This window comes from Nycticebus coucang, chromosome 10 (genome assembly GCF_027406575.1).
Source record: "Nycticebus coucang isolate mNycCou1 chromosome 10, mNycCou1.pri, whole genome shotgun sequence".
NCBI classification, from domain to species: Eukaryota; Metazoa; Chordata; class Mammalia; order Primates; family Lorisidae; genus Nycticebus; species Nycticebus coucang.
In genome coordinates, this window is record NC_069789.1 from 95,709,675 (window position 1) to 95,770,622 (window position 60,948).

Genomic DNA, 60,948 nt, shown 5'->3' on the forward strand with positions numbered 1-60,948 from the left:
GAATGGGTGCTTAATATTCATTGATTTGTTGGACTAAATGTGTCTGCTTTTGAATCAAACATGATATTATAGAATCACCAGTACTGGCTTTGAATTACTTTCCCAGTAGAAAAATAGACCTAACTACTATATTTTTGAGTACCTACTATGAACCAGGCACTGTCTGAAGTGCTGGGGAAGACAAGTATCCTCCATCACTTCTATTTTTAAGACAGTGAAGGTGAGTGGGACATACCCATGCACACGCAGCGATCATCCAGTGTAGGGGCGATATATTCGTCTGTTCACTGACTATTTCTTGCTTACTCCTGATGTCCCAGACACTGAGGAGCGAATAAAAGAGATACGGGTCTTGTCTTCTTGGAGCTTTCTGTCTGTGCAGGCAAGCAGGCATTAAACTACCAGCTAGATTACTATTCATGAATGGCTGCAGACTATGAGTAACAAAACATAGGTTTTGACCAGGACATGAGGATGGGGGACATGGCAGGGAAAGCTGCTCGCTGAAAAGACTTCTCTTCAGAGAGGTGGGATGACACGCCCTGTCCCCCAGAAGGAAACTGTGCTTCCTGCCTTGTCACAGTTAGGTGATGGAGTCCCTGGTAGGGAGGCTGAGGTGAAAGCATGGTCACGAGGGGTGGGTTTTAGTAGCAGCGGGTTAAATATCAGTTTGTGGGGCTGCTTCACACTGAGAAAATGCAGCACAGGACTTAGCTTGATGTAGATCAGAAACAAGGGTTACAGGTGCTGGAGGTGGGGATGGGATGGGAGTTTCAAGAGCACGGAAGGACAGAGAGCTGGAGAAGGAGATGTGTGGAGACACACACACGGAGAAGAGAGAGGGGAAGACAGGACAGACCCCCTCGTTAGGGAGGGTCAGGCAGAGGTGGCGTTCAGGACTCCCAGAGAAGGAAGCCTGGGGAGGAGGCGGTGTTTGTGGAGGAGAAGGAAGCTTGCGCAAAAGAAGGGAACAAGGAACAGGCAAAGTCCAGGTTGAAAAAGAGTATTCTGTGCCCGTTTATGGAGGCTAAAATTTTTCTGGAATGCAATTACCTTAAAAAAAAAAAAAAAAAAAAGAAGTAAAATCTAAAATGTATGCACTCAAGTGGAGGGCTTCGGGGTTTGAGAAGTGGGATGGGACCTGGTATAGACGCCTTGGTGGGCAAAGGGGGAGCCACTGAAAGTCAGTGGTCTGAGGTTCATCAGGAGCACACAGGACGGGGGGAGGCAGCAGGGAGGGCTGGCAGCTGCCCCTCCACCCCCCTCATCCTGTCTTCCTAGTCCGCCACTGCAAACCTGTCAATGAATGGGAGTTTTAAAGCAGTCCCCATCCTTCCATGGGAAAATGGTGATTCATTTTTAGTGCTAATGGCTTGTTCTTTTCTTTTTTTTTTTTATTAAATCATAGCTGTGTACATTGATATGATCATGGGGCATCATTCACTAGCTTTACAGACCATTTACCAAGTTTCACATATAACCTTGTAAGATGCACCGCTGGTATAATCCCACCAATCCCCTTCCCTCTACCCACCTCCCCCCTCCCTCCCCTCCCTTTCCCCTTTCCCCCTTCCCCCTATTCTTAGGTTATAACTGGGTTATAGCTTTCATGTGAAAACTCTAAATTAGTTTCATAGTAGGGCTGAGTACATTGGGTACTTTTTCTTCCATTCTTGAGATACTTTACTAAGAAGAATATGTTCCAGCTCCATCCATGTAAACATGAAAGAGGTAAAGTCTCCATCTTTCTTTAAGGCTGCATAATATTCCATGGTGTACACATACCACAATTTATTAATCCATTCGTGGATCGATGGGCACTTGGGCTTCTTCCATGACTTAGCAATTATGAATTGAGCTACAACCTCTGGGACACCGCAAAGGCAGTTCTAAGAGGGAAATTTATAGCACTGCGAGCCTTCCTCAAGAGAACGGAAAGAGAGGAAGTTAACAACTTAATGGGACATCTCAAGCAACTGGAAAAGGAAGAACATTCCAACCCCAAACCCAGTAGAAGAAAAGAAATAACCAAAATTAGAGCAGAATTAAATGAAATTGAAAACAAAAGAATAATACAACAGATCAATAAATCAAAAAGCTGGTTTTTCTAAAAGGTCAATAAAATAGATAAACCTTTGGCCAACCTAATCAGGAAAGAAAGAGTAAAATCTCTAATCTCATCGATCAGAAACGACAAAGATGAAATAACAACAGACTCCTCAGAAATCCAAAAAATCTTTAATGAATATTACAAGAAACTTTATTCTCAGAAATATGAAAATCTGAAGGAAATTGACCAATACTTGGAAGCAGGTCACTTTCCAAGACTTAGCCAGAATCAAGTGGAAACATTGCTTTTCTTAATTACCAGGCATGACTGATCCCTCGCTGAAGTGTGAAGAGGGCGTATCCCTGTCCCGGAAATAGTCAGGAAGCAGTGGATGGGTTACTTGAATTTCTTCCCTTTTTTGTTTTACTTTGGTGGCTTGATAGCCTTGGGAGCTCTCTTCATCTAGCAGGATGTCCAGGGAAGGTCCTTTGTCGCCACTGCCATCTGCACCTCTGCTTTCACAGCCCTTCCTGTCTTGGCTGGTGTCTGCCAAGGATGTAGACCAAAAGTGTCAGGGCAGGACCAAGCAGCCTTTCGTCTGCTTGGGGACAGGGGGAGGACGTGGTGGGGGCAGGCGTGGGGAAGCATACCATCAACATCAGCCTCACACATGGGCTTCGCTATGGTGTCAGAAAGTCTCCAGTTCCTAAATATCTGTGCCCCAGACTGTTGATGTGTCTGAAATTCCAGCACAAGAGTCACTCATGTTTAGGCCATTTCAGAAATAGCGTAGCATCCTTAACAGCTGCTCACGGGTGAGGTCACAGGCAGCCCATCAAGCCCTCCTCTCCGTGAAAGAATTGGTTTCTAATTTTGACGCCACTACTTAATAACTGTGACTTTAGGACATTGGACTAAAATGGCATTAATGCTGACTCTTCAGAGAAGCAGAAAGCAGCGATGCAGCCTCTCTGATGCTAGAACGTAGCACACCTGGTGAAGGTTTGACCTTCTGCAGATGTCTTTCTGTAAGGCTGTGGTTCTCACATTTCATGCTCAAAGGAATCAACTGTGGAGTCTGTCAAAGGTGCACACGCCCAGGTGCCCTCCCACCCCCAGGATTCTGACTGAGAAGGACCTAGGAATCTGTGTATTTAACAATTCTAGGAGCAGGGCCTAGGAATCTGTGTATTTAACAATCCTCCTGGGTGAGTTTGAGGCAGATGGCACCTGGACTCTCAAGGCAACCCTGCTACAGAGGAAGGTCTCAGCTGCCATCTTCCTCCACCTCCTACAGATGCTACGAACCCTCCGTGTCCCATGGTTGATTCCAGCCAAACTGGGTCTAGTCCCTCTTCTAAGACTAATATGATAGACTAAATACAGAGCTTTCTCAAACTCTGACATTGCTAAATATTCTGACTTCAATAACTTCTCTGCCTGTCCCCTCTACCCCTGCTCCAATCAACTGTTCCTTTACCTACAGCTATTTCTATTTGTTTTTGCTACTGAGTCACCTGAGTGCTGGTGCTGTGTATGGGTCTTGCTCAATTCCTTCCAAAACTAAATGCAATCTGACCTTTTGGGATTACCTGCCGGAAATAGAGGTGTTTACAGAGGGGCCTTATATAGTGTTCTGCTTTTGGCAGTAAGAAAACTACGTCTCTGCTGAACACAGTCAAAAGGCCTTGTCTGTTATAGAGACAATTGTTATAGCAAGATGAATTCTCGTGTCCTGCAACCAAACATCCTTTCTCATTATAAACTTCTTGGATTTTGCTTTTAATAATATTTTATATCTATCCATGAATGGGCTCCAAAAGCATGTCATAAACCAGCAGGTGCTGCACACCTAAGAAGTTGTTTCTATAATTGCAAGACCTTCTTGTGAAATAAACATCCCAGAACAGGACAACGTCAATTTTACCTAAATCCTATCTTGTGAAATTTATATGCTTTGCTCGGTGGATATTTGGAGGGTACAACATAGTGGCTTTTCCTGCCATACAAATCCCATCCCCAGGATCTCTTAAATGAAAACCAAGTCAAATATAATAGACATTTGCCCTTATGTAAATATAGCTCTGCAAGTGATGGGGGCCTTTTTGGTTGTGCTGAGGTTAGTGGTGAGGCTCCCGACGTCCCGTTCTGCCCCACCCTGCTCAGCTGCCAGCAAAGATAATCTGCCTCCTGCAGTCACTGGATGGTATATTTAGAGCTTCTTCCCCAAGAGTAAGTGGGATCTGAAAATAGACTGCTTTGCCTGTGTGCTATTGGGTTGCAGCCTCCTAATCTATACCTGAATACATGAATCCGTGTAGCCAGTAGCCAGCACACAGTGCCTTCCAATATTTGCCTGTTCAACAGAATCCAGGTGGCAATGACTTGGTCTCAGGCGTTGGGCTGTACTTCAGAATTTCTTCCTGTCTCTCAGGGACTTGATCAGGCTTCCCTGAGCTCTAACAGTGACATCTGCTTCTTTGGCTGGGACTCCTTGGAACTGGACCCAGGCTGGATTAGAGTGTCCCCTGTTTGCACTGCTGGCTCCACTTGGAGGGGACCAGATGTTTTCCCCTGGTCTCAGCTCCATTCTTCTTTCAGCATGATCACAGTTGTTCTGTATCCTGAGAGTTCCCGTGTGTGTTGCAGCTGTGGTCGAGTTGTTTATGACAGGGAGGGTTTTGTGATCATCATTTGGCTGGGAACCAAGAGATAGAGGCATCCAGGCAACTGTTCTTTCTACCTTATTTAGTTTGGGGTTGACGGTAGTTATAAGTTATCCTTAAACTCGTGGTGTGTAGTCCCATAAGAGCCGGGATTAAGTCTGCCCTGTTCATAGTTGTAATCTCAGCATCCATGGAATAAGCATTCATCAAGTACTTAACTATGTACAAGCCAAAATGTTAGATTCTTTGACAATATAAAGATGAATAAGAGATTACCCTTGTACTCAGAGGAAGATTCCAGTTTAACAAGTAGTTACGATACCAGAGGAAATTAAATTAGTGCTGTAATAAAGATTTAAGCATTTGGGGAGGGGGGAACAGCAGTGGATGTATTAACTATTTGTAAGAAAAGAGTTAACAGAGGACCTGCCTTTTAATAAGTAAGATTTTGACAGCAGAGGCCGTGGGGGTGATTGCAGGTTGTGCTGAGAACACAGTGCCAGCAAACCTCGAGCCAGTGTATGCTAAGTCTACACAGCAGATGGTCATAGCCACCACATTTCCTGCTAAGCAAGAGCTTCTTGGGTTCATAAGCCCCAATTGTGTGTACTGGCAGATGGGCAAAGTGGATCTTATTGGTTCCTTGGAATTATCCTGGGAAGCTGTTTCTCATTTTCTGCTGATGGGTCCTTCTTAGCTTCTCTCATTATAAGAATGTTCTCTTGCCTTATCAGGCGTCCTCAAACTTTTTAAATAGGGGGCCAGTTCACTGTCCCTCAGACTGTTGGAGGGCCGGATTATAGTTAAAAAAAAAACTATGAACAAATTCCTATGCACACTGCACATACCTTATTTTGAAGTAAAAAAACAAAACGGGAACAAATACAATCACACCGCCTCATGTGGCCCACGGGCCGCAGTTTGAGGATCCCTGCAAGTCAATGCTTCCCAAAGTTGTCTGTGCATTCAAATCACTTGGGGTTCTCTTAACAGTTCCAAATTCCAGATCACTCTGGAGTAGAACAAGTGTGCAGATAAGTTTGAGAACCAATTCCTCTAGGCAAACAACTCAGTCAGCTGGTTTCACCAGTGACTTGAGCTAGATGACACAAACTTATAGTTGGTTCTTAAGCCATAGATGACACCTTGTAGATATAATTTGTGCCGCTGGACGTGTTCAGGCCTTACGGAAGTGTTTTTTTTTTTTTTTTTTTTGATGATAGCTGAGACAGTTCTAACTCAAAGCCAATTAGCACTCTTCCTCAATCAAGTGCCTCATTTCTTTTTTTGTTTTTATATGACATCCCAATTTTAGTATCCATAAGTGAAGTTTTATTGTAACAGTGACTGATTGCCACATGGATTCATTTACATATTCCCTGTGGCTGCTTTAGGGTTACAACAGCAGAGTAATTGCAACACAGATTGTATGGCATGCAAGGCTTAAAATATTTATAGTCTTTGTTTTTCCTTTTATTTTTTTTATTATTAAATCATAGCTGTGTACATTAATGCGATCATGGGGCACCGTACACTGGTTTTATAGACCGTTTGACACATTTTCATCACACTGGTTAACATAGCCTTCCTGGCATTTTCTTAGATATTGTGTTAAGACATTTATATTCTACATTTACTAAGTTTCACATGTACCCCTGTAAGATGCACCACAGGTGTAATCCCACCAATCACCCTCCCTCCGCCCATCCTCCCCCCTCCCTCCCTCTCTGCCTTCCCCCATATTCGTAGGTTATAACTGGGTTATAGCTTGCATGTGAAAGCCATAAACTAGTTTCATAGTAGGGTTGAGAACATTGGATACTTTTTCTTCCATTCTTGAGATACTTTACTAAGAAGAGTATGTTCCAGCTCCATCCATGTAAACATGAAAGAGGTAAAGTCTCCATCTTTCTTTAAGGCTGCATAATATTCCATGGTGTACATATACCACAATTTATTAATCCATTCGTGGATCGATGGGCACTTGGGCTTTTTCCATAAATTAGCAATTATGAATTGGGCTGCAATAAACATTCTGAAACTTATAAGCAAGAAAAGAACAAGTGATCTAATTGCAGGCTGGGCAAGGGACTTGAAGAGAAACTTCTCTGAAGAAGGCAGGCACACGGCCTACAGACATATGAAAAAATGCTCATCATCTTTAATCATCAGAGAAATGCAAATCAAAACTACTTTGAGATGTCATCTAACTCCAGGAAGATTAGCCCATATCACAAAATCCCAAGACCAGAGATGTTGGCATGGATATGGAGAAAAGGGAACACTTCTACACTGCTGGTGTGAATGCAAATTAATACATTCCTTTTGGAAAGATGTTTGGAGAACACTTAGAGATTTGAAAATAGATCTGCCATTCAATCCTATAATTCCTCTACTAAGTATATACCCAGAAGACCAAAAATCACATTATAACAAAGATATTTGTACCAGAATATTTATTGCAGCCCAATTCATAATTGCTAATTCATGGAAAAAGTGCCTCATTTCTTTGCTCAGAGAGTCACAGTCACCAAGACTGATTTTCTTTTTTTTTGTAGAGACAGAGTTTCACTTTATGGCCCTCAGTAGAGTGCCGTGGCGTCACACAGCTCACAGCAACCTCCAACTCCTGGGCTTAGGTGATTCTCTTGACTCAGCCTCCCAAGTAGCTGGGACTACAGGCGCCCACTACAACGCCTGGCTATTTTTTTGTTGCAGTTTGGCCGGGGCTGGGTTTGAACCTGCCACCCTCAGCATATGGGGCCGGCGCCCTACTCACTGAGCCACAGGTGCCGCCCAAGACTGATTTTCTAAGGTCAGTCTTGAGCCTATCCACATCTGAGTCTGATTCCAGGAAAAGGAGTTCATGAAAATGAAATTTGGGCTGATAAAAAACTTTTGGAACTTTGGAGTGGGCATGCTCACTTCCTTATGCCCAGGGCCCTGGGGTTGACACCAGGAGATCTCAGCATAACCAACAAACTTTCATTCATTCATTCATCGTGTGTTTACTGGGTTGGGTTAGATTTTGTCGTAAAGCTTTATGAACTATCAATGACTTGGGCTCAGTTGCTAGTCATCTGGTAAGAGGGTTTTCAGATGCATTCATGATAATAATACAAGGAACCATGTTGAGTGACACAACAGTGTCCCAGCCGCAGGCTAGGGGAGTCTTGAGGTGAGAGAGAGTAGTTCAACCCTGTGACAATGGCCTTGAGGAGCGGGCAGTATTTGGACAGAGAGCAGAGGGAGGTGAAGGTTACCCTGGACAGAGGAGCAGAATGAACACAGGCATGAAGGAAAATTACTTCATGTGCCTTCATGGGGTGTCATAGGGACATGGAGAGTCATCTGTTTGACCATATGTATGTTCCAAAGGTGGAACAAAGCCAGGGTGGAAGGTTTTCTAGCAGTAGAGATGACACGGCAAGTTGTCATGCCTTGTCGTGTAGAGAATCATGAGACCCTGGAAGATCAGACCGTCTACCATGGGAGTCCTGAACATTTTTACCACTCAGCGGCTTGGATGTGTTGAATTCATTCCCTCCTCAGGGCTGCCAGGCCTGTTGTTTTCTGTGCCTGGTCTCACTCTCTCCATCCTCCTTTCTTCCCCAGACTGGATCTTACTTATCCTTTAGAGCTGAGTGTTAACTGTCATTTCCTCAATGAAGTCTACCCTGACCTTTCAATTTAAATTCGATTCCCCTGGTGGGGTGCCGTGGCTCACCATCTGTAATCCCTATACTTTGGGAGGCTAAGGTGAGAGGATTGCTTTAGGTCACAAGTTCAAGACGAGCCTGGGCAATATTAAAAAAAAAAACCCTGACTGTATAAACTAAATAATTAAAAAAAATTAGCTGGGTGTGGTGGCCTGTGTTGTCTATAGTCCTAGCTACTTGGGAAGCTGAGGCAAGAGGATCTCTTAAGGCCAGGAATTTGAGGTTGCAGTGGGCTATGACTGTGCCATTGTGCTGTAGCCTGGATGACAGAGAGACCCTGTCTCAAAATAAAAAAAAAAAAAAGAAAAACCCAGGCACGGTGGCTCGTGCTTATAATCCTAGCACTTTGAGAGGCCGAGGCAGGAGGATCCCTTAAGCTCTGGAGTTTGAGACCAGCCTGAGCAAGAGTGAGACCCCTTCTCTACTAAAAATACAAAAGTTAGCTGGGCACAGTGGTGGGCACCAATAGTCCCAGCTACTTGTAAGGCTGAGGCAGGAGAATCACTTGAACCCAGGAGTCTGAGTTTGCTGTGAGCTAGGCTGAAGCCATGGCACTCTGGCCTGGGCAACAGCGAGACTCTGTCTCAAAACAAACAAACAAACAAACAAACAAACAAACAAAACCCCCCAAAATTAGATTCCCCAGCTAGCGTCTCTCAACTCATCTGATTATTTTCCTTTATAGTACTTATCATGGTTTATAATGATAAGTATGTGTCTGTGACTTTCGAAAAAATATCCATCTCCTCCAGCAAACTGCCTAAGCTCCATGAGGTCAGGAGCTGTATGTTTTACCTTAGGATACTGCACTGATTGATGGGTAATAGGCTGTCAATAAGAGGTGGCTGACCTATAAATGAGTAGCAGCACAGAGGAAAAAATAATATGTAGGAAGACCTCCTCTACCACACATATGTACAGTGGAGACATATTACATACTAGTGAGAGAAGGATCATGGTCCGGTGAAACACACATTGGCTGGGAGTGACAGTTGGGGCCCTGGTTTGTATACGTATTTCTGTCACTGCTTACTTGTGAGACAAAATCCAAAATCCTGTTTGTCAGAGTACCTATCTTTCCTCTTTAAGTTTATTGCCTTGGTCTCAAATCCCTCCTTTATAAAATTGGGATCATAAAGCCTGCCCTACTTAACTCTAATATTTGGGGGAACACATTGGAACTTAATATACAATATTACATAGCTAAGTACTACAAAATATAAAAAAAATGTTAAATTTATGTAAATATTAAATATATATAGCCTCAGCGTGGAGATGTCAAATGAATGCGTTTGGTCTTTCATTTGCATTTGTACAAAATATTGTTTTATACCACCATTGGTCAAAAGCAACAACAACAACAAAAAGGCAGAAATAAAGCTATATTCTTTGATTACCAGGGTGAACATAAGATATTATTGGCTGAGTTTGTGTCATACCAGTGAAATACATGCCCTTTTCATTTACTCAAAGGCACTAACAGCTTTAATAAAAGCAGAACATATTATTTAAGAGGGCTAGATAATTAGCCTTGATAAGAAGTAAGCCCAGAATTCTTATGAATGAATTAGCTAATTTGTACTATGGACATTGAGCATTTGGTCTTTCTCTTGGCATCCCAATGAGAATTCAGTAACAGCTGGATACATGCAATGCCTGCAGCCAGTAGAGTTGTTTAGGAAGGGCTTAGGTTAGAAACACCAGCCACTTACGGTAATGTTGTTATATCTATAACTATCTTAGACAAGGCACAGCAGTGTTAAGCAAAAAGAAAACCCACAATCATATTTCTTGAGTTATGCAATATTTATCATTTATTATGGGATGTTAAACCATATAGAAGGCTTCAGGAAAGTATGCTAGGGTGTACTTTGGTATATTGTTTTTGGCACATATTAAGCATATCAAGCATTTTTGATGCAAAAATATTTATGAGCACCTACTGTGTGCTCTAGATTTATGTGAGGAATTGAAGACACATACCATGTCATCACTGTCTATGAAGAGTTAACAATCATGACAAGACATAGTCAAGGGAAAGATAACCATTCTGCTACTCTGATCTGGGGAGGCCACAAGGCCATACATGTATGTGTCACCTGAACACATCAGCCAGTAAGTTTTGCAGCCTTAGTTTAAGGAGAGAGCTTTGTTGATCAGTATGGTCATTGTGAGAAGTGAGCTAGAACTTGAGTGATAGCTCAGAATTTGACAGATGAGAAAAAGCAAATGGGCATGAACAATGAGCCAAAAGTTGCAATGAACATACCCCTGTTTCCACAGTGGGCAAGACAGCTTAAGCAACTGTGAGACTCCGTCTCTACAAAAAATAGAAAAACTAGCCAGGCATGGCAGTGCATGCCTGTAATCCCAGCTCTTGGAAGTTTGAGGCAGAGTGTGGCTTGAGCCCAGAACTTGGAGATTGCAGTGAGCTATGATGATGCCACTGCACTAGTCCAGGCAACGGAGCAAGATGCTGTCTCAAAAGATCAGTACAGTACAATACAACACAATACAATACAACTAAAATAAGCATGTGCTTAACTCCCATCCTGTATGATTCACAAAACAAAGACCCAAACCAGCAACCTCAGTGAGGTAGGTGACATGGATACAGCTCCCAGAGAGTAAATGAGCTTGGCCAACATAAGGCAGCTGGAGGGTGGCAGAGCTGTCTGTGTCCTAGGCCTCCTGGTTATTGCCCCAGAGCTTGTCCCTCTATATCCACATAAAGCTCAAAAGGTAGGCTGACACACAATGATGAAGCCTCTTCATGGCAGGTTAAGTAATTTGGTTTTTATTCTATGGGAAAAGAAGTAGATAATGTACTCAACTTAGCAAAAGGGAAAGAAAGTTAAGGGTCTAACCACAAATATCCAACAGTCATCTTGACACTGATCTTGGACAAGGCTCTAGAGTAAGCTTTTTGAAGAATGGTTTAGAGTACCTGAGTATTTGGAAAACCTCTCGCAAGTAGAAGTTCAGCAAAAAGCCAGTTTGAATAACTCATTTCCTTCTCTGGCGTGTATACAATAGAAGATTATAGTTGGTGAGACACTTGCTTCAGATACCACTGTGGAGAGAATGGACAATTATAGGATGGATGGTGGATTTGTTTACCTTCAATTTTAAAGTTGAAGGGGCAACTGGAACTCATCTACCTCTGTTCCATCATTTACAAATAAGAGGAAGGAAATGAAAGGTTAAGTGACTTGCTAAAATTTATATCCTTCTTCCCACCCCATCGACATCATCATCAAATTAGCTTACACCTATCAAGCATTTACTATTTATCTGGCATATTCCAACTGATGAACAATGTGTTGACTCATTAATCCTCATAGTAACCCTACAAAGTAACAGATTCAGTTACTTGCCAATATCATGAGGCTGTAAGCAATGGAACTGTGATTTGCACCCATGAAGGCTGGCCTATGAATTCCAGGCCATGTAACTAGTAAGCAGCAGAGCAAAGTGTCCACAGAATTCCAATGAATGGAATTTCTAATGATGTGTTTGTTATAAGATGCTGTCTTTTTCAACATTTTTATCAATGAGTTGAATGAGAAAGCAGTTCATCTGATTTTCAGAGGTGATGAAATGGGGGTAGGAATAAGAAAAACACTAGACAAAAAGAAGCAGGATACTAAAAGATCTGGGATGGTGAATGAATCAAAAAGTTTTCATTTCAGAGGAATATATGAAGTATTTCATGGAGGCCCTCCAATGGATTGCCCAAGAATGGGATGAAAAATATGTGTATGAAAGAGAACACAACTTGGGGGAGGTTTCATCAGGTTTGTTCTACATGAATTAACATGCAGAGCTGCCCAGAAGCTAACCAAGCAGGCAGTTGGCCCTTTTATAGTCTTCATTTTTATGGCTACCTGGCTCTCAACTGATGCTTTGAGGCTCTGTGGCCCTTCACAGTGACAGCCTACTTCTTTCTCCCTCCTTTCCAACGTGCTGTTCCTCTGTTCCCCATCTTAGCCTCCTCCCTCTGGCCTTTATTCTTAGTTTTTGTTCTGGGTTCTCCTAGCATTTGAGTCTTGATTATTATTTTTTTTTTCTATTGGGCTGTTTTGATTTACCTCTCTGCCTCACTTTGTCCTGCGCTGTGTCAGGAGAAAACTTTTTATCCTTGTTCTAGCCCCTCAGAGCTCAGCCCATGATGCTGGCCCTTGGTGGGTATGTGGATAGCACCCCTATGCCCTTGCCAGCGTGCACACCATGAGGAAAAGATTTAGACCATACCCAAAGCATTGCATCCAAGTCTTGCCAATACCCCTTCTCACCATGAGGGTGTCGTGTGAATGGAAATACACAGATAGGTATTCCATTCCTAAAGAAGATAGGTCATGAATAGACTTGAGTACTTGGTGACACATGGAATGACTGGAACAGCCAAACATCCCTAAAGAAAGTGAGATTATGGGCACAGCAGATCTAGCTCAGAATTTGCAGAAGATCCCACAGTGAAAGACCCCACAGGAGTAGCCCAGGACCTGTGGGGAGAAGTTTTGAAGGGAAAAGAGGCAGATTTTACCTCGATAAAATAACTGTTTCTTGGTGAGGGCTACCTAGAGGAGGAATGGGGAATCAGCCAGCTCCCAGCTATTGGAGATGTTGAAGTATAGGCTGAGCTGTGACTGTGAGGAGAGCTGAACAGCAGATCCAGACATCAACTGGGTGCTTGGGCTCTTTGATCTGAGGGTCAGCTCCAGCACTAGAGAGCTTCTGCATCAGCGAGGCCCCCGTGGTGTTTCTGACAGGTGGCATCATGACAGTGGTATATAAAATGAACACATCCCTCCAGCAAAACCTCAGAGAATGACCTCCGTGCCCAGCCAACACCTCCTCTCTACCTGAAAGTTTTCTGCGTGAGCCAGCTTGGCTCTCAGCTGCACTTGCCAAGTTCCCACTGTTAGCGCAGACACATGCTTCTGGCCACCGAACAGCAGAGGCCCACCCTAATTCTTAGGGCTGCTCTATTTTAGTTTCCCATAGCTGGAGACTGTCTCACACGTTTCTAATCTTGTGCTTCTGAAAGGGCTCTGCTCTCTCTGGGCCCCTACCACCACCCTCTTTCACAGACCAAATACCAAGAGCACAGCACGGGCAGATAGAGGCCAGAGGGAGAAAACGCACATGAATAAAACCCCATTGATGTTTGAGGGTGCGAGGGAAGGAAAAGCCACCTAAAGAGTCTTCATTCCCTGCCACCTCCCCCCCTCTCTCCTGCCCTACTCCGGGGCTGTCGTACATCGATTGGCTTACTAGATAATAGATCCTGCCACCCGGCAGGGACCTCTGGGGACCAGCCCCGAGCTGGAAGAGTCGCACGCAGCAGCCCAGCCCCGAGTTAATCAAACTAGCAACAGGGCCTCCAGCGGCAGCGACGCCGCGGCGCATCATGCGTGATTACTGACAAGCGCCAGCTGCCGCCGCCACAGCCGCTCCGCCGCACTATGTGGACTCCGCGATCTAGAGGCAGATTCCTGACTAATCCCGGAGGGCCGGCCCAGCCTGTGCGCCCCGGGCTGCTAGCTCGCGATGACCGCTCTTGTTAGCCCGAGTTGAAGCGAGCCCGGCGCTGCCTGGAGCCGCGAGAGGCCGAGACATTTCCAAGACACGCGAGAGGAACATGAACTGAAGAGTAAACATGTATGGAAATTATTCTCACTTCATGAAGTTTCCCGCAGGCTTCGGTGGTAAGTGTCTCCCGCGGGCTTCCCTGTGCGGACCTGTGTGGACGGGGGAGACGCGGGAGCCTGGGATCAGTCCGGAGAGCACATAGGTTTACATGCACATTAATGTTTTCACAGGAGCGCGTGTGAGCAAGTGCATGCGAGAGGAAGGGTCGTAGGGGAGGATACGCCTGCTTACCAGAAGGAAGCAATGGGGATATTCCAAGGAGAGCGTCTAAACCAATTTGCTTGAGAATGTGTCTGAGACAGATAGAATAGAGCCTTGTTACAACCCACTGTGTTTGTGTGGGTGTGAGAAGTGGAAGAGGTAAAGGGAGATTACTATGATATCCTGTTACCCAACTTGTAATGAGAAAAAAAAAATGTGGTTCAAAAGGTTTTGCCTGTATTAAGGGTTTCTGAGATACTTTGCAACAAGGGCATGGTCGTTGTACTGAAAAGCGTTTTCCCCTAAAATTGGATTTTGAAAAAGAAAACATACTGCTTTAATTTGCTACAGTGTTTTCCTTTCTCTGTTTTCTTCCCTTTTGATTTGCTAATAGCCTCTTCTCTCCTCCCCTGCTGCTGCCCTGGTTCTCTTGCAAGGGTCGCTGCCAGTCACTTCCACGCTGGGGGGTGGAGATCTGGGGCTTGGGGAGGGGTCTGCGGGCTGGGGTCTTAGAGAACTGGTAGGTGAAGATTCAAGCTGCCGCGCCTGGCAGGGCAGCCCAGTCACACTTCTTGGAAGCTTCAGGAGACTGGGTCCACGGGCTGTCTTAACACCCAGACACATCCCTCCCAGGGATCCGTCCATTCAGCACAGCCGCCCTGCTCGGTATTAATGGAACCAACAGCTGACCCAGTAGCCTCTTGCTTGTCAGTTGGTGACACGTAGCTTATGTTCTTGGGAGCCAAGTGGGTATTCTGGCAAGCAAGACAAAGCAGAAATTCTGGTAAGGTCTTGAGAACTGAAAAGCCCCTTGCTCTCCCGACCTCCTCTGTGGACAGCTAGCTAATTCATCTGAAGGCTTGGGAGTAAAGCTCCCCTACTTGGCTGGGCAGAAACTCTGGGAGGCATGGTGGAACTCTGCAAAGTGGAAGGGATCCCTACCCAGGAGGCGTTAGACCAGGGAGTTTGCTCATTCATTCTGGGTCCTCTGGATAGTTTCTATGAGTCAAGCATGGGTTGGGCACTGGAGTACAAATATGAATGGGACACAGTCTCTGCCTTTTGGACTGGGGGCAGCCTTGTTAAACAGATACATTATAATACTGTGCAATGTGTGTAATATGGAAGGTATGAGGAGGTCGTGCTTGGACCCAGGGGTAGGAGGCCATGGAAATATTCCAGAAGTAATGTTCAAGTTATTTGGATCAGTCTGATGATCCAGCGAGAGTGGTGGCCAATGCATGACCTGGGCATTTGACTTCCAGTTTAGGGCTGTGCCCTGGATGTGAAAATCCTCCTCAATTCCCATCTCAGTCCCATTCAGAGATGAGAATTGCTTTTTTCCCTTCATATTCTAGTTCAATTGTTAGAGAAACGTGTTTGTCCGCAGCCAGATTTTCAGGACCTCCAAAGTCTGAGATTATGGCTTCATTAATGCCAAAGAGGCTCTTGGAGACAGTTGGAGACAAGATTTAAGGCGAGAGTTAAGGGAAACAACTGAAGTGAGAAGTTCTGGTCTAAAATTCCCCGGGACTGCTTGCTGGGATCTTGGAATGCTAGCATACTAAGGCGGACCTTAAAGAGCCTCTTAGAGCTCCCATTTCATAGTCGTGTAAACTGAGGCCTGAAGGAGAGCAGGGACTAGTTGAAGTTTATGTGGGGCTGAGTTGCAGCTTGCTTGCAGAAAAGCCTGTGACTCAGACTTGTAACAGTGTTGCTTTAATGATTTTCTTTTCTGCTGCACAGTGGAAGAAGAGGAGTTTTCTTGGCCACGCATTAAATACACCAACGAAGGAAAGCTCTTGAGCAACAGAAAACATCCAGGCACACATGCACACTTTTCATGATATTTGAACCGCAGATAAACAAAATAGTTCTCAAATAATCTGCATGCGCCTGCCACCCCAGGGCTCCCATGCAATTCTGATATAGTGAAAACAGTGTGGGTGGGGAAGGGATAGGGAGAGACAGTGTGCTGAATTTGATTCCCAGTTTTTCATTTACTAGCTGTGTGACCTGAGGCCAACTGATGCACCTCTCTGAGCCTCCTAATCTTTCTTTCTAAATTGAGATTTATAATCTTATTCTTGAAGTGTTGTTGTGAGAATTAATGAGCTAGCACATGAAAAACAGCTGTTAAAGTATAGCCCCCATATATGGTACCTAATACAAGTTAATATTTACATTCCCTCCCTTTTGCTTAGGTACTAACATGCAAATTAATTCAAAACTCAGATATTACTGTACAATAATGAATTAGGAATCTGGGAGAATAAAAGTAAGTCCACCAACACCCACATTTTTTTGCTGCCTTAGACTTTCATAATTGTGGGGGCTTTGGTATTTCATGTAATTAGGCTTCAGATAGAAGGAAATGGAATGGTTTCTTTCCAGCCTCAGAAGGAAGAAAATCGTTCAGTAAGACATTGGGAACTGGAGGGGTTGTTTAAACGTCTCCCTCTCATGCTGCTTTTTCTTGTCATTCCTGAGGGAGGAGAGCAATTATCCTGTTTAGTTCTGCTGATTTCCATTTTGTTTGCCTGTGCCAGTGAAGAGGCCTAAAAGTGAGCTGAAGGACTCCACTCCCTCTGCAGGGAGGTCTGTCTGAGAACTTGCAGTGACTGGGGAGGAGGGAGGTGGGAGCACGGAGCAGCAGGCACAGGGGAAATCCAAGGATTAAAGCAGTGGTCACCTGCAGCCTCTAACCGCCTTTGTCCTCATGCAGCAAATTGCCCTGCATTTATTAAATGATTTGGTATGTGAGCCCTGTCCTTTTACATGTTGGCAAATAGCACCACAGAGGGCTCCTATGATTTGTGGGAGAATCTCAAGGGAAGCAGAGTCACCCTTGGGAAATAACTGTTGGGATTTTTGTCTGGAGTCATGCTTACCACATGTCAGGCATCATCTGATCAGCCAACAGAAGACTGGTCCAACTGGGTGAAGGGTAGTGACTACCTGGGTGGCAGTGGCCGACCGCATGAAGAGACCCACTCTCCCAGCTCCAGGCCCTGCCGTGCAACAGTGAGATCCTGCGCCTGGGCTTGCCAGCTGCTCAGTTAGAGATGTGTTTTCCTGGGATGAGACAGTTGCTGCCTCTTAGAAGATAGCAAAACAAAGCTTGTAATCTCCTCATCCAATTGTGCAGTAATCCTCAGGGTGAGGAGGGGATCAGGGAGGAGAGGACCTCTCCCATCTCATTTAACAAGCACACTGACACTAATACCAGCAACTCATTCACTCGGCAGAACAGCCCTGCGAGTGGGTGCTGTTACCATTGTTACCCTACTTCTTTCATGGACAAAGAAGCTGAGTCGTGGAGAGGTGATATGTCTTCTTAAAGGTCTCAGAGCTGGAAAATGGCACAGCTGAGGCCTTGAACCCAGGTGGTCTGGCTCCAGACTTCATGCTTTGCTGAGCCACCTCTCACGGCTTCTGTGAGGGACACACTTTCTCTGTGAAGCTAGAGTCAGCAGCACACCCCTGGAGGGGGGGTTCTGGAGCCCCAAACCAGCCTTAGATATTCAGGCCCAGCACTGATAGGTGATTACAGATATGGGCTAGCCAGTGAGGAGTAAACCACAGGATGGTTTAAGAATTACGGAGGGGCAACAGTGACCTTGGGAGCATTAAAAGGCACCTTTCCTGGGGACCTTCCTAATTGACCTTGACCGACTCCCCCTGTAGAATATTCCCCTTTTCACGATCGCCGCAGAGGAAGAGTTGAGTTCGAGGTGCTTGCATATGTGTGTGTGCATGTTGTGGGCATATGCAAGAACATATTTTCCTCGCCGCAGATGTGTGGGTAGCTAACTGGAGCCTACCATGGTTGTAAGTGGTTTGGCTTTATGTAGGAAGGAGTAACTGTTTATGAGATTTAGGGAGGAACATAATTAGTATAAACTATTTTCTGAAACATTTACAATCCGAGAGATAGAGCACTGAATAGCGGCGGGGGAGAAGTTGTGCAAAGAGCAATCTCAATGCTCCACCTCTTCCTTCCCCTCATTATGTAGCTTCTGGGCCTGCAGAGAATTTAGGCACCGGCACTGGGCGGCTGGCATGTGGGGGCTCTCAGAGGATCTGGTATTTTCTTCTTTTATTTGAAAGATGACATAGAGGCCCAGGGAATGGGGGTTTATTTTCTAGAAGGCCTTGGATTTGGGTGGTTCTCATCACCCAGCCCCGACTCGGTAATCCTCACAAAAGAGTGAAAGTGCAGGTGGAGCATCCCTATTCCAAACTTGAAATCCAAAATGCTTCCAAATCCTGAACTTGTTTAGTGCCGACGTGATGCTCAAAGGAAATGCTCATTAGAGCATTTTGGATTTTGGATTTTCAGATTAGAGATGCCCAACTGATAAGCATAATGCAAATATTCCAAAATCTGAAACACTTCTGAGCCTACGCATTTTAGATAAGGGACATTTAAGCTGTATTAACTCATTCATACCCACAGCTTGAAGGTTGGTGCTCTTATTTATTTATTTATTTTTTTGTAGAGACAGAGTCTCACTTTATGGCCCTGGGTAGAGTGCCATGGCATCACACAGCTCACAGCAACCTCCAACTCCTGGGCTTAAGCGATTCTCTTGCCTCAGCCTCCCGAGTAGCTGGGACTACAGGCGCCCGCCACAATGCCCAGCTATTTTTTGGTTGCAGTTTGGCCGGGGCCGGGTTTGAACCCGCCACCCTCGGTATATGGGGCCGGCGCCTTACTGACTGAGCCACAGGCGCCGCCCCGTTGGTGCTCTTATTATCCTACAGATGCAAAAAACTGGGGAACAGAGTGAGCAAACACTATAAGCGGCATTGGAATCTGGGGCAAAGTAGCAGATCTGGGTTTTAATTCCAGCCCCACCATGCACTGTACGGTACAACTCTGCTAATTCTTACAGTAGTTATGCAGGTTGGCCCTTCTTGCCCCTTCCGGACTCAGGATTTTGGCTGAACCCCTTTCTAATGGGGAGTCGGGATGCTCCCCATCCTGACTTCAGCCCCTTAGAATTCCAACCTCAGCTCTTGTTCCCTTCCTCAGAGCTCCCAGCCCAGCCAATCTTCCCTCTTCTCCTTCCACAGAAGAGCCACGGAGACACTGGGGATTAGCTAATATGCGTTTCTTATATTTGAATTATTATTATCAGCATCTCCAAAAGCACTTTCACAGAAACCTCTGAGCTGCACAAGCAGCCTGAGATTGAACGGGAGGGTAATTTATACCCGTTTTATTGGTGCAAAGCTCTGCATTTTAACAGATGTGGAAAACACGATGTTAGATGTAAAATTCCCAGCAAGTGGGGGGCAGAGGTAGAAGCCCCATCTTTTGATGAGAAGCTTTCCCTGCTACCAAAGCCCTTTCTGACTTTCTCAGTGGGGAAAATCTAGGAGCCTGTGGAGAGTGGAGAGTGTGTAGGAGAGACCCTTCTTCTGCCCCTGGAGGTGCAGCCGGAGGCCTCTCAGTGGGAATGCAGACTAAAGGGCCCATTAGCTTCTGGGGGGACCTCTGCATGCCGCCAGCCCCTGTTCTGACCAGCTGGCTGCCTTCGGAGCCACAATGGACAGTTCCACCTGGATTCCTGCAGCCCCCAGAGGAGGGTCTGAAGGGCTGTTCAGGGTGGGGGCTGGGAAGTTGTTTGTCTACTGGTTGGAGGATGGGGGAGGGGAGAGTGACATCCTTTAGTCTCTCTCCCTCTCCTCCCTCCCTTCCCCCTCTTCTTTCCCTCTCCCTCAACCCTGCCGCTTCCCCTAAAATCTGTAATGATGGAGGTAGTGAAAAGCAGGGAAAGACTGATAATCAGTCTCATTATCACCAGCATTATGTATAATTATAGCAAAACCTCACTCATTTGGATCAATTGAGAGAAAAATCAGTCTAAATTTGTGACAAGTTGGCAGATTACTTTTAAATTACAATTTTATTACTTCTAAGTAACACACGTGAATAGTTTGTGTTTCAAGTACCACAAGCTAATGGTTGCTAAGTGGGGATTTTATAAAACCTGCTTTAAAAGAGTCTTTGTAATTAACACCCCGTTAATATGCTAATGAAGCCCCTACTATGCTTTTCAAGTTGCTTGAAAACAGATGTATCTTAAATAGGCTCAACACTTCTACTATCTTATTTGCTTAACAAACCTTTCTTTTTTCACTATTATTTTGTGAATGAGCAAATACGAATTAGTCCATGACCTGATTTAGTCACCAGTCCAAATTAATTATGGCACAGATTAATGAGACCACATTATTTTTGTTTAGAAAACAGACTTTTAGGGCTTGAAGAATCACTTTATTTTACAGAAGAGGAAATAATCTCAGAGAGGTTGAGAAACTCTCTTAAGGCCACATAGGACAAAAACAGCAGGTCTGGCTCCTGGGTCCAGGCTTTTTCCATTCACTTCATTATGCCTTATGGTCATAAAACTTTTTATAAATATGTAGATGCTATTTTTCCATATCAATCATTGGTTCAGTCAAAAATAATTTGTTGAGCACCTAGTATGTGCCAGGCCCTGTGCTAGGCACTAGATACAGGGGTCCTTCCCAGAGGCCATTGTCTATTTCACATAAACTTCAAGCTGACTCAGAGTAGTCTGTAAGGCAAGAATTATCCCCATTAGACAGATTAGGAAACTGAGGTTCAGAATGGTAAAGTGGCCCTTTCAAGGGCTTGCTGTGAATCACAAGAATCTGAGTCTAGCCTAACACAATTTCCGTCAACCTTTCTAGATGTAATTAATGGCATTTTGCTTGTACACCACCTTTCCCACCCAAATTATAAACCTTGCTAGTACAGATGGAATTACGCCATCCCTAACAAATGAGAGGCACCAAGGGACCCTACTAACAAGGAACGGCTGTCTGTCCCTGTAAGCCAGTTCCTCATCCTGGTACGCCATGTACTGGTTATTCTACAAAGATAAACACCGGTAAGTGTTTAGAAATATTTGCCGAGGGTGCCCCCAGTTCACCTCTTGTTCCTCATGCCTCTGAACACCAATTTTGCGCACACCCTGCTTTTGAATCCGTGACTGCTGTCCCTTAATCTCTCTGGACTTCTTGTTCAGATAGGCTCTCCCTAGCCTCTCACCGTGGTCTTTCTTCTAAAAACCACACTCACCTTTAAGTACTGTGAACTATATTTCTAGTACAATGCTGTAGCATTATTTGCTTTTGGGTTCTATATACCTACATTCTTGGGATCCATTTACTTAAACTCAACCCCAAGAAAAATTTCCAGAAATAATTAATCTCCAAATGTTTCGAAAGCTTCAGAGCTTGTAACCAGTTTAAGCATTTGGGGCAGGGGATGGGTCTGATGTTCTTGGTGCCCTGAACAGCTCTTGTGTAAGTCAGGTGCTCAGCTGAGCTTTGCTGCATGACTGATGGATGGCATTTCCTGTCAGTCTGGGATATTCTTACTCTGCTCTGTTCTCCACTTCATAGGAGCCGAGACAACAGAATACAGGGTGTCCCGAAAGTCACCCCTAAAGACGCCATACATAGGGAAAATTGTAGCTACCTATGCCTTTGTTTATACAATATTCATTACAGAATTTTGCAAAGAGGTGGCCGAGATGCGGGGAATATTTTGTAAAATGTTGTAATGAATATTGTGTAAACAAAGGTACAGTCAGCTACGATTTCCCATTTTCTTTATATGCATGGAGACTTTAGGGGTGACTTTGGGGACACCCTGTACTGAGTGCTTCCCCATCACGCCAGTGACCAGTAGCATGAAAAGGAGGAACAAAGGAGAGGCAGTCACAGAAATGAAATCCAGGCAACCATCCCAAAGCACTTATTAAGCACTTTGCTTGCCGTTCTCTGACTTCGTGTAAATACTTTTTGAATTAAAGATCACAGACGCCTTCCATTTTGTAAGTTTGATGTTAATTCTGAAGTCCCATCAGGAGTTTGAGATTGATCTTCAAACTAGAAACTCCTGCTGCCTCCATTCCCTATTCAGTTACAGTGACTTAGATAGGACATGGCAAGGGACTCCAGGTCAAGGTCATGGACTCCTGTAGGGTCTCTGAAGACCATACGGGCTGGAAGTCCCAGGTCGTGGCTCCCTTTCTGCCTGCCTCGTGAGCTCCTAACCCAGAATGATTTTTATTTTATTTATTTATTTATTTATTTTTGTTGTTGTTGCAGTTTGGCCAGGGCCGGGTTTGAACCCACCACCCTCAGTATTTGGGGCCGGCACCCTACTCACTGAGCCACAGGCGCCACCCTTGGAATGATTTTCAAAATGTACTTTTCTGAAACTGGGGCTCATTTTGCAGCAGAATTCCTGTCTTCCTTACTTCACCCTGTCAGCATCTCCTAGCATGCAGTCTGACATGGTAAGAATGGGCCTGCCTCCTCTAAGAAAAACATACATGTGAAATTCTAACTGAACTTAGTACCCTACTCTCTCAGTTTTCTACAGAAAAAGGGGAGCTAACTTCTATTGCATTTACAATATTCCAGGCTTCATTTCGCTTAACCCTTACACTGTGGGAGGTTAGCCTTTTCCCCGTGGTCGGCAGCATTAAGCAGATGCTCTGGCTTAGCTCCCTCTATTACCCTTCCTGCTACGCCAAGGGGACCCCAATATGAAGACCATAAGCAGCCCGGGTCCTGGACAAGCCGCAGCTACTTTCCCAAGTGTCCTCACCGGTTAACTGAGGGGTGGGACTAGGAGATCTGCCCGCCCCTCTGCCCAGGCCCTCTGCCCAGCTTTGACAACTGAGCTCCAGGAGAGGAAGCCAGAGGGAGAGCCGTGTGGAGCCGAAGGGCCGTGCATCACTGCTAACTGAAGAGCAATCAGAAATGGTACGAACACTTCTCCACAACAGTCCCCCAGCGGGTGGCGGGCTTACTGGAACACAGCCACAGGAGTGTACATCCGCTTATGCAGCGGCTGTGTCTGCTTTCACGCGACCATGGATATCGTATAGAGTTGTCACAGAGACAGCACAGCTAGCAAAGACTAAAATGTGTACTGTCTGGCCTTTCAGAGAAGGTTGCTAGCCTCTATCCCAGAAACTGAAATCAGGTTCCACATATTAAAATCAAAACCTGGGAAAAGATTTTAACTTTTCTTTTATTAGTACCTTTGAGGGCCCAGTCTCTTGCCCCTATCCCTAGCCATATTCACTTGCCACAATGCAATTACGTGCGTTTAAAATGCATTAGGATCCGTAAGTGAGTTGTGAGGAGCATAGGGTAACAATTGAATATCTCAGTTGTTCTTACACATAATCCACTATTTGTATCCCCCGACCAAGTGGCAAGCATTATGTAGGGGTGAGCACTGCAGCCATAGACAAGACTGCCTGGGTTTGGAACCTGGCCCCACTCCTTACCAGCCAGGTGATCTTGGGCAGTTTGTTAGTACCTCTGGGTCTTCTCTCGCCTGTGAGAAACGTGGGGATGGTGATAATAACAGTCCCTTACCGTCAAGAGTCTTTGAGATTCTTAAGTGAGAGGATGCATGTAATCTTGGAAGACTGCTAGGTAAAGCAGGTGTGTAATAAATGTTAGCTATCACATAAAGGTTGAGTATCCCTTATCTGAAATGCTTAAGACCACACTTGTTTAAGATTTTGGATTTTTTCAATTTTGGGATACCAGCTCATGTTCTTGCTGGTGCAGCATCCCCAATCCAAAAATCTGAAATGCTCCAATGACCACAGAGTCATGTTGGTGCTCAAAAAGTTTTGGATTTTGGAGCATTTTAGATTTAGGATTTTGGGATTGGGGATGTTCAACCTGTCTATGTAGAACGATTAGGACCATGTCTGGCTTGTGGCAATTGCTTGATAAACATTAGCTATCATTATTGTTGTCACTCAGCAGAGGAGATGACATTAGTGGCAATTAACGTGCCTTGGTAGGGTCGTCTCCTGCTGACCTTGCTTAGGAGCCTGGTGACCAAGCAGGGAAAGGACACATGAGTGAGTTTCCCTGAGACAAGAGGAACAAGCCGGGCATCTGAGGATTCTAGGATTGTTAGGCCTATGCAGCATATCCTTCCAGTGCAGAAAAGGAGACTGCTTTGGTGTGTGATTGTCCCACCGTGGGAGAGATCAGAGTGGAGTAGGGCCCCATGGTGTGCCCTTGACTTCAGATGGAGGCTCCTGACTCTGAGAAATAGCATGTCTTCTGCTTTGTCCCTTTCCCCCTGGTGGGCATTAGCCATTATCAATGATTCATTACAAGTTCCCACTCCATCCTGAAGAGCTTGCTAATGGGAGAGCAAACTCGCTACCCTGCCTGGCACAACAGCAAAGGGGTGGAAACGCCAAGCCATTTGCTCCCTTGTCTGGCCAGTCAGAAAAACTGCATCCTTGACATTTTCCTTTTATTGGCTGAGGATGCAGTTGCTAAGCAACTTTCTTACCTTGGTAGGAATGCTGTAGTTCTGAGTACCCAGGCTTTTCCGTCCTCTTTCTCAGTGAAACTCTCTCTCCCCCTCGCTGTCACGTGTGCGCACACGTGTGCACACACACACACACTCACACGCAATATGTTGTTCAGAGGTTTGGGTTCTGGTAAACATCAGTGGCATTGATTTCTTATGCAAATACTTTCTAGTAGTATAAACTCTAGACTCTAATTTTTTGTTCTATACATTAAGGAAAAATTAATGGACCTCCTGCTCCTGGTAGGCACTCTCAGCAGTCCTCAGAGGTGGGCGTGTTTGTCTCAATTAATGGCTGGAGGACACTGCAGTTTGGCAAGGTCATGTTCCTTGCTCAAGTTTACATGGCTAGAAAGTGATGGAGCCTTGAGTCCATTCTAGGACTTTGTGGCTTCAGAGCTCTTGCTTCTTCAGAGCATTGCACCCCAGAAGCTATGGTGCTAGGATACCTGCAGGGACTATAGAACTCAAAGAGCAGTCTTTTTCAACCTTTTTTGTCTCATAGCACACTTGAACCTGTAGTTAAACTTTCATGGCACACTTAAATTATGCTGATCAAAAAGAAAAAAAAATGAATATACTACTGTGCTTTGAACTTCTTTCAAAAATAATTTCATAATGATCTTTAAACATTTTCATGGTGCACCTAAAAATCCCCTCATGGCACACCTGTTGAAAATTGCTGTTATAGAGTTATGTACTCTACAGATTCCCTGCACAGTTTTGGCTCCTGGTGATACTCTCAGTATCTCAAACTGCAATTCAGAATGCCAGACATCGTCAAGGTCTGACATAGTCCAACTGATCAGGATGGAGTCCCCTCAGCAAGTGGTCCAGACTCAGATTACTCTCGACCACCACCACCTGCTTTTCAGTGCTAGGGAGCCATGAGAGTCAGGAGGGATCTTGGAGGTCACCAAGTGCTGAGTCTTTTCCTGGGGGCATGAGGCTCAGGAACATGATACATTATTCTTGGCTATGTTGCCAGGAAAGAGGGAATCTCTTCCACTATCCCTTTCTTTTTAGGTGTGTTATTTTAAATAAAATCATTGCCTGAGCAAAGACAATGAACTCTGCAAAGCACAGAATTTGTGCATTTCCCATGCATCTGGGCAATGGGCATGGTGTGAGTGGCTAGAAGATCAAGAGCATGTGGGGCTGGGGAGTGGGCAGCAGAGGCCAGGGGTCCCTATCTGCAAAGCCACCGGGTTGAGAGATTGTCTCAGGCTGTTCTTGCTGCTATAACAAAATGTCTCAGATTGTGTAATTTATAAATAATAGAAACTTATTTCTCATAGTCCTGGGAAGGACTGGATCAAGGCCCCAAGAGAGTCAGTGTGTGGTGAGGGCTGCTCTCTCCTTCCAGGATGGTGCTTCTCACTGAGTCCTTGTAAGACAGAAGGGGCAAAGAAGGGACAAGCAGTGTGTACTCATGTGCAAGAGGAAGGAAGCACCGAGAAGCTCTCTGAGGCCTCGCTCACAAGGGGATGAGTCCCATTCATGAGGGTAGAGCCCTTGAGGGCCTACTCACCTCATAAAAGACTTACCTCTTAATACCATCGCCCTGGGGTTTAAGTTCCAACATGAATTTTGAAGGGACACATGCATCCAAACTATAGCAGGGACCAAAGGGGAGCATGAGAGAAAGACTTGACTTTGGATTTGAACTAGGCTTACCCTGGGCTGAGGGCCAGGCAGACTCTACCCCAGATCAACTTGCAGTGAACGCTACTCACCCTTCAAACAGGAGCCTGGCCACTCCTCCTGGGTTGAAGGGAAACCTGTCAGTTTTTCTGTCCTTTTTTATAGCTTAATTGGAAGGCTTGGTGATGAAGACAAAGAAATTGGACAAAGGTTTCTGGAAAACTTCTGGTGCTTTTTGACACTAGTTATAGTTTGCATGTGGCTGTGAGAAAAAAAGTGGGAGAGGTTGACAAAAATGTCCTGGACAGGTATGTATTAGTGTCTACTTGGGGGGATGAATGAATTTTCCATTGGGAAACACTTTTGTTATAAAAGTCATTGTTTTCCAGCTTGTATAAAAGCAAAGTTATTTATTTCTAAGAACTCCTGGGTCATTGTGAAAGTTGAAGAACCAAAATGCATTCGTGTAAGAAGTATTTTCTTTTTCAATTCTGTTTTATTTTTTAAAATGGGATTATAAAATAGCTCACCCCTTCTGGGTCACGGACTCCACAGAAATAAACCACCTTTTTTTTTTTGCAGTTTTTGACCGGGGCTAGGCTTGAACCCGCCACCTCCGGCATATGGGGACAGTGCCCTACTCCTTTGAGCCACAGGCGCCGCCCATGAAATAAGCCACCTTTTTAAGGCTCTTGGAAAACCAGACTTTAGCCCCCTGTTTCCTTCTGTCTCAGCAAGGTACTGCTGTTCTCACCACTGTGCAGAGTAAGTGGGATTGCCTTACTTTCTGTTAACAGCAACAACAATGTATTTTAAATTTTGAATCTCTTTCACATCATCTCATTTTATTTTTAAAACAATTTGGACTAAGAAAATGCCATGAAGGCTATATTAAACAGTTTGATGAAAATATTTCAGATTGTATATGAAACCAGCACCTTGTACCCCTTGATTGCACTAGTGTACACAGCTATGATTTAATAAAAATAAATAAATAAATAAATAAAAAGAAAAAACAATTTGGGCATTCTTCAAAGTATTATGCATATTTTGCATAATTATTATATTATGCATATTTTACACAAATTGATGTTTCCTAAACATCATGCTTTTGTGTATTATTTTCATATTTTATATATCGAATATATGTACCAGTGTCTTTAGACTTTTTTTTCATTTCAAAGTTTTTATTGATATAGAGAAATGATTATGCTTTAGACTTTTTATTAAATCAATTTACTCTTTTATAGAAAGCTAGGGTAGCCATCTTGAAGAAGATGATTTTATACAAAAAAAATGATAGCCCAGTCCCTTGCTGTAGAGTTTGCCTACCTACCACCTAAAATGTCCCTTGTCACTGGAGGTGCAGGTTCCACACCCTGGGAACTCTTGGGCTGATATATGTTTGAACAAACTCTTGTTCTTGCCTATCGCATTGGTCTAGACCTGGTGTCAGGTGCTGGGCTTGACCTTGGGGATGTGGGATTAAAATGCACAGTCTCTCTGATATCCCAAAGCAGAATGAAAGGGAAAGTTGCAGGGCCCTTTGGTCTGTTGGGGAAGGCAATGGCTGGAAGGAAAAGTTGATTTCCTTCATATGGGTTGGCTGTGCGGGGAGGGACAGCTGCCTTCCCAGTGGCATTCATAGCTCCTCACCTGTCAAGTCAGGGCTGGCTCCTGACTCACCTGTCACACTTTATCTCAGTAACAGAGTAAAGGTATACATTGGCCTCTTAAATGTCACCACCTCCAAGGCCTGGGAAGAGTCTAAAATTGTTCTTTCTAATCAGTGGCCATCTGGAAAGCTTTTTGATTTCCTTGGCTCGAGGTCTTGAGTGCTGCCATCTTTCCTCTCCTTCAGATGAACTTTCAGCTTGAGATCACTTCATAATTGAGTCATCTTGTACTCTTGATACAGGTGGCTATTCATACCATCTTTACTGTCCTTGACAGCAAATACTGGAGACAGCAAATATGTGGGCTTCAGACTGACAATTTGCGTCCAGGCTCTGCCACTTACTGTCCGGGATGGGGAAACAAAAGTGGACCTGGTTTTCTCCTCTCTGTTTAGTGAAAAAGAAAGGAAATAAACAAATATGGTAATACAGTATAATAAGGGCTAAGCTACAAATAAGCACAGAAAGCTGTTAGAAAACAGAAGAGGGCATCAAACCAGAGCAGGAATGCCCGGGAAAGCTTCCAGGAGGAGGTGACACTTGAGTTAGACCTTGAAGGATGAATAGGAGCTTCCTGAACAATGGAGGTGGGGCAAGTCATCCTGGAACTGGGACAAGCATAGGGTGAGATGGAGCCTCAGTTTTTTCACCTGCAAAAAGCTGAACTAATCCTCATAGGCTGATTGTCAGCATAAAGAATTAATTTATGCAAATTACCTGAGGCTGTTGAGGACAAAAAAAAAAAACTGCCTAACTTGTGCATTTTAACCCCTTTGCCACTCTGCTGTGGGCCCCTAGCCTGCGGTTCATCCTTAGTGTTGGTGCTTAGGACATGGGGTCTTGGCATTTATCTGTTTATGAGCAGTTGCCCCTGGTGGATTGCAATTCTGTAGGTAGAATGACAAGAGGATCCTGGCTTCTTTGGATGTGGGAGTGGCTTCCTCCCACAAGCAGCCCTTAACTAAGCTAGCCAAAGCTCCGAGAGAAAATGATCTTCTTCTCTGGTTATATTTCTGACATTCTCTGTTCTCCAGAATCCGAAGGAAGCAACTTCTTCCCTGCATCCTATTTGGGACACTGTACATAGCACGCACTGATGTCTCTGAAAAGCTTAGGACAGTGCCCTGCCTGTGGTGGGACTCAAGAAATATCTGTTGCATGAATAGTGAGCCATAAAAAGCCAGGCACGAGCTCATTCTGCTCAGCACCATGTCTGCGTGGCACGGCGTCTGACTCCTGGTAGGCATATGAGAATCGGGTACCTTCTATAGCAGGCTGTGCTGACTGACCGCTCAGTCCTCCCATTCTCTATCCACGTGGACACCGGGGCTGCCGTGGCCGAGCCGAGTGCAGCTGTCAGGCACATGGTTTCCCTGCATCTGTGCAAGCCGGCTGTGCAGGGATCCATGCGGTGATCCAGGCGGGGCCGTCCTATTGTGTTTTCCAGTCTCTGCTGCCACAGATCATGAAGTTTGCAGCTCCTCCCTCAGGAGAGAGTGTTCCATGCCAGGGTCCCAAGATGACACGAGGGTATCCTCCTTCTGTTTCATCTTGAGCGTGCTACTGGCTACAGGTGAATGTGGCCTCAATTTATCTGAGAACAGTGGCACCAAGATGGCCACCTGGTGACACTGCTGTTGTGCTCATTGACCCCGAACCTGTTCCACGGATACCTGTGGCTGCATCATTTCATCCTCCAGAGTGGAAAGAGTCTCTGGCAGGCCTGTCTGCACTTGTCATTCTGCACTTCCTGGGCCTCTGTAGCCGTAAAGCCATGCCCGGCCATTCTGAGCCTTTCCCTCAGTACTGATTATCCTTATGCTGCAGAAATGGCAGTGGCAGGAAAAGAACCTCGTGGGCATGAGCTTTACCAGATGTAGGAGGCTAGTGGTGTGACAGCATCCCCCCTTCCCTATCAGCATTAAGGGGGGGACCCCGACAGCAGGAACGCTGTTCTCTCTGGCTCTGAACCACAGCCCTGGCACCTTGATGAAGGTTTATAGGATGGGAATGAATAGATTTCAGCTCTGTTTCAGTTATAGGAGTGAGAGGCAGGGAATTCTGGGGCAGCCAGGGCATCTCCTCACTCCACCCCATGCACGGGGATTCGGTATTGACTCAGCTTCCTGGTCTGGCTGGCCCAAGCCACATTGCCCAGGCCTTGGGATCTGTGGGCCATGCCCCTTGGTGCACTTGGTGTGGGTCCAACTTAGCCCAGGCAGCCTGCAGGCAGCACCCCAGAGAACTAAAGCATCAGTGAGGATTTCTGTCCTAAGACAGGCCCTCTCCTCTCTCTGCCCTTTCCAGGTCTTCATACTATCAGCTCCACGTAGATGTGAGCACTCGGTGTTCCCAGATGTTCAGGTGTAGCTAAAAAGAGGATATGGGAAACAAAAGCAGGGGCAGGGCTGGGCCTCTGTCCGCACAGGTCCCCTTTTCGTGCTTCGTCACCCACCTATACTCTTCTCCTTACAGGCTCCCCTGGCCACACCGGCTCCACGTCCATGAGCCCGTCGGCAGCCTTGTCCACAGGGAAGCCAATGGACAGCCACCCCAGCTACACGGATACCCCAGTGAGTGCCCCACGAACTCTGAGTGCAGTGGGCACCCCCCTCAATGCCCTGGGTTCTCCATATCGAGTCATCACCTCTGCCATGGGCCCACCGTCTGGAGCACTGGCAGCCCCGCCGGGAATTAATTTGGTCGCCCCTCCCAGCTCTCAGGTAGGTGTCCTTCCTCTCTGTGGCCGTTACAGCCATCTCCAGCGGTGTCACCTGGGCTGCTGCTGCAGCCAGCCCGGCACCCAGCAGGTGATTGATGTGTGCTGGCTAACAGGATCAGACTGTCGCTGCAGACTTCCCACCTGCAGGCCTTCCTGACATGCGTCTGCAGGCTGAGCAGTGCTGGGGAACTGACGATGCCTTGTGGTTCAGGAAACTGTGACCAAAAGGGAGCCTCTCTTGTGGTTTTGATGGTTCTGTTCTAGTTGTGATTTCGACATCTCTCAGGGCTATTTGTGTCATCAGTGGGGTGAACCCCTTTATTGTTCTATATTCAATAATGACTATTTAATTGAATCATTGAAGTGCCACGTGCTCTTGTAGAACTGATGGTTCTTGCTCTTCAGGAGCTTACAACTGAGAGGGAAAATGGTCAGGGGTGGCACGTGGATAAATCTAGAACAAGGCAGACTATGTTTCATGCTGTCTCTGAGATTATGGAAGCCAAGAAGAAAAGGAGTCTCAGAAGAGGCTCTGGGCGTGGTCTGGACAGAGGCCCTTCATTCTTTTGCCTTCCTTCGGGGTGCCTTTTGCTATTACAGAGAAGGCATCTGTGCATGGTGAACACTGGGTTGCCGCTCTGTGAGCCGGTAGGATGATGGCCAGATGCCTTTACTCTCCCCTGGCAATGCCACCCTCAGGCCACCATCCTTCTTCTCTTATAGAGTGGCTACTCCTGCAATAATGCTGTGTAACTAACAACCTCCAATCACCATGATTTACAAAAACAAACACTTATCTTCTCACTCCCAAGTCTGCATTAGGATAGGATAGCTCTTGCTTTAGACACGGGGTGAGTTGAACTTGGTTGCAGGCTCAAGCTGGACTTGGTTGCTGGAATGGAATGTCCCAGCTCCTCATGTCCCAGTCTAAAGGAGCAGCAGCTACCTGGGGGATTCTTTTCTCATGGTATCTCACAGGGTACAGAAGGCCAAGCCAAATCCAGAAAGCACAGTGAAGTCTCCGCTCACATCATGCCCACTAATATTCTACCAGCCTAAGCTGTTCATTGGCGTCTCCGGTCACGCAACAGAGAACGTAAGGGCAATTCTAACATTGAGGAGGCAAGGAATTAGACTTTATTTATCCTAGTGGGAGGTACTGCAAAGACTCAATGAAAAAGATGTGAAGAATTAGGAAGAGTAAAGAATTAGGACTAACAACCACACCTACCTCATACCTTCCTCTCTCCCCACTGCTCTGACCACCAGCAGAATTGGTAGGTCCTTATCATGGCTAATTTTACAGTCAACTTGACTGAGCCACAGGTTTTGTTTAACCATTATTCTGAGTGTTTCCGGGTGAGATTAACATGTACACAGGTAGACTGAGCAAAGCAGATTGCCCTCCCTAAAGTGGTGGTGTCATCCAATCAGTTGAAGGTTTGAATGGAGTGAAAAGGCTGACCATCCTCTGTGTAAGAAAATGTTTGTGGCCTTCGAATTAGGATTTCATTTTTTTTCCTGCCTTCCACCTTGAATTGAAACATCAGCTCCTGGGGCTTGAGCCTGCTGAACTTCAGATTGTGTCATCAGCTCCCCTGGGTCTGCAGCTTGCTGACTTTCCCTGTGAATCTTGGGACTTGTCAGCCTCCATAGTCACGTAAGACAGTTCCCTATAATAAAGCTCCTAGTAAACACACACACACACACACACACACACACACACACACATTTATCTCCTCTTAATTCTGCTTCTCTGGGGAACACTGACTAATACAGCCTGGAAGCCTCTTTTGAATTTAGCTTTGGAAGAAGAGGCAAGAGACCCCTTGTGTCAGCACTTTCTGCAGAGAGAGCTTCAGAGACCATGCCCAGAGCCTCTTCTGAGACACTTCAGAAAGCAAAGTCCTGTGGGGCCACAGAATATGTGTATTAGAGCCCATTGTAAGGACCTCAAAAGTGGATTGCTCCGTGGATTACAGAAAGTGGAGACAGCCTCAGCGATGCCCCAGTGCTGGGATGGCGTAGGTGAGCGAATGAGGGTGTGTGTGGTCAGCAGGGCAGGTGGCGTCTGGGGGGAGCTGTTCCCTGTTCAGCTGGAAGCCATTCAAATTCAAAGACTTTTAAAGCACTCCCAGGTCAAGGGAAGTACTTCCCTGAGTCATATTTGGCTAGACTTTTTCATCCCCCACTTTCTAATCTAATGGTTCTCACCTGTAGGACCCTTTCCCCAAATTTCTCTCTTATCCCAAATTTTGGCCCTTGTGGAGGCTGCCAAAGCCCCACAGGGGATTCTAACTGTTGCACCCCTGCCCAGCTGAGGACCATTCATCCTGTCCAGATCCTTCATTCCATACATGAAGGAATGAGACTCAGGGAGCCCAAATGATTTGTCCCCCCTCACACAGCCAGTCACCAGAGAGCCAGGGTCAGCACCCTTGTCTCCTGATCTCCAGCCCCGCATTCACCTAGCGCTGTGATATATGCCGACTTCAACAGTGACCCCAGTGACCCCAGCCAGTTGACTGCCAAGGATTAAAGGATGAATAATCAATGCCCCCAGGAATCTCAGAGGGGAGGTGGCCACATCAGGCAGATAAATTGCAATGTGGTGTTGGATGTGCTGTCATAGACGTAGGGGAGGAACCTGAAAGGCGCAGAGAAGGGGACCTATGAACTGCACACTCATTTATTTCTCTGTCACATTGCTCAGAGCAGTGGGGATAGGGTGCGCATTGATGTCACTCCCACCTGCAGTAATCAGCAGAGGGGCCGATAATCTGCCTTTTATTCCTTTCTTTCCTGTGGCAGATTCCAGGAAGGTGAGAGAAAGCCCATGGTTAGAGACAGAAAGATGTTCTGAGATGAAAGTTCCATTTTGCAAAGAGCATCGATCATTCCAATAGCTATTCATGACCTTCTATGCACTGCTTACTGCTGCCCCAGGTTTGAGGGACAAGCACTGAATAAGGTGGCCAAAGTCTTGCTACCCCTGTGGCAATTGCACTGTAACAGGCAAGAACGACAAAAACCCAAGAAATAAACAAGATGGTTTCAGATAGTAATCACTCTATCTATGAGGAAATAAAGCAGGGTGAGGCTATAGAGTGACAGGGCTTGTGGGTAGGAATTGGGCAAGGCACCCTCCCTCCAAGGCTGCTTTTAGCAACCACTCTTGAGTCTGACGGAGCCAAACCAGGCCAGTCAAGTTATCGGCAGGGCTGAGCGAATAGCAGAGCCACACTGTTCCTGGACCATATGTCTGTACAGAGGGATTGGGGTTGAAAGGTCAACTGGAAGCTTTGGTCCTGGCCAACTGGGCTGTGTGCAGAGGCCAAGGCCAAGTTTGGCTTTTGGAAGCTATATTAAGCTTGCCAAGTGCTGGTGGAGCTCAGCAGCCTCGGCCTCTGAACAGCATTCTGGGCTTGGGCTCTGGAACCACATGGCGGCAAAACTTTGCCCAGTTAACAAGATGGCACTGAACAAAAGGCATCGGTGTTAGCCACGGTGAGTTGGACCCAGAATAGTCCGGGCAGATGATTCTCAAGCATCTTGCCTGTGTGAGGGGACGCATGACAGAAGCGTGCTCCTTCTGTGACCTGAGCCTTGGGTAAGCACGATTGGAGCAGGGCATGGGGCAGAGAAGCAAGTGCTCTGCCGCTGGTGGTTTGAGCTTCTCTACCCTTTTTGTACCTGTTGAATGATCTTAAGAACTGGTACTGTGGAAGCGGGGATTGGGTAACATTTTGCAAGTCACTTTAACTTGGTTTTGTTTCAGTTTCTTTTTCTCTATTGTGGGGGTTACAAATACTTGCCCTGATTACAGGGATTTTTATGAATGTCAGATGAATTTTAATCAGTTCCTTTTTATGAGGGTGTGTGTGTGAGATGCTGTGTATTTGTGTATGTGAGATGCTGTGTATTGTGTGTGTGAGATGCTGTGTATTGTGTGTGTGAGATGCTGTGTATTTGTGTGTGTGAGATGCTGTGTATTGTGTATGTGAGATGCTGTGTGTTGTATGTGTGAGATGCTGTGTGTTGTATGTGTGAGATTCTGTGTATTTGTGTGTGAGATGCTGTGTATTGTGCATGTGAGATGCTGTGTGTTGTATGTGTGAGATTCTGTGTATTTGTGTGTGTGAGATGCTGTGTATTGTGCGTGTGAGATGCTGTGTGTTGTGCATGTGAGATGCTGTGTATTGTGTGTGTGAGATGCTGTGTATTGTGTGTGTGAGATTCTGTGTATTTGTGTGTGTGAGATGCTGCGTATTGTGTGTGTGAGATGCTGCGTGTTGTGTGTGTGAGATGCTGCGTGTTGTGTGTGTGAGATGCTGTGTGTTGTGTGTGAGATGCTGTGTATTGTGTGTATGTGAGATGCTGTGTATTGTGTGTGAGATGCTGTGTGTTGTATGTGTGAGATCCTGTGTATTGTGTGTGTGAGATGCTGTATATTGTGTGTGAGATGCTGTGTGTTGTGTGTGAGAGATGCTGTGTGTTGTATGTGTGAGATCCTGTGTATTGTGTGTGTGAGATGCTGTGTATTGTGTGTGTGAGATGCTGTGTGTTGTATGTGTGAGATCCTGTGTATTGTGTGTGAGATGCTGTGTATTGTGTGTGAGATGCTGTGTGTTGTGTGTGAGATGCTGTGTGTTGTGTGAGAGATGCTGTGTGTTGTATGTGTGAGATCCTGTGTATTGTGTGTGTGAGATGCTGTGTATTGTGTGTGTGAGATGCTGTGTATTGTGTGTGTGAGATGCTGTGTGTTGTATGTGTGAGATCCTGTGTATTGTGTGTGAGATGCTGTGTATTGTGTCTGAGATGCTGTGTATTGTGTGTGAGAGATGCTGTGTATTGTGTGTGTGTGATGCTGTGCATTATGTGTGTGTGATGCTGTGTACTTGTCTAGGTGCTGTGTGTTGGCTGGCCTCTAAGACAGGCTCTGTAAGCCTTTCCAGTGTCCCTACCTCTTTTCTCCTGTGCTGAACTCTGGTGCCTGGCCTGGTTCCAGCCCTGCTAATTTCTGCTTATCTAATTCATTAATAACTAAATTATTATCTTCTGAGCTCTGTTTGCATTTTTATAGAGAAAACTTAGAGAATAAAAACTGCAAAGATTAGAGGTGGGATAGATCCTAAAGTTTATCTAGTCTGATGGTCAAAAAAAATTAAGTCATAAATTCTTTTCCTCAAATGAAAACGTACTTGGTAGCCCTGTATACACATCAAATACAAACAGACCTGGTTTTTGCAGCCTCAATCTCCTGGCCTCCTGACACATGTACTCGAGGTTTAAAAACCACCAGTCTAGGCTAGAGATGAGGAAACAGAGTCTCTGCTAAGGGGCATGACCTGGGGAAGGTGGTACAGTGAGAAAGTGGCAGGTGTGGCCCCGAACCCAGGTCAGAGGTCTGGGCTCGCTATTTGTTGTGACAAAGCCCCTAACTAGATTACAGGAGGGGTACTGTAAGGGGCCTGCACCTGAGAACGAAAGCCCCTCTCTCCAGCCTGGCCTTCGGTGGGATGATTTGGGCTGAGGATAGCTTGAAAATGCAGGAGCATATATTCCATGATGGCTACAGAAGCATCCAGAAAGCATTCAGTCCCGGGCTGAGTCTGCAAAGGGAAGAGAAGCCAGCAGGTGGGTAGGTTTCTAGGCTGTTCTCAGGGAGCAGCCGGCTTGCGTGCAGCAGCAGATAGGAACTGCCTGATGAATCTCGGCTCTAAGTGCTTATTCCAGTAGAGCTGCTTCTAATGGAATAAGACAGCTGGGGTTGGGGGACTTGGGGACCAGGCAGCTAATGGGTTTATGCTCTGATGGCTGCCTTTTATCTCATCTGCCATTGCTCTGAGCCCAAACCCCAGCCAGCCCGAGAGAAGGACAGAGAAGAGAACATCGACTCACCTGTCCCAACCACACCCTCCCACTGCCATCCGACTCATGAAGCCGTGTGTTGGAGAAGGGCTGCTGGCTCAGACTGGGCAGACAGCGCCCCAAAGAAAGTCTGCCCTTCCAGGTCAAGGAGGTGGATGTGAGGGCCGAGACTCCTGTTACTCAAGGCAGATGATGTGGGGAAGGGGGAATGGTGACGCAGGATCCAGGAGTCTGGGGTTCTACCTCCAACCATCTGGAGCGGGCAAGTCACTTAACCTGGTCCCTGGGAATGTGCAGTAGCCTTGCTTGTCTCCTCCGGTCTTCTCTTGTCTGGCTGCCTCCTTTAGTCACTGAGGCAGAGCCTCAGTCCATTATTCTTCTGCTCCAAACTCTAATGGCTCCTCACTGCCTCCGAAGCTTCAATCTATTCCTCTAGACAAGCAATCTAGCTCCCAGGCTCTGCCACAGCCCCTTCTCAGCCTTACCCCCCACCCACCCATGGGCGTGTTTGCTCCATAAACACTTGGGTGTCCTTTTAGGCCTCAGAGCCTTTTGCCCATCACTGGTTCATGCAAATCCTACTCATTTTTGAAGGCTGTCAAGCCCCAGCTCAAACGTCACCTCCTTCAGGAAGTCCTCCCTGATCTCACTAGCATGTGATCTTTCCTTCCTTAAACTATCACAGCTGATTTTTAATCTATCAATGGCCAGTTCCTTGAGGCAGTACCTGTATCTTTTTCCTTTTTGTATCTCCATAGTATTTCTGAATGAACAAATGAATAAACCACTTGAAGGCTCAATATCCTCATCTGAAAAGCAGGAAGATCTCTTAGGGTTGTGGTGGGGATTAACAGGATAAATTAGCAGTGAGAGGGCTTCCCACAGATGGTAGCAATGGAATTACTCTTTGGTGACGGCTGCAGGCTGGGGGCAGTGGAACTGGTCCCGCTGGAGGGGATGGGGAGTAGGCTCCTCCTGCACGCCAGGTGATGGTGGCTCATCTTTATCCCATGACCTTTCTTTCTATTTTTTTTTTTTTTTTTGGTTTTTGGCCAGGGCTGGGTTTGAACCCGCCACCTCCGGCATATGGGACCGGCGCCCTACTCCTTGAGCCACAGGCGCCGCCCCCATGACCTTTCTTATCTGAGGATTTGGGGACAGAGCCATGGTTAGCTAAAAGGCTCTCTCTGTGGCGTTATGTGACCTAAAATTGTTTCATTTCATGGGGCAGATCTAAGTGCTAATCTCTGTTTCCTTGAGGCCTTGGGGAAAAGTTGTTGCCTAGAAGTCACACTCACACAATCCACACTACTCTGGTGGCTCTTAACCCCGCTTCACGTTAGTATATGATAAACTTAAAGAAATGGAGGTGCCGCAGTGCTACCTCAGGCTACTGAGTCAGAATCTCCAGGCTCGGGGCCCAGGCAATGTTTTTCTACCCAGCCCCCAGGGTCAAGAGCCACTTTACTACACCAAGACAAAGCAAAACACTGGATATGCATTCCAGATGTCCTGTCTTAACCTTGTTTAGAAAAAAGGGGGTGGGGTGGGGACAGATTCTTTTATCACACATGAGCCTTCATCCATTATGCAGATTAATTTTTTAAAATTCCTGTTGACTTTGATTTTAAAGCAAGGCACTAAAGGCTGTGTCTCTTTTTTTTTTTCTCTTGTATGTCTCACAGCGTTTTAACCCCAAGCCTCTGTCTACCTCTTATGCTCAGTAAATATTTGCTTAGTGAATTGGGAAGAAAGCTAATGCAGCTTCTGTCATAGTTTTATGTTTTATTGATCATTCCTTATGTCCCAAAGGCTTTGAACAGAGGAAAATCCTACCTTGGGTTTGGTTTGAGAATTATAGTCATTTTGCTTAGGCGATGTGATTTTTTTTTTTTTAGATAGAGTTATTTTGTTGCCCTTGGTAAGGTGCTGGGGCATGATAGCTCACAGCAACATCAAACTCTTGGGCTCAAGCAATTCTCTTGGCTCAGCCTCCCAAGTAGCTGGGACTATAGGCACCCACCACAATGCCTGGATATTTTTTAGAGATGGGGTCTCACTCTGGCTCAGGCTGGTGTCGAACCTGTGAACTCAGGTAATCCACCCACCTCAGCCTCCTAGAGTGCTAGGATTATAGGCATGAGCCACTGCACCTGGCCTTAGGCCATGTGATTGAAAATTCAGATGGACCATAGGGAGTCAGGGGGCCCTTCTTTCTACCCCCAGATATTTGCCACGTGTCTCCACGGGATACTTTAATGTATGCATATATCACGCCACCTTTATCTGCACCTGCTTAGAAGTATTCTTAATTTTTGTGCATATTCTGACACCTTGATGAGATTGTACATTTTGGAGAAATGAGAGACATACCTTCTAGGTTTTATATCTCCCTTCCCAGGGCCTAGTATGTTGCTCTGTCTCCATGGATACTCTGAAATATTTCTGACTGGACGACTGTTTATATTCATTCAACTTGGTGAATACAAAACACTTAGCAGCCGTTTCTTTGTAATCAGGCCAAGAACACTGGGAGGCACGGGGGTAATAAGGGATGAGGAAAGGGATAACAGAAGATTCCTTTATACGTGGGTCATGACAAAAGTTTGAAGATACACAAAAATCAATAAATGTAACGTTCATGTGGACAGAAACAAATGAAGGCCTCTCAGCAACACCAATTAGGCAAGCAAGTTGAAACTTGCACAGGTGAATCAGAAAGGACCGTGTTTCTTGGAAGTGAGATAATAGACCCTAACATAGTGTGTCTCAAAACTTTCATAATGACCCACGTATAGGCATTCAAATCTACCAGTTCCACACTATGTGCTGGGCCTCATGGGGAGGGCACTGTGAAGATGAGGCAGACACAATTTCAGGCTCTATAGATTTTGCAGTTTCATGGGAAGAGAATATGTTAGTGACAAAGCAAGTTTTTTCAAGATCAAAAACATGATCAGGGCTTTTTTGTTTTTAACTGAATTTTTGGTACTAATGCAACGACTTAGGCATTTGAGTTAGCATCTTCAGTGGACTCATCAAGATGACCAGTACTCACTCAAATCCTTCTCTCCTATTTTACTGTGAGGTCCTTCTTGGTGTGTATTTTTCTTTTTTTTTTCCAGCCAAATGTATTTATTTATTTATTTATTTATTATTATTATTTTTTTTATTGTTGGGGATTCATTGAGGGTACAATAAGCCAGGTTAAACTGATTGCAATTGTTAGGTAAAGTCCCTCTTGCAATCATGTCTTGCCCCCATAAGTGTGACACACACCAAGGCCCCACCCCCTCCCTCCGTATTTTTCTTTACTTTTGTATCTCAGAGCCTGGCATGGTGCCTGGCACTGTGAGCTCTTGGGGCGTGTTTATTGATTGCCTAATGAGTGGATTTGCAGTTTTTTGATTGGCTCTCTTACGTGTAAGTCAATATTTTTCAACCTTTTTTCATCTCATGGCACACTTGAACCTATAGTTAAATTTCCATGGCACACTTAAATTATGTTGATTTTTAAAAAGACTAAAAAAAAAAAGAATATACTTACAGTGCTTTGAACTTCTTTTGAAAATAATTTAATTAATAATCTTTAAAATTTTTGTGGCACACCTAAGATGCTCTCACCACACACCAGTGTGCCGTAGCACCCTGGCTGAAAACCACTGGAGTAAGACTTTTGCTTCAGGGCCACAGCTCCTCCTGGAGCACTGCTGAATAGGCAGTGGGTAGGTGATGACAATTTAAAAACACACAGCTGGTATTGGCATAGGCACAGAGTTTGGCATGGATTTCGAGTTCAAATAAAACACATGAGTAAAATAAGACCAGCCTGAGCAAGTGCAAGACCCCGTCTCTAAAAATCGCCAGGAGTTAGGGCGGTGCCTGTGGCTCAATGAGTGGTGCGCTGGCCCCAGGTGCCAAGGGTGGCGGGTTCAAACCCGGCTCCCAGCCAAACTGCAACAAAACATAGCCGGGCGTTGTGGCGGGCGCCTGTAGTCCCAGCTACTTGGGAGGCTGAGGCAAGAGAATTGCCTAAGCCCAAGAGCTGGAGGTTGCTGTGAGCTATGATGCTACAGCACTCTATGGAGGGCAATGGAGTGAAACTTTGTCTCAAAAGAAAAAAAAATAGCTGGGCGTTGTGGCAGGGACCTGTAGTGCCAGTTACGTGGGAGGCTGAGGCAAGTGGATCACTTGAGGCCAAGAGTGTAAGGGTGTTGTGAGCTATTAAGCTACGGCACTCTACCAAGATTCTGTCTCAGAGAGAGAGAGAGAGAGAGAGAGAGAGAGAATGGAGATATGCTATGACTTCTGGTTTAGGTTTTGGCTTCTAGAAATGCTTTTTTGCCTCTTGAGCCACTTTTCTCCCTCCCTTCAATTCACATCACAGGTAGGCAGCTCCACAGACTCTGTGCTTAGAAACTACTTCTTGAAATAGAACTTGTTTTTTTCCAAGTGTCTCTCACTGCCTTAGGTCTCAGGATTGGATTTACTCTGGCTCTGGGCTTCACAGTTGTTTTTTTTTTTTCTCTTGCAGCTAAATGTGGTCAACAGTGTCAGCAGTTCAGAGGACATCAAACCCTTACCAGGGCTTCCCGGGATCGGAAACATGAACTACCCGTCCACCAGCCCTGGATCTCTGGTTAAACACATCTGTGCCATCTGTGGGGACAGATCCTCAGGTATGTGCATAAGCTGGCGGCCCTGCCATGAGTCTCAGGGGACAGGGTCCCAGAGAGGGGCTTGCTCCCCCGTCCCTCTGGATGCTTTGTACACAAAGAAAGAAAATTGGCCCTTTAGGATGGTCCAGCCGGGTCCCTGCCTGTGCCTTTCTGTCACTGGGTTCATAGCTTGCAGTCTTGATGAATTGAACGTATAGTTGCAGTGTTGAGGATTAAATTTACAGGAAACATTTCAGAAGCCCCTCTTTAGAGCCACATGATTGCATGTGTATCTGGGATAGAGAAGCCGTTGTCATTATCAAGTATCTCAAGCTAGATTTTCCTTGAAGTTTTATCAAAAAATTATTTTTAATTACGAAAAGTCCCTAATAAATAATTATAAAAATAATGTCCCAATGTAGAAAAATCAAAAGAATTAGAACACTACAAAGAAAACATAAGAAATTGCTCATAATATACCCAAGAAAGATAAGCCTTTTTTTTTTTTTATTAAATCATAGCTGTGTACATTGATATGATCATGGGGCATCATTCACTAGCTTCACAGACCGTTTACCAAGTTTCACGTATGAAAGATAAGCCTTTTTTTGGAGATTTTTTTTTGTAGAGACAGAGTCTTACTTTATCGCCCTCAGTAGAATGCTATGGCGTCACAGCTCACAGCAACCTCCAACTCCTGGGCTTAGGCGATTCTCTTGCCTCAGCCTCTTGAGTAGCTGGGACTACAGGTGCCTGCCACAACGCCCGGCTATCCTTTTGTTGCAGTTTGGCCGGGGCCGGGTCTGAACCTGCCACCTTCGGCATCTGGGGCGGGCGCCCTGCTCACTGAGCCACAGGCGCTGCCCAGAAAGATAAGCCTTTTAATAGGTTAGCATATTTTCTTGTACAACATTCTAGGTTTTTAACATGATGTTATGGGCAGAAGCAAATGTGTTTTCACTAAGTCATCTTTAATCCTGTTTTGCTTTTGCCAAAGTTTCTTCTTCCCTGACTTCCTTCCCTTCTTCTCCATCCTTCCTGCCCTCTATTTCCCTCCCTACCAATGTTCAACACATTTGAATCTCTGATTTGATGATCGGAAGAACAAGAACTGTCCACAAGGGCTGACCCTTTCCTCATCCTCTTATTGTCACCACGGCCACTACAGAACGTCATGCCATTGAAAGTTCCAGCTTCCTGCAACTTATTTAGCTACCTGGCTGGGGTTTGTTTGCTCTCAAAAATCCTTTCCAAATCACGCAGACTTGGCCATTGCCCTCACAGAATGCTGGCCACAGTCTGCCAGAGCATTCCCTCTGCAGTGGTTATTTTAGCTGAACGTCTGAGAGGCTCATTCATATATTAAAAAGCCATGGAAATGACTGTGTCACGCAGTTGACAAATTGGTGCCATGTTTCTCTAAGACAAATATTGTATTTCAGAGCTGACAGCATTCGGTCATTGGAGCCCAGGATAAAATCCCGTATTTATCATTGCTGTGAGTTTAGTAAATTAGTGTGGTCAATTAATTAGGCAGAAGCTTTCCTTCAGGCAGCCTCTCCCTAGCTGCCATTTTGTCTTAGGATGGCTTCCTCTGGGATGCTGGGAACCTATATAAAACCTGGCAGGTATATAGCTCAGCGGCATCACATATCACACTCAAGAATCAGACATAGATGTTTGAGATGATTTGTTTTCTTATTGTAATTTCAATTTATGGTAATTGAATTTTATGATTTCAATTAATTAAGCCTAGATACCTGGTGTACAGCAGCAAGAAGATTTTTACTTAGAAAGTGTATTGTGATTGAGTTACAATGTCTATGAGGAGACGGCATGGTGGCTCTCCTGATACAAATTGGCCACCTCTGCCTGGGGTAATTAAGGGCGGCGCCTGTGGCTCAGTCGGTAGGGCACCGGCCCCATATACCAAGGGTGGTGGGTTCAAACCCGGCCCTGGCCAAACTGCAACCAAAAAATAGCCGGGCGTTGTGGTGGGCGCCTGTAGTCCCAGCTACTCGGGAGGCTGAGGCAAGAGAATCGCTTAAGCCCAGGAGTTGGAGGTTGCTGTGAGCTGTGTGAGGCCACGGCACTCTACCGAGGGCCATAAAGTGAGACTCTGTCTCTACAAAAAAAAAACAAAAAAAAAACTGAATGTGTGGAGCAGGTAATAAGAGCAATGAAATATGCACTAGATTATTCTGGTTCAAGCCAGACCACCTGCTGTCAGATCTTTATGTCATACCTCAAGACAGAGTGCCATATTATGATAGAAAGATCATATACCAATTTATTTGGCAATAATACTTATCATTTTATATCTCAGGACCACAAAGGTGATGGTAGAGGATAGTAATTTTAAGTGGGTTTCCTATGAACTTGGGCCACAGTTATGGATAAATATTACTTAAGCTGAGGTTCTTTTCCTGCTAGGTAATACATGACCAGTCTATATATATTATGTACACTAATATCTTGAACCGAGGCAGAGCATTTGCTTAACCAAACCCAAGAGTTGTCTTAAAAAAAAAACTAGATGTAAGCAAAACCTTAGGTGAGGAATTTTCTAATAACGCTATCTGGAATTAGTAGCACGGAGGGAACACACAGGAGGAGAGTATTTCCTCGTCTTAGTTCGGTTCCTGTGATTAAGCCTGCATTTTTTGCTAGTTACTATATACTTTCTATCCCAGGGCCTAGGTGATGTGCCTGTTTCCCTAGGGGAGGGCCACGGGGTTCTTTTGAATGAATGAGCTAAATAAACACAAGGCCCATTTATGGACTGTTCTTTTCTTGTAACCAGGAAAGCACTATGGGGTGTACAGTTGTGAAGGCTGCAAAGGTTTCTTCAAGAGAACCATAAGGAAAGATCTCATCTACACGTGTCGAGACAATAAAGACTGCCTCATTGACAAGCGCCAGCGTAACCGCTGCCAGTACTGTCGCTATCAGAAGTGCCTTGTCATGGGCATGAAGAGGGAAGGTGAGGCCCCCGGGAGACAGCCCCGCTGGGGTGGACCAGGTGGGAAGGAGGCCGAGGAGGGGTTAGGGTGACTGTGTGTCCCATGGAACCTCAAGTGTCGCAGCTGACCGTCCCTCTGCCCTGAGAAATGTCCAGAGCAAAGAGGGCAGAAGGCGTCTTCCGTGAATGGCGGCCTCGCCTTCAGCATAGTGCCGACGTCTCCCCTCTAATCCTGGATCTCACTCTGGGGAAAACCGCAGATCTGATTTTCCTCACCGGGCCTTTGCGACCTTGGTATGCTACAGCTTCTTGCACATTGTCATATTTCATTGTCTGTTGGCATCATCGGCATGACGCAGGTCCAACAGACCAGGCCTTCTCATTCAGAGAGATGACTGTTGTACATTTAGTCGGTTACATATTGTATTTTTATTTATTTTATTTATTTATTTTTTTAGAGACAGAGTCTCACTTGGTTGCTCTCGGTAGAGTGCTGTAACATCACAGCTCACAGCAACTTCAAACTTTTGGGCTCAAGTGATCCCCTTGCCTCAGCCTCCCGAGTAGCTTGGGACTACAGGTGCCTGCTACAACACCGCTAATTTTTGTTTTGTTTTTTTTCCGGCTAAGTTTTGATTGGAGTTGTCCTTGTTTGGAGGGTCCGGCTGGATTTGATCCTGCCAGCTCCAGTGTCATAGCCGCTTGAGCTACAGGCGCTGAGCCGTGTTACATATTTTAATTTATGGTATGTGTTAACTGAGCTATTCTAGTGTCAGGGAAAAAAAGTCCGCAAGTACTTTCTGTTCCTTTAAAAGATGGAAAAGTCTTTCTGTTAAGTAACACAAATAAATTGAAGAGGGTAGTTAATTAACTAGTGAACTCAAGCAGGTGCATGGGGTTAGTGGGGAATCTTAATAGATTTTAGAGTGAAGGGGTCTTGCCCTTCACTGGGAGAGAGGAACAGGGGGTTCAGTCGGTCCCAGGGGCTCCTCTTTCTTTTTTTTTATTATTTTTTTTGTAGAGACAGAGTCTCACTTTACTGCCCTCGGTAGAGTGCCATGGCATCACACGGCTCGCAGCAACCTCCAGCTCTTGGGCTTATGTGATTCTCTTGCCTCAGCCTCCCGAGCAGCTGGGACAACAGGCTCCTGCCACAACGCCCGGCTATTTTTTTGTTGTTGCAGTTTGGCCCGGGCTGGGTTTGAACCCACCACCCTCAGCATATGGGGCCAGCGCCCTACTCACTGAGCCACAGGGGCTGCCCAGGGCTGCTCTTTCTTGAGGAGCTTCTTTTCGGTAAGGAGGGGGAGTCACACTGAAAGGACTCATGAGGAAACAGGTTCTTTGTGCCCTGCTAAGAGGGAAGGCTGGCAAGGGGAAAAAGAAATATTCTTAGAATCTCAGCATGTTGAGGTAGAGATGGCACTTCAGAATCACTTAGCAGCTGTTAACTGCAAGAGATGAGGAGACAGGCTCAGAGAGGCAAGGCAAGTTTTCCACGGTGCCAAAGGCAGGCAATGAGTGGACAGACCCAGGCCTTACATGTCCTTTATTGCCATGATCTGAAAGAACTGAGCACTCCAACTTCTAGCCACAATCTCACAGCCTCAAATCTGAGCTCTTGACAGGCTGCCCCATACCCCACAATCTTCCCTGCTCAAGGGATGGCTGTTCCGTTTTTCAGTTGCTCAGACCAGAAACCTCTCTCTGACTCCCCTCTTTCTTTCCTATGCCACCTGCAATGCATGGGGGAAATCTTGTCTCTTCCTCAAAATATGCTCAGAATCTTGCCGAGTTTCACCACTTTTACTACTACCACCCTAATTGAAGCCACCTATATCTTTTGTAATAATCCAAGCAGCACCCTAAGACACCTCCCTGCCTCCATCTTTATCTTCCTACAGTTTCTCCTTGGCAGAGCAGCCGAGTGAGGCATTTAACAAGATTCTTCAGTGTCTGCCCTTATTACCCAGAAAAGAGACAAAATCTTTGCTAGGACTTCAGTGTTGTTTGTGGTCTGGATGCTCTGTCGTCTCTCTGCTTCAGCCTTCCTGGCCTCTTTGCTGGTCCTCAAGCACACCAGGCATGCTCCTACCTCAGGGCCTTTGCACTTGCTGTCTGTCTGGAATGCTTTCTTCCCAGGTATCCGCATGGCTCATGTCTTCTCTTCGTTCAGATCTTTACTCAGTTATTCCCTTCTCAGCAAAGCCTTGCCTGGGTACTCTGCTTAAAATTGAATCAGCTGTCCCCAACCATTCCTTGTCTCTTTTCTATGGCATTTATTACTATCTAACATACTTATTTATCTTGTTTACGGTCTGTGTCCAGGAAGGCAGAGGTGTTCACACTTATTCATCTTGCTTACTGTTTGAATCCAAGAAGGCAGGGGTTTTGTCTGCTTTTCATTTCTACTGCTGCACCACCAGTGATGATGATAGTGCATTCTAGCCATTGAATGAATTGTTGAAGGGCTGGTTTAAACTGCATGCTGAAACCTGAAGTCTTTGAAATACAGGAGCTCCTAAAAATGACTCATTCATTCACTGAGTATTAATAGAGTGCCTACTCTGTGCTCATGTTGTAGTTGCCGTGACGGGGGAGCAACGACGGTAGGGATTGGAAAGTATGATGTGAAATATTTGCTGGGGAAGACTTTCGAAGTCTCCTTTCAGGAGGAGGATGCAACTGATACTCCTCGTGGTTTCCCACCCCGTTATTGTCAAAACATGAAATTAATGACCACCAAGTGTGTTTCCTACTGGCTAGAGCATCCTGGCTGCAGGGGTCACTCCCCACCCCCAGGACAGATGGGTTTCAAGTTGGCTTGGAAAAATAACAGTTTTTAGTAAGCACATGATATTAAATTAAAGGAAGGTAAATGGCCTCCATCAGAGAAGCTGTCATTCCTACTTCATTATAGTTAGTCTAATTTATCTCTCAAAACTCAAGCTGAGTATCCCCCAGCTCAGTTAGGATCAGAGTGGTCAATAGAACAAATGGGGGAGTGTGGTTCTTTCATTTAAAAAGAAAAGAAAAGAAAGAAACAGTAAATAAAACAGGGAAATGTGAATTGTACGAGACTGGGCAGCTCTTTTACATCTAACATTGTTCTGCTACTTTAACAGAGTTTTAGGCCCAGTGTTTGCTTCCACATTCTTCAAAAGAATGTGGAGAAACAGAAGTAATAACAAGCTAAGTAGTATAAATAAAGAGGGGGAGAGGAACTCTTAGAGAAATGTCTGAAGAGCTTGGTACCATTTACCCTGACAAAGAGAGGCAAAGAGTGAATCACTTCCTCATCTCACTAGGGGAGGGGTCACCTTCAAAAGGCCATTGGGCAGCCTTCCCTTCACCACCATCATTTCTGCCCTTGATTTCCAGAATTTGGGGCTTAGTTCGGAAACCTTCTCGAGGACAAGAATAACAACATGCTGGAGCAGATAACTGAGAGAGACTATAGAAATTACACAGATAGGACGAGATGGAATTGAGGAGGGCTCAGAATTCACCTGCCTGGGACTAGGAGCCAGGGCCTGTGGCCCTTTTAGGATATATAATGTTAAAGCTGGATGGGCATTTGCTATTCTCCTGTGTAACACACCCATTTCCTGAAAGAAGAAACAGAGGTCAGAGAGGCTAGGGAGCCGCCCAAGCTTATATAGCAAGTGAGTAGCAGAATTTGTGTAGGACTGGGACCCTCTGACTCCCAGGCCACCTTGCGGGTTCTGAGGAAGTCTGTTTCCATGATTTCTGACCACATACAAGTAGTTTCAAGACTAGTGAGTGGATTTTCTTTGAGCCTGTTCGTGGGCAGCAGTGGCGTCCTTACCTGGCCCAGCACCTTGGATGTAGCACAGAGGGATTAGAGATGGGTTTGCAAGGCAGCCACTGGGGGTTCCCATGCTGACTCCACTGCTACACAGAGGGATAGAGATGATGGGTTTGTAAGGCAGCCTCTGGGGGTTCCCATGCTGACCCCACCACTGCACAGAGGGATTAGAGATGATGGGTTTGCAAGGCAGCCACTGGGGGTTCCCATGCTGACCCCACCACTGCCCGGAGGGATTAGAGATGGGTTTGCAAGGCAGCCACTGGGGGTTCCCATGCTGACTCCACCACTGCACAGAGGGATTAGAGATGATGGGTTTGCAAGGCAGCCACTGGGGGTTCCCATGCTGACCCCACCACTGCCCGGAGGGATTAGAGATGGGTTTGCAAGGCAGCCACTGGGGGTTCCCATGCTGACTCCACCACTGCACAGAGGGATTAGAGATGATGGGTTTGCAAGGCAGCCACTGGGGGTTCCCATGCTGACCCCACCACTGCCCGGAGGGATTAGAGATGGGTTTGCAAGGCAGCCACTGGGGGTTCCCATGCTGACTCCACCACTGCCCAGAGGGATTAGAGATGGGTTTGCAAGGCAGCCACTGGGGGTTCCCATGCTGACCCCACCACTGCACGGAGGGATTAGAGATGATGGGTTTGCAAGGCAGCCTCTGGGGGTTCCCAAGCTGACCCCACCTCTGCCCAGAGGGATTAGAGATGGGTTTGCAAGGCAGCCACTGGGGGTTCCCATGCTGACCCCACCACTGCACGGAGGGATTAGAGATGATGGGTTTGCAAGGCAGCCTCTGGGGGTTCCCAAGCTGACCCCACCTCTGCCCAGAGGGATTAGAGATGATGGGTTTGCAAGGCAGCCACAGGAGGTTCCCATGCTGACTCCACCACTGCACTGAGGGATTGGAGATGGGTTCGCAAGGCAGCCACTGGGGGTTCCCATGCTGACCCCACCACTGCCTACCTTGGTGACTACAGGCAGGTTACCTAGTTTCTCTAGGGCTGATAAGTGCTCTGCGGGTTATTGGGAAGGTTAAATGAAATATAGTCTATATAATTCTTGAGCATAATTCGTGACTACAGGAAAAGAGGTCCATAAATTTGGCTAGTGTCATAAATTTATAATGAACATATGTTGGACGAATGGCTAAAATCCCATCATAAGGCAGGAGTTTGGTACTATTTTAGATCATCCAAGGGCGCTTAGCTGTACCCTGATGTTTGCCTTAGCCGTAGCTCACAATGTCTGCCAAATAGAAGTTATCCTCCAACAACAGGTGTGTGACTCCTCAGTTACGACAGTAAGATTTATGGCACAAAGAGGAAAAGTGAACAGCAAAAGGTTGCTCAGTTAATGGCAAAGTTGAAATTAGAATCTAATTCCCTCAAACCAAGGTTATTTCTTTTGAAGCTTGAAGGTTATTTTCCCTGAATAAGTCTATAGAAGAAATTAATTGAGGACCGTAAGTGAAACTTAACTCTGTTTGCTTTCCCTCAGATTTTTATTTTTATCTTTTTAGAGACACTCTTTGTATTACCTAGTGCAGTAGCGTGATAATAGCTCACTGTAGCTTCAGAGTCTAGAGCTCAGATGACCTTCCTGCCTCAGCCTTCTGAGTAGGTAAAACTATAGGCATGGGCCACCATGCCTGGCTAACTTTTAAAATTTTTTGTTGAGATGGGGTCTTGCCATTTTGCCCAGGCTGATTTGAACTCCTGTCCTCAAGCAATCCTCCCACTTTGGCCTCCCAAAGCACTGGGTTTACAGGTGTCACCCCCATGCCCAGCCTCCCTCAACTTTTTTTTTTTGCAGTTTTGTCTGGGGCTGGGCTTGAACCAGCCACCCCTGGTGTATGGGGCCGGCACCCTACTCCTTGAGCCACAGGCACCGCCTGCCTCCCTCAACTTTTAAAATCAAGACAATTAAAAGCCCACTTACTTAACTTAAAAAAAATTAATACAGGAAGCATTCAACTTTAGTCAACTACATAAAAATGCATATTATAGCTTCTATATGTTGTCAGTAAAGGCAGACTGACGGAGTGAACACGAAGTATGGATTAGACAGTAAGAGGAGCAGAAAGGAGGTGAGGGAGGAAGAGGCCAAAAGGGAGAGACAAGCCCAAGAGGGTAAAAGGAGACGGAGGAAAGAGTGACGCGCACTGAATTTTTAATAATTATTTCATGAATTCCCACAAAACCCTTTCAGTTGAGTTCTACAATCCCTGCTTTATAGATAAGGAAAAGGAGGCTTCCTAGGCTAAGGGATGTGTCCAATGGCACAATTTCGCAGGTAAACACTAGGGCTACATTTTGAAGAAGATTTCTTTGATTCTGAGTCACCTGGTTTTTGCTCGTCTCTCTCCTATTTTCTCCTTTCCGTTCTCTCCCCTTTCTGTTTCTCTCTCCCTAACCCCCTGCCTTGTTTTCTCCTTCCTAATTTCCCTCTCTCCCTTCCTTCCTTCCTTCCTTCCTTGCACTCTCCCAACCGCACAGTAAGTACCCTTCTCATCTTGAGGCTTTTTAGCACATCTCTCCTAGGCTGTGAAGAGGAAGCTGTGTTCTGCCACATGCCCTTCTCTGACCTACCTGGTATGATCAGCCTGGGTGTGCTGCACCCCAGTTCAGTCCCTTCTGCAGCCACGTGGCTCATGGCAACCTCAGAGAGTAAGAGGTGCTTTTGCGCATAGACTCCGGGGAGGAAAGCAGAGAAGCGGAGAGGAAGGACTTCCTAGTCGTGTGGTTGTCACGGAGTTTCAGGCTAGTCATCTGCTCACAGAGTGATTTTCTTGACTCTTGGGTTATTAAAAAAGTGTGTCCTAATATTGAATTCTGCTTATTGCTTCTGGGAATAAGATGGAAAGCACAGTCTTTGAGAGGATGGAAACCAGCCCAACAGAGACTATTCCCCCAGTGAAGAGGGCAGAATTGGGAACAGGGGGGTCGGCTTCACATACTAATGTGCAGACCCAGAGTGTTCGGAGAGTTGCCGTGAGCCTGGATTAAAGGTTTTGGGGAGGCTGAGATAATTCCAACCTATGCTTTTGCTTATGTACTCTCCCACCTCCACAATCAGCCACTGATTCTGAAATGTCATCTAGGTGACATCCCTCCACACCTTCACTTACTAAATACCCACGGTTGGCTCCCTGAAGATCTTCCCTGACAAGTCAGATCAGGTGATGGTGTGTTCAAGCTTGTGCACAAGGGGCAGACTTAATGGGACGTGAAGGCCAGGGATGGTGTACAGGGTCCAACGGAGGGAGTTTTTAAAGGAGTATGCCTACTGCTTAACTGTTTCATGCTCCCAGCTTCTTAGAAGCAGCAGGGAAAGGAAGAAAAGTGTAGGGGACCTCAGGCATAGCAAGCAGACACTGGCTTATAATTACAGAGGGTAGAACAGGAGTTTGTTAAAGCTTCACATGCAAACTTCTCAGCAGGGTCACCACGATACATTGCAAAGAGTATGGACTAAGGAACCTCTAGTTCCGCACGGGCGCATGCAAATAGCTTTGCCCTCGCCAGTACCATAGTGATCTTCATTTTACAGAGGAGGCAGTTGAGCCATAGGTAGGTAAATGAGTTTCCTGCAGTTTTTCTGGGCATTCTAGTAACCTGAGCACGTCCCGCTGCATGTCAGCTGTGCAAGAAGAAAGGCAGAGGAGCCGGGAGCGAGCCGAGAACGAGGCTGAATGTGCCAGCGGCGGCCATGAAGACATGCCCGTGGAGAGGATTCTAGAAGCCGAACTTGCTGTTGAACCAAAGACTGAATCCTACGGTGACATGACCATGGAGAACTCGGTATGTGAACTTGGACCTACATCCGTCTTTATGGAGATGGGGGGACTGGAGATGAGGGTACATGTTAGGGTTCCAGAACCTGTCACTCACAGTACTCACAGCACTTTGTTCCTTTTTCAGACGAATGACCCTGTTACCAACATATGTCACGCGGCTGATAAGCAGCTTTTCACCCTTGTCGAATGGGCCAAGCGTATCCCCCACTTCTCTGAGCTCACTTTGGAAGACCAGGTCATTCTGCTCCGGGCAGGTAAGGCCTATTGGCTTCTCTTTTGTTGGGACCGTAACCTGGGCTGCCAGTTTGAAATTACCATTGGGATCCTTAAAAAAGGGACCTGATGGAGCTACACCCCATACACGCTGGGTACCTGGTTGATGATAAGATAACCCTGTTCAGAGTTGTTCTGTTTTAATGTTTACTTATAGGCTATTAAATTTGGATAGAGCCTCCCCACTCCTCCCAAAAAACTCCTACTTTCATTCCCAAGTGAAACATTGCCAACAGCAGGCTGGGACTGCAGATTTTACCATGGCTTTACAATTTGTGTTTATTTTTCAAAGACTGTTAAATCAATTTTATTGAGGATGATTTATAGCAGTGCATTCCTTATGGTAATGAAATTGGCAGTTAGAGATAGTCCCATTTCACAGGTGAAACAAAGAGACCAAAGATCTTTGGTCAAGCTTATACATGTCTGAATGGATTCTAAGGTCTGTTTCTATTTTAAGATTCCATGTGCTATAGCCTCCCCTGCCTCCTATTTCTGGGACGCTGTGCAGTCCGTTGACATATGCCATATCTCCTCTTTGTCACTGAGCCAGCAGGGAAATTTCACGAAGATTGGCTGAGCACTGGGAGGCAGTCCCCTCATTCATCCTGTTAGATAATGAGCAGTCACTGAGTGCTGACTGAAAGCTGCACACTGTGCTGGGTGTTACCAGACAACGCCAAAGAATTAGAACTAGGTTGTCAGGTCCTGGGGGCAGAGACTGCAAGGTGTATTTGCTTTATCCACCATGGCAGCTAACACAGTGACTATTATCTGCTAAATGTTCAATCTGTATTTGTTCACTGATTAAAAAAAAAAAAAAAAAAGAGCCCTTGTCCTCAGCTGTCATTCTGGGTTGCCCCCAAGCGATGGTGGGGGATGTACACAGCCGTAAGTCGGGAGGCCCCATTCTTATCCTTTGTTTCTTCACTAAATAGCTGTGTCATCTTGAGCTAATTCCTAACCTCCCTAGATTTTCCATTCTGCTGGTATCACTCAGGCAATGATACATGCATTGGATGATATTGAGGAAGCAAGAATGTGGTCTGTTTTCCCTCAAGGCCTCCTCCTTATCCTTGCAGGGTGGAATGAATTGCTGATTGCTTCTTTCTCCCACCGCTCAGTTTCCGTGCAGGATGGCATCCTTCTGGCCACAGGATTACATGTCCACCGGAGCAGTGCCCACAGCGCTGGGGTGGGCTCCATCTTTGACAGGTGTCTGCCTTCTGCTTCCCGTGTGTGTGTGTACACACATGTGTGTATACGTGGACTCACTCATGGGCATGAACCTGTGGGTTGTGCTGGGACATAGGAGGAGTTGCACAAGACTCTGCAGAGACCATTAAGCACATGATGATATAACCTGGGGATTGATAGGGGACTAAAAGAAAGGTGAGATCACAATAGGATAGAACCACTCAGAGGGCAGCACGGTTGCTGGGCAGATGAGAGACCTGCTACTCCTATGGGTTTCTAAAGAAGAGATTGGGTCATGGACATTCACTAGTAAGCTGGGGGTTGGGAGGGTAAACTGCTTATCCTAGAGACCAGGGATGGGAGAAGGGTTCAGAATCTGTCCTCAGCAGGAGGCAGGTGGCGCTGAGGTTCATGCTGGACTCTATATTAGGGCCCAGCTTGTAGCAGGAGCAGACGGCTCTTGGCTGGGCAATGACACCCAAGCAGAAATTGGCGCTTCAAATGGTGCTAAAGGGAAATTAAGCCACCTGATTTAAAGAGACAAATGAATAGATTACTGACTGGGGGGGTGAGAGGATGGACAGCTGATAAAGAGGAAAGGAAAGTTGAAAATAGCTGGGTGTGGAGGCTCACACCTGTAATCCTAGCTCTCTGGGAGGCCAAGGTAGGTGGATTGCCTGAGCTAACCAGTTTGAGAACAGCCTGAGCAAGAGTGGAGACCTGGTCTGTAAAAATAACTGGGCATTGTGGCAGGTGCCTGTCGTCCCAGCTACTCAGAAAGCTGAGGCAAGAGGATTACTTGAGCCCAAGAGTTTGAGGTTGCTGTGAGCTGTGATGCCACTGCACTCCACCCAGGGTGACAGGGCAAAATTCTGTCTCAAAAAAAAAAAAAAATTAAAACAAGTTGAAAATAGGCTGTCTGCCCCATGCCAGGGTCCTGTGGCCTCTTTCCACTCATGCACCTGCATGACTTTTCATGCCATGTCACATCCATCTAAGATGTCTCTACCCTTCCCAGCCCTCTCCCACTGCATGCTCCATGTTGAGGCCGGTATGGTCTTAGAATGACTCAGCCCCCTTCACAGGGCCTGTAGAGTCCCCCCGTCCCTGGCTGCTGCCTTCTGCTGTCTCCTGCTAGATAAGCGATGCTCCCACCCTGCTTGGCCTGCTGCATTCCCCGTGTCCACATCTTCTGGGGGCCTTACCAGGCCCTGCTCAGAGTTCCTGGCTTCCTCCTTGGCGCACCCTCGGACTTTGCTCATGGCAGTTACTAATTCTTCACTGGGCTTCGTGATGCTGCTTGCTGTTTCTGCATCTGTTTCTCTCTCTTTTTTAATTGTCTTGGTTTGGACCTTCATTATGTAAAATGTAATCTATGTCTGTTTCTTTCCTTAAATTGCAAGTGCCTTGCAATGAGGGACTGCATCTTATTCATTTCTATACCACTAGTACCTGGTACCTCATCTGGAAAACAGTGGGTACATAAAAAAATACTGGTTGAATTCATTTTGCTGGTCCGTGGCCTAGCACTTACGATTTTTCTCATTTCCTGCCCTTGTTTCCTGTGAGCAGAGTTCTAACCGAGCTGGTTTCCAAGATGAAAGACATGCAGATGGACAAATCGGAGCTGGGGTGCCTGAGAGCCATTGTGCTGTTTAACCCAGGTGACTGCAGCTCCACCTCTGGGACATGTGTGCTCAGCCCTCCTCCGTGGCTGGCCCCATGCGGTGTTTGGTCCTCTAGCTCAGCTGAGGCTGAGAAGGCAGGGCCAGGAATCCAGGAGAGCACAGAGAGTCAACTAGCTATCCCTGGCCTCTGCTGCTAGAGCCATCTAGAAAAATGTGAATGGGCGTGGAATGTTCCCATTTTGGGGCAAGTAGGGAGGCTGAGAGATGACAGTGGCCTAGGGGGGTAAGGGAGGGAGGCTGTGAAAAGTGGTCACGCCTGGGATTTGCTGATGGATTGCATGTAGGATGAGAAAGAAAGAGGGGAGTTAAAAATAGCTCTTGGGGTTTTTTGCTTTGTTTTCCTGAACACCAGTGACAAAATGAAGTTCTCATTGATTGAGAACTCTAGGGAGAGCAAGTTCTGAGGTGGGGGTGGGTAGGACAGGATTGTGTCTTTGGAGATGGGTGGGAGACATTGAAGAGCAGCTGGGCAGGAGCCACTGCTCTGTGTCTGAACATCAGGGGAGAAGCAGGACCAGAGATAAATTCTGAGAGCTTTCAGCCTCTGCCTGGCATGGGAGGCCATGAACCTGAGGTGAGATCATCCATGGAGCAAATAAAAAAAGAGCAGAGACCAGGGCTGGGGACTGCGGTGTGCCAGCAGTGAGAGTCAGGGGAGCAAAGTTGGTGGGGTAGGGAGACAGGCTGAAGAGCAGTGTCCTGGAGGCCCCGGGGAAGAGTAGTTCGGGAAGGAGGAAGTGATCAGCCTCATGAAATTCTGCTCTGGGCCGGGAGAGATGAGCCTTCAGAGTTACGTAGAGAGTTACCCGTGTGCTGTATCTCCTGAATTAGCCCATTGATGCAGGCGCGAGTCAATTCAGGTTTTGTCCCTCGTCTTATCACTTGACCCATGCATGCAGTAGGCACTCAATAAATACGTGAAGGTGATATTTCCAGAAAGGCATGGTTAAAATAAGACTCTCCTCCTTGGAGTCAGTGGTGGGTATGTCTGGCTATTAACAACGTGTAATTGGACACAAATGCCCGGCTTTGTTTATGTCACAACTGTCCCCCCATCCAGGGCATCTCTGATCCTGCCAGGGGAGGCGGGTAGAGGGATTAGGGACCGCCTCAGTGGGAGGGCGTGTGTAACCACAAACTAGATCAGTCGTCTTTTTTAGATGCCAAGGGTCTGTCCAACCCCTCTGAGGTGGAGACTCTGCGGGAGAAGGTATATGCCACCCTTGAGGCCTACACGAAGCAGAAGTATCCGGAACAACCAGGCAGGTGAGAGAGGGCTCAAAGAATGGTCCCCACAACAGCAGCTACCCCCTCCACTTACTGAGCACCCAAAGTGCACCAGCTGTTCTCAAATGTTATTTTCTCTCCATAACAAGCTGAAAGCCACTGAGAGGTTAACTCCACGAAGCTGGAGTTCTCGCCTCTCTTTTCTGTCTTTTCACCATCCATCTCTTGAGCATCAGCTCCTAAAGCAGTGCCCAGAACGTGGAATACACCTTTAAATGCTGGATGAATGAGAAAGTGGATGAATGAGAGTGGGAACTATTGTCTCCGGTTTGTAGAAGGAGCAGAAGTTCAGAAGGGTTAACTAACGCTGCTCCACGGAGGAGGTGAGATGTGAACCAGGTCTGGCTGACCGCACAGAGCCTGTGTTTGAAGAGTGACAGCATTGCTTTCTGGTCTGCCCACAGAAGCCTCCATGCCGTAGAGTGTACAGGCTTTGGCAGCCTGGAGATGTGGCTGGTCCACCGGGTGCCGGCTGTGTGGCCTCTGTGCTGGGTCTGGTCAAAAGGATGTTGATCTCAAAGATCTCTGGGCCATCTGGCAGTTCAGGTGTTCCTGAGTTATTTAAAAAAATTCTTTTTTTTTTTTTTGGTAGAGACAGAGTCTTACTTTATGGCCCTCGGTAGAGTGCCGTGGCATCACACAGCTCACAGCAACCTCCAACTCCTGGGCTTAAGCGATTCTCTGGCCTCAGCCTCCCAAGTAGCTGGGACTACACGCGCCCGCCACAACGCCCAGCTATTTTTTTTTTTTTTGGTTGCAGTTCAGCTGGGGCTGGGTTTGAACCCACCACCCTCAGTATATGGGGCCGGCGCCTTACCGACTGAGCCACAGGCGCCGCCCTAAAAAAATTCTTAAACATTGCACAGCTAATTAAGAGTTTTTCCTCTCTGCTTCAGTTAGCATGAGAAAATATGATCTTCAAATCTCATAGAAAACAGGAAGTAAGACTGAAAAGACTGACTTAAAGGGATATCATTTTGTCTTTAGGATTAATTGCCAGTGCCCTTGATTCCCACTGATGACTCCTATTTCCCTTGTGAAGTTTAATTTCCATTAAGCTGCCTATCCTAGATCATAAGTCTGTATCTATCAGCTGTCCAGAAGAGGCTGGGCTGTGTTTTTTTTGTCAGAGGCTGTGGCTAAATCTGAGTGGGTGGGTTTCAGCCCTTTGGCACAGTAAATAGGCAGGCCTAGGGTGTGAGTTAGAGAGATCAAGCTGTGATAATAAACCTATCAAATGTCAGGAGTTTAACACAATAGAAGTTCGTTTCTTGCTCTGACATCTATGTGGGCAGTCAGTTCAGAGCAGTGGCTTTTTTCCATGCCGTCATTCAGGGATCCAGGCTCCTTCCTTCTTGTGACTCCCCCATGATGCAGTGATATGATGTAGTTTATGATGGAAGGGGAAAGGGGAAAGGAGCAGAGAGGTGGCTACACATGAGTGAGACCTAGGTCTGGAGAGGTCCTTCACCCTCACTTCCACTGGCTACAGCTTAGCGACATGGCCCAGCTAGCTGCAAAGGAGGTCGGAGGATATAACCAGCTATATGCCAAGGAAGAACCAGAGAATAGGTTTTGGTGAACACCTGAGAAGTGTCTTCTCCACCTGCCCAAGATAGAGGCCTAGAAGCCCTGCCCAAGGCACCAGGACCTGGCTGCCAGCTCAGCTTGGCCTGTAGCAGGGGTGAGCCCTGGGCAAATTGTGGTACCTGAGAACCGTGAGTTGGATGCGTTCTGCCGCTTCTTCCCATGTCTCTTGCATGTATTGTGTGCAGGGCATTAGCCGTAAGGAGTCTCGCACTCATCCTTTTCCTGGAACTGACTATAGGTCCTGCTGGCTGTTTATCTTAAAAAAACAAACAGAAAAAACCCAACTCTCTTTTTTCCTAATTATTATGCAAGCAACGCATGCTATGGTGGGAGATAAGAAAACTACTTTAAAAATAAAGCAGGTAAGAAAAACTGTAAATATTTTGGCACATATCTTTCTAGTTAGTATCGTTGGGTATCTATGTATGTATATGTAGAAATACATATTTATAGATATGAAATTATATACTTTGGGTTTTTTCTTCCCTTAACCATTCTAGGAATTTTATCAGGTTATTGAAAAGTATAAGATTATCATTTTCAAAAGGTTTTATAATGCTTCACAGTGTGGGTGCATCCTAATGTATTTGGTTCTTGTCCTCTGGTTGACATTTAAGTTTTTTTTAATGAGTATTACTTTTAAAACTTTGGAACTTGAACCTTATCTGGGAAGAGGGCTGCCAGGGGCCGGGGATGCCTCCAGACCCTGAGGAGAGATGCCAATACCGGCTGCCTGGACTAGGGCAGAGCCTGGAACTTCAGAGAGATGGCACAGATGGGTCCCCTGCGTGTCCCTGAGTTCATCCAGCACAGCTTGGACAGAGGGTGACTGCCCTGGATGAGTGTTCACCAGCAACATCAGGGGTGTCACTGGACAGGCAGATAAGTGTGCTGAAGCCTGGTCAGTGACACCCCTGATGTCCCTGCAAAAACTGAATCAACCGCACAGGCAGGGCAAAGTGGTTTTCTCAGTGGTAGAGTGCTGCCACCCTGTGGAGACCCTTCAGAAATGCACCTCACAGGGCCAGAGTTGGGATTTCTCAGAAAGCAGAGATCAAAACCGAGGAGTGTGCAGAGCGCACCCCTCCTCTTGCACACACAGCAGGCGCCTTCAAAGGCCCGAGTCCCCCTTGCTGGCAGCATGTGAGCAAGGAATGCAGTGGTCGTTCCATGACTGTGACCACTGATAGGTGTGTTTATTTCTATTAGTCCTGATTGCAGTTCCTAAATCCAGGCCAGACAGCAAAGTGAGAAGTGTGACGGCGTATTTAGGATGCTGCATATCATAAAGCTTTGGCACTTTTAAAGTAAGGAAAACATGTTCAGAGTTAATCTCAGTCTAACTCTGCACTTTATAGAGAAGTCATTTCCTTTGCCTAATTCCATAAAACTTCAAATATGGCAGAACCGTGACCAGGGCTCCGCCCTCTCCCTCTGATCCTTTGTCCAGCTCTTCACTGTCGGGGATGCTGTTCAGGGCTCTTCAGGTGCTTTATTGTCAAAAGCTTTTGAAGTTTTGAGCTGGCATTGGCATAGGCCATTAATTTTTCCATTAGAGAAGCAACTTCTGCTTTTTCAGAGGATGCCACTTTATTTTTCTTGCAATGCTACATTTCCTGAAAACATCATGTGGCATGAACATATAATAGAAACACGGTAGTTTCAAGGACTGTTGGGATTCTACTTTGTAACTTTTTCATGAAATCAATGCGCTCCTTCTACTTCTCTCTTTTCCTAACTTAAAGATGAGCACAGACTAGGAAGCTGATCGATCATAAAAATTCATAACAATTGGTTATAAATTGGCAACAAAAACTTGGTAACTGCCAGACATGGTGACCTGCCTGTAGGCGGGAGATGAGGCCCAGGAGTTTTGAGTTTAACCTGAGCAACATAGTGAGACCTTGTCCCTGTTTCCCCTTAAAAAACTTGGTAACTGGGGCGAACTGAGGTCCCAGGGCCTAACACGACTGTACTGTGAGGGACAGCGTAGTCTACTGAGAACAGGGACCCCCTCAGCTATTGCTCATTTTCCTGTCCCAGAACCTGTCACAACTCTTGGCACATTGTAGGGACTCGAGCGTATTCATCTAACTCTGACATCTAAATGGCCATAGCTTCTGTGTGTCTGATGCCCACCACGGGCTCTAAGTGCTTCTGCAGATCTGTCCAAAAACCCTTTGGGACACAGGGAGTGTAAGGGACAGCAGCAGCCGGAGCCCCAGCTGCAGCCCTTTCTCTTCACTACCGTGAATGAGCAGAGTCCAGGGCGATTCCAGGACATGGCAGCAGAATGGAAGATTCTCAAGGGGTCATATGCTCCAGCTCCTGCCTTTAAAACCGATTAGCCCTCTAGCCTGTTTCTGAAGCTCCCTAGGATTAGCGTCTCCAAGTCCCTTTCTCCCCTTCCAGCTCTTCATCACAGAGTGGTGCAGGGGACCACTCCAACGGCCTCCTGTGGCCCTCCTGCCGCCCTGACATCTCCTTGGCTTCCGCAGGTTTGCCAAGCTGCTGCTGCGCCTCCCGGCTCTGCGCTCCATCGGCTTGAAGTGCCTGGAGCACCTCTTCTTCTTCAAGCTCATCGGGGACACTCCCATTGACACCTTCCTCATGGAGATGTTGGAGACCCCGCTGCAGATCACCTGAGCCCCAGCAGCCATGGCCTCCCTACCCAGGACCTCCCTGGGCAGTTGTGTGTGGACCCCCACCCTGCACACTTCCCTCCACCTCCCCCCCCAACCCCTTTCTTGTCCTCAAAATGTGATGCTTATAATAAAGAAAACCTTTCTACATGTGAGACTTTTATAGGTGGAGTTTTGTATAGATGTTCAAGGTAACCTTTCTTGGCTACCTAAGGGACTGGGGGATTTTCTGGAAGTTCTTGGGAAAACTAACCAAGCCTCTGTACATATGACTGGTTTAAATTATTTTTTCACTTGCCATGGAAAGCAAACAAACAATAAAATACTATATATGACATTGGCACTGCCGGAGCACAGGGTGTGTTATTGGGCTGGAGGGAAGTCATCTCAGATGTGGGAAGGCTG

At 46.2% G+C, this 60,948-nt stretch overlaps 1 protein-coding gene across 4 annotated transcripts; it reads left to right on the top strand.

The window, feature by feature from the left end:
- Positions 1–13,750: 13,750 nt before the first annotated feature.
- RXRG (retinoid X receptor gamma) lies at positions 13,751–60,693 on the top strand. 4 transcript variants are annotated; one of them, XM_053607079.1, is made up of 10 exons: positions 13,751–14,146; positions 30,495–30,742; positions 41,147–41,291; positions 44,074–44,253; positions 51,710–51,870; positions 51,991–52,120; positions 53,222–53,354; positions 54,909–55,000; positions 56,185–56,290; positions 60,400–60,693. In XM_053607079.1, exons 1-10 carry the CDS (start codon positions 14,098–14,100, stop codon positions 60,545–60,547), a joined length of 1,392 nt encoding a protein of 463 aa, XP_053463054.1. In that variant the 5' UTR covers positions 13,751–14,097; the 3' UTR covers positions 60,548–60,693. The 4 variants fall into 4 exon arrangements, with proteins under 4 accessions (XP_053463054.1, XP_053463055.1, XP_053463057.1 ...); XM_053607080.1 differs by lacking the exon at positions 13,751–14,146 and adding an exon at positions 26,624–26,651; XM_053607082.1 differs by lacking the exons at positions 13,751–14,146; positions 30,495–30,742 and adding an exon at positions 33,965–34,351.
- The last annotated feature ends 255 nt before the right edge of the window (positions 60,694–60,948 follow it).

What these genes read in the sequence shown, in the direction of transcription:
- RXRG (XM_053607079.1), top strand. Translation starts at nt 14,098, where the DNA reads ATGTATGGAAATTATTCTCACTTCATGAAGTTTCCCGCAGGCTTCGGT. An exon ending in TCGCCCCTCCCAGCTCTCAG is followed by an intron (nt 30,743 to 41,146) that starts GTAGGTGTCCTT and finishes TTTCTCTTGCAG; the next exon opens with CTAAATGTGGTCAACAGTGT. An exon ending in GTGGGCTCCATCTTTGACAG is followed by an intron (nt 53,355 to 54,908) that starts GTGTCTGCCTTC and finishes TCCTGTGAGCAG; the next exon opens with AGTTCTAACCGAGCTGGTTT.